General features: G+C 47.3%; 2 protein-coding genes and 1 pseudogene across 5 annotated transcripts; 2 read left to right on the top strand and 1 right to left on the bottom strand.

Moving 5' to 3' along the window:
• LOC129696898 (BEN domain-containing protein 3-like) overlaps positions 1-7,460 on the top strand; it is a 14,547-nt pseudogene extending 7,087 nt beyond the window's left edge.
• Positions 7,461-22,019: 14,559 nt separating this feature from the next.
• On the bottom strand, positions 22,020-37,610 carry mtres1 (mitochondrial transcription rescue factor 1). Of its 4 annotated transcripts, none has more exons than XM_055634994.1 (5): positions 37,559-37,610; positions 34,120-34,555; positions 28,324-28,396; positions 25,399-25,574; positions 22,020-22,304 (listed from the first exon to the last, which is right to left on the bottom strand). In XM_055634994.1, exons 2-5 carry the CDS (start codon positions 34,548-34,550, stop codon positions 22,286-22,288), a joined length of 699 nt encoding a protein of 232 aa, XP_055490969.1. In that variant the 5' UTR covers positions 34,551-34,555; positions 37,559-37,610; the 3' UTR covers positions 22,020-22,285. The 4 variants fall into 4 exon arrangements, with proteins under 4 accessions (XP_055490969.1, XP_055490970.1, XP_055490968.1 ...); XM_055634995.1 differs by lacking the exon at positions 37,559-37,610 and adding an exon at positions 37,390-37,484; XM_055634993.1 differs by lacking the exon at positions 37,559-37,610 and adding an exon at positions 37,176-37,370.
• Positions 37,611-39,349: 1,739 nt separating this feature from the next.
• Positions 39,350-44,607, top strand: LOC129696901 (uncharacterized). Its single transcript, XM_055634991.1, has 2 exons — positions 39,350-41,283; positions 41,718-44,607. The coding sequence occupies exon 1, from the start codon at positions 39,526-39,528 to the stop codon at positions 41,041-41,043; it is 1,518 nt and encodes a 505-aa protein (XP_055490966.1). The 5' UTR covers positions 39,350-39,525; the 3' UTR covers positions 41,044-41,283; positions 41,718-44,607.
• Positions 44,608-72,089: the final 27,482 nt, after the last annotated feature.

A 72,089-nucleotide genomic window follows, 5' to 3' on the forward strand; every position in this document is an offset into this window, starting at 1 on the left:
TGATAAAGGAAAGGAAGGAATGGGTGACGTTTCGGGTACGTATGAAAAGAACAATTCAAGGCCAGCAAGGATAATCAAGGAATGGTGGAGCCCACAATGGTCTATTGTTGGCTGTGGAGAAACATACATAGAAATTAGGTGCAGGAGTAGGCCATTCGGCCCTTCGAGCCTGCACTGCCATTCAATATGATCATGGCTGATCATCCAACTCAGTATCCCGTACCTGCCTTCTCTCCATACCCCCTGATCCCCTTAGCCACAAGGGCCACATCTAACTCCCTCTTAAATATAGCCAATGAACTGGCCTCAACTACCCTCTGTGGCAGAGAGTTCCAGAGATTCACCACTCTCTGTGTGAAAAAAATTATTCTCATCTCGGTTTTAAAAGGATTTCCCCCTTATCCTTAAGCTGTGACCCCTTGTCCTGGACTTCCCTAACATCGGGAACAATCTTCCTGCATCTAGCCTGTCCAACCCCTTAAGAATTTTGTAAGTTTCTATAAGATCCCCTCTCAATCTCCTAAATTCTAGAGAGTATAAACCAAGTCTATCCAGTCTTTCTTCATAAGACAGTCCTGACATCCCAGGAATCATTCTGGCGAACCGTCTCTGCACTCCCTCTATGGCAATAATGTCCTCCCTCAGATTTGGAGACCAAAACTGTACGCAATATTCCAGGTGTGGTCTCACCAAGACCCTGTACAACTGCAGTAGAACCCCCCTGCTCCTATACTGTGTGATGTGGACAATCAGCCATGATCATATTGAATGGCGGTGCAGGCTCAAAGGGCCGAATGGCCTACTACTGCACCGATTTTCTATGTTTCTATGTTTCTATGGTATGAATATTAATCTCTCCAACTTCATGTAATCCTTGCTTTCCGTCTCTCTCCATCCCTCCTCCATTCTAGTTCTCCGAATGTGATAACGAGGGGGTAGGAACAGTGAAACTAAGCAGGACAGCAGTGAAACTAGCAGGATGACTAGGGTGGGGCAGGGACGGAGTGAGAAGGAATGCAAGGGTCACTTGAAATTAAAGAAAGCAATATTCATACTCGGCGGGACAGGCAGCATCTCTGGAGAGAAGGAATGGGTGACGTTTCAGGTTGAGACCCTTCAGACTGAGAGTCATGGGAGAGTGAAACAAGAAATATGGAAAGGCAAGGTGTGAAAAAGAGAGATCAAAGGGGATGAGGCTCACAGAAAAAGTATAGATCATTGTTAGCTCGGGGAAGGTGACAACGGGGGAGGCTAAGATAAAATTTAATCGGGAGACAGTCAAACGTCGGAGAACTAGAATGGAGGAGGGATGGAGAGAGACGGAAAGCAAGGATTACATGAAGTTGGAGAGATTAATATTCATACCATAGAAACATAGAAACATAGAAAATAGGTGCAGTAGTAGGCCATTCGGCCCTTTTGAGCCTGCACCGCCATTCAATATGATCATGGCTGATCATCCAACTCAGTATCCTGTACCTGCCTTCTCTCCATACCCCCTGATCCCTTTAGCCACAAGGGCCACATCTAACTCCCTCTTAAATATAGCCAATGAACTGGCCTCAACTACCTTCTGTGGCAGAGAATTCCAGAGATTCACCACTCTCTGTGTGAAAAATGTTTTCCTCATCTCGGTCTTAAAAGATTTCCCCCTTATCCTTAAACTGTGACCCCTTGTTCTGGACTTCCCCAAGATCAGGAACAATCTTCCTGCATCTAGCCTGTCCAACCCCTTAAGAATTTTGTAAGTTTCTATAAGATCCCCCCTCAATCTTCTAAATTCTAGCGAGTACAAGCCGAGTCTATCCAGTCTTTCTTCATATGAAAGTCCTGACATCCCAGGAAGCAGCCTGGTGAACCTTCTCTGTACTCCCTCTATGGCAAGAATGTCTTTCCTCAGATTAGGAGACCAAAACTATACGCAATACTCAAGGTGTGGTCTCACCAAGACCCTCACCAACTGCAGTAGAACCTCCCTGCTCCTATACTCAAATCCTTTTGCGATGAATGCTAACATACCATTCGCTTTCTTCACTGCCTGCTGCACCTGCATGCCTAATTTCAATGACTGATGTACCATGATACCCAGGTCTCGTTGCATCTCCCCTTTTCCTAATAGGCTACCATTCAGATAATAGTCTATTTTCCTGTTTTTGCCACCAAAGTGGATAACCTCACATTTATCCACATTATACTGCATCTGCCATGTATTTGTCCACTCACCCAGCCTATCCAAGTCACCTTGCAGCCTCCTAGCATCCTCCTCACAGCTAACACTGCCCCCCAGCTTCGTGTCATCCGCAAACTTGGAGATGTTGCATTCAATTCCCTCGTCCAAATCATTAATAGATATTGTAAATAGCTGGGGTCCCAGCACTGAGCCTTGCGGTACCCCACTTGTCACTGCCTTCCATTGTGAAAAGGACCCGTTTACTCTTACTCTTTGCTTCCTGTCTGCCATCCAGTTCTCTATCCACATCAATACTGAACCCCAAATACCGTGTGCTTTAAGTTTGTATACTAATCTCTTATGTGGGACCTTGTCGAAAGCCTTCTGAAAGTCCAGATATAAAACATCCACTGGCTCTCCCTTACCCACTCTAGTAGTTACATCCTCAAAGAATTCTATAAGATTCGTCAGACATGATTTAACTTTCATAAATCCATGCTGACTTTGTCCAATGATTTCACCACTTTCCAAATGTGCTGCTATCCCATCTTTAATAATTGATTCTAGCAGTTTCCCCCATTACCGATGTTAGACTAACGTCTGTAATTCCCCGTTTTCTCTCTCCCTTTTTAAAAAGTGGGGTTACATTAGCTACCCTCCAATCCTCAGGATCTACTCCAGAATCTAAAGAGTTTTGAAAATTATCACTAATGCATCCACTATTTCTGGGGCTACTTCCTTAAGTATTCTGGGATGCAGCCCACTCAATTCCTCCAACTCATTTGACCCAGGGTCCCCTGCTATTTCCGGCAGATTATTTATGTCTTCCTTAGTGAAAACAGAACCAAAGTAGTTATTCAATTAGTCTGCCATGTCCTTGTTCACCATGATCAATTCACATGTTTCTGACTGCAAGGGACCTACATTTGTTTTAACTAATCTTTTTCTCTTCACATATCTATAAAGACTTTTGCAGTCAGTTTTTATGTTCCCTGCCAGTTTTCTTTCAAAATCTATTTTCCCTTTCTTAATTAAACCCTTTGTCCTCCTCTGCTGGACTGAATTTCTCCCAGTCCTCTGGTAGGCTGCTTTTTCTGGCTAATTTGTACACTTCATCTTTTGTTTTGATACTCTCCCTGATTTCCCTTGTTATCCACGGATGCACTACCTTCCCTGATTTATTATTTTGCCAAACTGGGATGAAAAATTGTTGTAGCTCATCCATGCAGTCTTTAAATGCCTTCCATTGCATATCCACCGTCAACCCTTTAAGAATCAATTGCCAGTCTATCTTGGCCAATTCACGTCTCATACCCTCAAAGTTACCTTTCTTTAAGTTCAGGACCCTTGTTTCTGAATTAACAATGTCACTCTCCATCCTAATGAAGAACTCAACCATATTATGGTCACTCTTGCCCAAGGGGCCATGCACAACAAGACCGTTAATTAACCCTTCCTCATTACTCAATACCCAGTCTAGAATAGGGTGGGGCGTAAGCTGCCCAAGTGAAATCCAAGATTTTGTTCCTCCACTTTGCGCTGGGCCTCACTCTGTCAGTGGAGGAGGCCCAGGACAGAAAGGTCAGTGTGTGAATGGGAGGGGAAGTTAAAATATTTAGCAACGTGAAGATCGTGTAGGTCGAGGTTCATTGAAGCTTTTTCACTTTGTTTCCCCAAGGACATGCTTGCCAGTTTGAGGGGCTCCAGCTCTTCCCAGAGGTTCCTGGAGGGTACAAGCAGGATGAGGGAAACCAGCGACGCTCCGTTGCTGGGGAACGACGAGACTGTGTGGGCTGGACTCTCCTTCAGGAAGCCCCTGTACGGCATCACGCACAAGATCTCGGACCGACGGAGCTTGCTAAAGGGAGAGCAGCAGTCAGCCACTGAAGGAGGTTTCTCCAACAGCCTCCTCCAGCAACACCACCTGACCGATGGCCACAAGAACTACTCTAGCAACCTGTCGGCCACTGGAGCCGAGCCCACCCTCTACTCCCTGATCCACAAGATGTTCTTCACCCTCAACACGCTGAACTCCACCATGACCCAGCTCCACAGCAAGATCGACCTGCTGTCACTGGAGGTGGGCCGCATCAAGAGGCACATCAGCGAAGGAGAGTCTGTGGTGGACTTCCCACCACCGGCCGAGTACCGGCTGAACAACAGCGAGCTGAAGCAGCTCCTGGAGCAGAGCTCATCCCCGGGGGACCTCTCCTGCCGCCTGCTCCTCCAGCTCTTCCCAGAGCTCTTGGCTGAAGACCAGGCTGACACGGGTTGCCGAGCGTGCAGCGCCACGCCCACGAGGAAGCTGGACACACTCCACCTACAACTCATCCGAAACTATGTGGAGGTTTGCTACCCGTCGGGCGGGAATGGAGACGTGTGGAGGGCAGAATGCCTCCCGCAGCTCAACGACTTCTTCAACAGCTACTGGGCACAGAGGGAGATGGAGAGCAGTCAGCAGATCTCCAAGGTGGTCAGCATCGACTGGGATGACCATGACATGGGGCAAGCCCAGTCTAACAGCTATGTGGAGTACAACCCCCATGAGGAAGCCCTGTCCTTGGACTCTTTCAGCAGCATCAACTCGGACTTGGTGCTGGAAGCCCAGGAGATCAGTGAGTACCTAGAGGGGGCCTCGTCGCCCGATGAATTTGCTGTCTTGCTCCTCCACCGCCTCTTCCCGGAGCTCTTTGACTCCAGGCGCTTGGCGTCGCGATACAGCTGCCGCGGCTCTGCGGGCAAGCAAGCCCTGGACCCCCAGAAGATGCAGGTGGTGAGGAGATACTGTGAGATCTACTACCCCGAGGTGCGGGACGAGGAGGCATGGACGGAGCTGGTGGAGCGACGGCTCGACCAGGAGCTGGAGTGCGTCCACTCTGACGACAGCGACTCGGACAGGCAGAGGGACGAGAGCATTGGGACCTCCAATGCCTCAATGGTGGGCAGCCAAGAGAACTTCGAAAGGTCCACGCCCTGGTTGAAGAAGTTCTGGCTGAAGCCCGTGGACTTCAACCGGTTGGAGATACCTGCTCCGGACTTTGAGGTGCCCTGCCCGCAACACATCCTCGATAGACACCAGTTGAAGAACATCTACGAGAAAAGCCAGTCTAATGGCAACTTTGCCTCCCGCCTGTTTGTGCAGTTCTTCCCCGAGCTCTTCACGCCGGAGAACCTGAGGAAGCAGTACAACTGCAGCGGGACCTTGGGCAAGAAGCAACTGGATCCCGTGAGGATCAAGCTCATCCGCCACTACGTGCAGCTGATTTGCCCCAGGGCCAAACGCGACAAGACCTGGAAACACGAGTTTATGTCCAAGTTGGACGAACGCTGCCGCCGCAGGGACATGGAACAACGGCACGTCTATCGGCAGGAGAGGAAGAAGTCCATCGCCTACAGCGAAGGAGTGAAGGAAGAGCAGATGCTTGCAGCAACCCAGCCTGAGCAGGTCAAGAGGGATTCAGTTCAACCACAGCCAGTGCCAGACCGTGCTGAACGCTACTACCGAAACTTCTGCAAAGTCCCCCTTCACCAACTCAAAGTCCCCCCTGTCGACTTCCCTGTGGCCACCAAGCATCTAGTGTCCACCGAGGATCTAAAGGACATAGTCCAGGATAGTCTGTCAGTCGCAAACATGTGTGCCCGGCTTCTGGTCAGGATCTTCCCTGAGCTGTTTACGTCCGAAAACCTGAGAGTGCAGTACAACCATTCGGGGGCGTGTAACAAGAAGCAACTGGACCCAGTGCGCCTGAGGCTGATCCGCCACTATGTGAAGGCAGTTTACCCTCGGGCCAAGAGTGATCAGGTGTGGAACTTGGAGTGTATTCCCAGCATCGACGAAAGGTGTAGAAGACCCAACTGGAGGAAGTCCAAGGTGACCGCAGACTCCAAGGATAAGTAACGCTAAGCGTGAGACAGACACAAAAAGCTGGAGTAACTCAGCGGGACAGGCAGCGTCTCTGGTGAGAAGGAATGGGACGTTTCGAGACACTTCTTCACACTTTCAAACGTTAAACGTTTCTCCCTCAGCCGTCTCCTTCGAAATATCAAACTGGCATTTTCACTTCTCTAAAAGGAAGTTCACCACAAAATAGTGACTCATTTGTAAAGTTGACCGCAAGGCAGATAAGCTGTGAATATTTGTTTTAAACTTCAAAAGATCAATGAGTGCCGGCTCTATAGAGAACCCACAGAGGGAGTTACCACCCACCTGATTGTTTCATCTTAGTTTAGTTTAGAGATACAGCACGGAAATAGGCCCTTCGGCCAACTGAGCCCATGCCGACCAGCGATCACCAGAGCACCTGGAGATCACCAGCCATCACCTGAACACATTAGTTCTATCCTACACACGAGGGACAATTTACAGAAGCCAATTCACCTACAAACACACCCATACTAATCAATTATCTGTCAATCTGCGCCTTAAAAATATCCATTGACTTGGCCTCCACAACCTTCTGTGGCAATAAATTCCACAGATTCACCACCCTCTGAAGTTCTATGAAGTTATGTCCTTATATTGCGAGGCTATGACTTCTAGACTTAGACTCTCCCACTAGTGGAAACATCCTCTCCACATTCACTCTATCCAGGCCTTTCACTATTTGGGAGTGGGGTCTATTGGAAGAGATGGAGTGGAGTTGGTTCTTCAATACAATGAAGTCGTATGGAAGAAATGGAGTGGCGTTAGTCTCTCAATGGAATGGGGTGATCTAGAAGAGATGGGGTGGAGTTGGTTCCTCACTGGGAGTAGGGACCACTGAGCAATGGGTGCGCTTGGTCCTCTTCTCTTCCCTTCCCACCAAGCAGGGCTGCCTATTTCCCTCGATGGGAGTGGGGACCAGGATCTGGTAAAGTTGGCATGTCAAGGTCCCCATATGCTGGCATTGGAAAATGGTTCCCTCTATACTGGGATGAAAGAGCATGAGAGGACAGACACAAAGTGCTGGGGTAACTCAGCGGGTCAGGCAGCATCTCAGGAGAGAAAGGGTAAGTGACAATTCGAGTCAAGACCTTTTGACTGAAGAAGTGTTGTGATCTGAAACGTCACCTATCTTTTCCAGAGCTGCTTCCTGTCCCGCTGAGTTACTCCAGCACTTTGTGCCCATCTTTGGTATAAAGTAGCATCTGCAGTACTTTGCTCCTATGAGAATGAGAGTGTAACTGCTAATTTCTGAGATGCTTGAATGATTCTCCGTTGACAAACTCATCGCGTTTGTCCTGATTGTTTACTCAGAGGAAACATTTTGAATAGATAAATATACAAAAAATATTAATTATTATTAACAAACCAACTCCCATGCGACTAGTTTGTCGATTTTTGTACTGAAAGAGTTCAATTTTAGTGATTTGAAAAAGACATCATCTGAATGTTCATAAATTCAGGGAGCAGAATTAGGCCATTCGGCCCATCAAGTGTACTCTGCCATTCAATCGTGGCTGATCTATCCCTCATACCCCTTTCTCCCTATAACCCCTGACACATGTACTTATCAAGAATCTGTCAACTGCACCTTAAAAATATCCATTGACTGCCTCCACAGCCTTCTGAGGCAATGAATTCCATAGATTCACCACCCTCTGACTAAAGAAATTCCTCCTCATCTATTTTCTAAGGGTATGTCCTTATTTTCTAAGGGTATGTCCTTATTTTCTGAGGCTATGTCCTCTGGTCCTAGACTCTCCCACTAGTGGAAACATCCTCTCCACATCCACTCTATCCAGGCCTTTTTCTTTTTAATTTTATACATTTTATGCATTTTGACTGCTAAAACCAACACAAATTTTAGGATTTGATTATCACCTGACACTTGGATATAGATAGTCACAAAATGCTGGAGTAAATCAGCGGGTCAGGCAGCTTCTTTGGAGAGAAGGAAGGGGTGACATTTTGGGTCGAACTGAAACGTCACCCATTCCTTCTCTCCAGTTATGCTTCCTGTCCCGCTGAATGACTGCAGCAATTTGTGTCTATCTTTGGTGTAAACCAGCATCTGCAGTTCCCTCCTACACATGACACTTGGATATGCTACATAGCTATATATCGTTTAGGTATGTTTGTGTATGTCAGTTATCTATAACCAACTCACACAGATAATGTTTTAAATAGATTTATTACCTATCTAGAAAATAAAATTGTACATCTTCTCTATGTGAACATAGTCGCCAAAATCCTTCACATTTGTCACAATATTAAAGTATGACTCAGTATTAAAGACTGTCATATGCAACTTGACAGGAGATTAGTGGGAAAACATAGAGCACATGGTATTGGGGGTAGGGTACTGACATGGATAGAAAACTGGTTGGCAGGCAGGAAACAGAGAGTAGGGATTATCGGGTCCCTTTCAGAATGTCAGGCAGTGACTTGTGGGGTACCGCAAGGCTCGGTGCTGGGACCGCAGCTATTTACAATGTACATCAATGATTTAGATGAAGGGATTCAATTAACATTAGCAAATTTGCAGATGACACAAAGCTGGTGGCAGTGTGAACTGGGAGGAGATGCTATGAGAATGCAGGGTGACTTGGACAGGTTGGGGGAGTGGGCAGATGCATGGCAGATACAGTTTAATGTGGATAAATATGAGGTTATCCACTTTGGTAGCAAAAACAGGATGGCAGATTATTATCTTAATGGTATCAAGTTGGGAAAAGGGGATCTGAAGCGATCTGAGGGTCCTTGTTCATCACTCATTGAAAGTAAGGATGCAGGTACAGCAGGCAGTGAAGAAAGCGAATGGCATGTTGGCATTCATAACAAGAGGAGTTGAGTATAGGAGCAGAGAGGTCCTGCATTTGTACAGGGCCCTAGTGAGACCACATCTGGAGTATTGTGTGCAGTTTTGGTCACCAAATTTGAAGAAGGACATTCTTACTATTGAGGGAGTGCAGCGTGGGTTGATGAGATTAATTCCTGCGATGGTGGGACTGTCATATGTTGATAGAATATGGTGACTTCAATCTACATATAGATTGGGTGAATCAAATTGACAGGGTGTGAGCAACATGTAGAGGAACCAACGAGAGAGCAGGCTATTCTAGACTGGGTATTGAGTAATGAGGAAGAGTTAGATAGCAGTCTTGTTGTGCGTGGCCCCTTGGGCAAGAGTGACCATAATATGGTTGAGTTCTTCATTAGGATGGAGAGTGACATAATTAATTCAGAAACAAGGGTTCTGAACTTAAAGAAAGGTAACTTTGAGGGTATGAGACGTGAATTGGCCAAGATAGACTGGCAATTGATTCTTAAAGGGTTGACGGTGGATATGCAATGGGAGGCATTTAAAGAATGCATGGATGTCCTACAACAATTGTTCATCCCAGTTTGGCAAAATAATAAATCAGGGAAGCTAGTGCATCCGTGGATAACAAGGGAAATCAGGGATAGTATCAAAACAAAAGATGAAGCATACAAATTAGCCAGAAAAAGCAGCCTACCAGAGGACTGGGAGAAATTCAGAGTCCAGCAGAGGAGGACAAAGGGCTTAATTAGGAAAGGGAAAATAGATTATGAAAGAAAACTGGCAGGGAGCATGAAAACTGACTGCAAAAGTTTTTATAGATAAGTGAAGAGAAAAAAATTAGTTAAAACAAATGTAGGTCCCTTGAAGTCAGAAACAGGTGAATTGATCATGGGGAACAAGGACATGGCAGACCAATTGAATAACTACTTTAGTTCTGTCTTCACTAAGGAAGACAAATAATCTGCCGGAAATAGCAGGGGACCGGGGGTCAAATGAGATGGAGGAACTGAGTGAAATCCATGTTAGCGGGGAAGTGGTGTTTCGTAAATTGAATGGATTAAAGGACGATAAATCCCCAGGTCCAGATAGGCTGCATCCCAGAGTACTTAAAGAAGTAGCCCCAGAAATAGTGGATGCATTAGTGATAATCTTTGAAAACTATTTAGATTCTGGAGTAGTTCCTGAGGATTGGAGGGTAGCTAATGTAACCCCACTTTTTAAAAAGGGAGAGAGAAACCGGGGAATTACAGACCAGTTAGTCTAACATCGGTAGTGGGGAAACTGCTAGAGTCAGTTATTAAAGATGGGATAGCAGCACATTTGGAAAGTCAGCATAGATTTATGAAAGGTAAATCATGTCTGACGAATCTTATAGAATTTTTTGAGGATGTAACTAGTCGAGTGAATAAGGGAGAACCAGTGGATGTGTTATATCTGGACTTTCAGAAGGCTTTCGACAAGGTCCCACATAAGAGAATAATAATAATAATAATATCTTTTATTGTCATTGCACATCTGTGCAACGAAATTTAGTATGCAGCTCCAACCGATGAAAAAGAAAAGTAAAATAAATAAATTAAATAAATAAATAAATAAATAAATTGTGTACAAACTTAAAGCACATGGTATTGAGGGTTCAGTATTGATGTGGATAGAGAATTGGCTGGCACACAGGAAGCCAAGAGTAGGAGGTAAATGGGTCCTTTTCAGAATGGCAGGCAGTGAATAGTGGGGTACCGCAAGGCTCAGTGCTGGGACCTCAGCTATTTACAATATATACTAGACTAAGTGGGACCCGTTGGGTCACAGCATCACATGGGAGGGCTGGTCACCAACACAATATTCCACCCCTCCACCAATTCCAATATTGCTCGCCAGGGGGGGCTGTCTGTTGTGCTAGTATGGGTGTTGCGGGCCGAAGGTACTGGTTTCCAGAGAGCTAGTATAGACACTGTGGGCCGAATGGATTCTGGCATCCAACTGTTGCAATGATTTTAAAAGCCAAGCCAAGGCAAACAATTGGGCTGCAGCCACCTGACAACCAAAATTCATTTTGTGAACACAAACTTGTTAAAAAGGCGAGGCAAACAATTGGGCTGCAACCACCTGACAACCAAAATTAATTTTGTGTACACAAACATTTAAAAAGGCGTGGCAAACAATTTGGCTGCAGCCACCTCACAACCAAAATTCATTTGTGAACACAAACTTTAAAAAAAAAGAAGAGGCAAACAATTGGGCTGCAGCCACCGGACAACCAAAATTTTGTGAACACAAACTTGTTAAAAAAGCGAGGCAAACATTTGGGCTGCAGCCACCTGACAACCAAAATACATTTTGTGAACATAGACTTGTTAAAAAGGCAAGGCAAACAATTCGGCTGCAGCCACCTGACAACCAAAATTCATTTTGTGAACACAAACTTGTTAAAAAGGCGAGGCAAATAATTCGACTGCACCCACTTTCCAGCTGCATCGAGGGGACTCACCGTGGAGTAGACGTGCGTTCAGTGTTATTCGCAGCTCAGAGAGCCGTGACCCTCTCGCTTCCTGGGTCTGGCTCTCTGAGACTGAGACTGAGTGAGGCACTACACTTCTGGGTTTTATAGTCCCTCCCCCTGCCGCCAGCAGGGGCAGCAGAGAGAATGGGGATTAAAAAAAAAACATTAATATCTCTCTGATTTTTCATCGATGGGAAAAATCCTCCAGACCCGGAAGGAGTAGGGGAGCTCTGAGCGAGGTGGCCAAAAATGACGGCCATAGGTGGCGGCGTTCTCTCGGAAATCGCAGCACAGCGAGCCAAAAGCAGTCAAGATCAGACTTGTAGTAATATAGATTAATGATTTGGACGAGGGAATTGAATGCAACATCTCCAAGTTTGCAGATGACACGAAGCTGGGGGGCAGTGTTAGCTGTGAGGAGGATACTAGGAGGCTGCAAGGTGACTTGGATAGGCTGGGTGAGTGGGCAAATGCACGGCAGGTGCAGTATAATGTGGATAAATGTGAGGTTATCCACTTTGGTGGCAAAAACAGGAAAGTAGACTATTATTTGAATGGTGGCCGATTAGGAAAAGGGGAGATGCAATGAGACCTGGGTGTCTTGGTACATCAGTCATTGAAAGTAGTAGGTGCAGCGGGCAGTGTAGAAAGTGAATGGTATGTTAGCATTCATAGCAAAAGGATTTGAGTATAGGAGCAGGGAGGTTCTACTGCAGTTGTACAGGGTCTTGGTGAGACCACACCTGGAGTATTGCGTGCAGTTTTGGTCTCCAAATCTGAGGAAGGACATTATTGCCATAGAGGGAGTGCAAAGAAGGTTCACCAGACTGATTCCTGGGATGTCAGGACTTTCATATGAAGAAAGACTGGGTAGACTTGGCTTGTACTCGCTAGGATTTAGAAGATTGAGAGGGGATCTTATAGAAACTTACAAAATTCTTAAGGGGTTGGACAGGCTAGATGCAGGAAGATTGTTCCCGATGTTGGGGAAGTCCAGAACAAGGGGTTACAGTTTAAGGATAAGGGGGAAATCTTTTAGGACCGAGATGAGAAGAACTACACAGGAGTGGTGAATCTCTGGAACTCTCTGCCACAGAAGGTAGGTGAGGCCAGTTCATTGGCTATATGCATGGGAGTGCATGTGGCCCTATTGACTATTATCATTGAGAGGGCAGGTACCTTTGGATATCAGAAACATTAGACCAGTGGGACCCAATGGGTCCCGTCCCCTCAATGCACGGTTGCTGGGGGTTTCGGCCCATTGGGTCCCACCCCTCAAGAGGTGGGGGGGGGGCCTGCGGCGGGGACACACAGAGGCAGGGGGGGGGGGTGGTGGGGGGGATGAGAGGGGGATAGGGTGGGGGATATGGCGGAGATGAGAGGGGAGAGAAAAAAGAGAGGGGGGGAGGGGGGGGGGGGGAAAGAGAGAGAGAGGGGAGGGGGGGGAAGAGGGGGGGGGGGGGGGGGGGGGGGGGTGAGGAGAGAGAGAGAGATCTCTGGTACAGGGCCCGACTTGCTCGTTCTTCACTCGCAGCGCGAGCTGCAGTCTTCAGCGATGATCTTTGGTTTTCAGTCGACGGCCAGACCTTTGAAATACTGGGGTAGGAGGAAGGTGTGGGAGGTGACGTCAGTCACAGCGCGAGCAGACGGCAGATCCATTGTCACGTCATCAGCGAAAAAACCCCCAGGTATTTTGAATTCAAAATTGGATCGGATTTGTGAACATTTTCATAAATAACTCAAGAAGCAAAGCTCGAAATTTTCAGGTAAGCGGTTTTTTACTTCACCGGATAAATCTCTACAGGAATACGTTAAACATTTATCGTCAGGGTGTCATATTTTTGAGCAATATGATTATACACACACATATACACACACACACACACACCCACACACATCCAAGATCAGAGTTTTATGTTTAGCGATGATTAAATATGCCTGACTGAAAAAGTAATTGAAAATATGCCGATTTTTGAAATTATAATTATAGATGATGATACGATACTATCACATGTACCTAGGTGCAGTGAAATGTTTTTACAATCCTCGATATATAGAAAAGTGCAGCAATAGTAGTGTAATAGTACACTTCACCGAGGCAGTACATAAAGAGTCATAAGTTCATATGTGATAGGAGCAGAATTAGGCCATCAGATCTACGCCATTCAATCATGGCTGATCTATCTTTTCCTCTCAACCCCATTCTCCTGTGTTCTCCATGTATCCCTGACACCCGCACTAATCAAGAACCTAGCAACCTCCGCTTTAAAACTACCCAATGACAAGGCCTCCACTGCCTTCCGTGGCAATGAATTCCACAGATTCACCACCCAATGACTAAAATTTAATCTTTTTGTTGTACTTGCCTCAACTCGTACCAGCTCCTCTGGCAGCTCGTTCCATAATCCCACCACCCTCTTTGTGAAAATGTTGCCTCTCAGGATCCCTCTAAACCTTTCCATTCCATGTGATAGGAGCAGAATAGGCCATTCGGCCCATCAAATCTACGCAGCTAATCAATCATTGCTGATCGATCTTTATCTCTCAACCCCATTCTCCTGCCTTCTCCCCATAACCCCTGACACCCGTCCATTCACCACCCTCTGGCAAAAGAAATTCCTCATCTCCTTTCGCAAGGTACATACTTTTCTCGCATAATAGCAGACTTCACAGAGACAGTACGCACAGAGTCGCCACGTTTCTGAACCCCCCACACAAAGTTTCCAAGCTCTGAAGAGTGTGGTCTTATCTTGGCCATAAAGGCCCGTTGTCATGGCAACGCTGATCCTCTCCTCTGTTCGCCACCATCTTGAAAATGGCTCTTTGTTAATCGAACTCCCTCCACCTCGGTTCCCAGTCTTCAGAGTCGAGCAGGAGATGAGCCTCTCATATCCCTAAGATGGTGGCCGATTAGGAAAAGGGGAGATGCAACGAGACCTGGGTGTCATGGCACACCAGTCATTGAAAGTAGGCATGCAGGTGCATCAGGCAGTAAAGAAAGCCAATGGTATGTTAGCATTCATAGCAAGCAAAAGGATTTGAGTACAGGAGCAGGGAGGTTCTACTGCAGTTGTACAGGGTCTTGGTGAGACCACACCTGGAGTATTGCGTACAGTTTTGGTCTCCTAATCTGAGGAAGGACATTCTTGCCTTGGAGGGAGTACAGAGAAGGTTCACCAGACTGATTCCTGGGATGTCAGGACTTTCATATGAAGAAAGACTGGATAGACTCTGTTGGCAGAGGTGAATTGTGCAGCGATTCTTGCAGCCTACCCAGTGCTAGGCCGAAGATAATTCAGAGGAGTAAAAAAACACAGTGGAACATCCATCTTGTTCAAACTCGAAGAAAAAACTTTATTGACACACATGCGCATATATCAAGCACCTCTCATTGGCTGTTATCATTGTCAGTAATTCACTACCTGCATCAAGTTTGTCTGAGTAACAATACAACATTAAGATTAACTTCTTTACAATTGAGAGCATATTTTTCATATATGTCAACACCCCCACTTGCTCTCGCATTGTTATCTTAACTCAAAATAAAACATCCTAAGGTTTTCTACCTTACATCATGTAGACTTTTACATACATGGTTACTCTCCAAACATAAACTTTGCAAACTCCATCAACTTAAATTTTGTTGCAGGTTTTGTCATCACATCTGCTACCATCTGGTCTGTTGGGCAATACTCCAAACTTATTTTGCCATGATACACAGTGGACCTCACAAAGTGATATTTTATGTCCACATGCTTACACCTCTGTCTACTTACAGGATTCTTTGCTAACGCAATTGTACCCTGGTTATCCTCATAAACCTTGGGTGTTGGGTACTGATGTCCATCAATACCTTCTAGTAGTTGTACTAGGTACATACACTCTTGTAGTGTTGCGGCTAACGCCATATACTCAGCCTCACAAGTTGACAGTGCAATGGTGGGCTGTTTTTTGCATCATCACTCTGATACTGGTCAGGTTAGCAGTAGGAGAAAATGTCTCCTCATAGTCTACACCCAATTTCTGACTGTATCCTTTGGCTACATACCGTGCCTTGTATTTATCAGATCCATCCTCATTGTTCTTGATTGCATATATCCATCTACCCCCCACTGCTTTCTTACCCTCAGGCAAGTTGGTTAGGGTAAATGTGTCATTTTCTCTCAGCGACTGCATTTCCTCATGCATTGCATTAACCCATTCCTTTGAGTTAGTTGAGGTTACAGCTTCCCTGAATGTTAGGGGGATGTTACACATCTATCTGTAGCAATAATCTATGTTAATCATTACATGATCATCAAGATTTAAGATTGAAGATTGAAGATTCAAGATAGATTTAATTGTCACATGTGCCAGATGGCACAGTGAAATGAATTCCCATACAGCCATACAATAAAAATAAACAGGACTCAACACACTATAGAATTTAACACAAAACATCCCCACACAGCAGAATCAAAGTTTCCCACAGTGTGGGAAGGCACCAAAGTCAGTCTCTTCCTCCACTGTTCCCCGTGGTCAGGGCCTCCCCAAGCCCTCCGCAGTTGCAGCTATGGGCGGCCCGATGTCCAGGACCGCTCGCCGGGGTGATACAAGTTCGACGTCGGGGCTGCGGGACGTCCTCAGCGGCGTGGACACCAGAGTCGGCCCCCTCCTACCGGAGTCGGCGGCTTCCAAAGTCCGCAGGCCGCGCCGGGTGGAGACTGCTGCTGTAGACCCTCTGCAAGGCACCCCAGGACTCCACGATGTTGTTCAGCGCCGCCCGCGTTGGAAGCTCTCCGCACCAGAGCTCCACGATGTTGGAGCAGCGGCCCAACGCTCCGGAGCTCCAAACGGTGACCCGGGTAGGCATCGCCCGCTCCACGGTGACTCCAGCGCTGCGCTGCCGCTGTAGCAGCCCTGGTCCGGTTCCCGGTCCCCGGCAGGAAAGGCCGCTCCGATCCAGCTGGTAGGCCGCGAGGTGGGGGGCGAGGACGCGACTCGGAGAAATAGTCGCGTCCCCGCCAGGAAGAGACTGGGAAACGGTTTCCCCCTTACCCTGCCCCCCTCCCCCACATAGAAAAGTTAAAGTTTCCCCCTAAAACAGACTTTGGACTAACTGAAAATAAAAAAAAGATAGAAATAACAGACAGGCTGTAGGTAGAGGCTGCTGCCAGTGCAGCGCCCCTAGTGGAGACCCTCATCACTCGCCTTGCCAGTTACATACTCACTTAAGTAACCTGGTTTCTTCCTCAATCTAGAAGGGTAACGTGCAGGCTCATGCTTGGTTTCACCTGTCTGTGCTTGGCTATTCACCTCAGGCCTAGTTACTGGATCTTGGCCCTGAGTATGTCCTGGACTCTCATCAGTATTTTATCTCATCCTACTGGCCCTATTCTGCACCTCAAAGTCATCGTCACTGGGGGTCATGTCAGTCTGTGTCTGCCGCTCTACAATTGTTTTGGTCACAAACTTCACCAGTCTGTGCTTCTTTACTTTCCCGTTGTCAGGATAGTAAACCATGTAAGCTGGGCTATTCTTGTCGTAGTATAGAGATTAGTATACAAACTTAAAGCACAAGGCATTGGGGGTTCAGTATTGATGTGGATAGAGAACTGGCTGGCAGACAGGAAGCAAAGAGTAGGAGTAAACGGGTCCTTTTCACAATGGCAGGCAGTGACTAGTGGGGTACCGCAAGGCTCAGTGCTGGGACCCCAGCTATTTACAATATATATTAATGATCTGGATGAGGGAATTGAAGGCAATATCTCCAAGTTTGCGGATGACACTAAGCTGGGGGGCAGTGTTAGCTGTGAGGAGGATGCTAGGAGACTGCAAGGTGACTTGGATAGGCTGGGTGAGTGGGCAAATGTTTGGCAGATGCAGTATAATGTGGATAAATGTGAGGTTATCCATTTTGGTGGCAAAAACGGGAAAGCAGACTATTATCTAAATGGTGGCCGATTGGGAAAGGGGGAGATGCAGCGAGACCTGGGTGTCATGGTACACCAGTCATTGAAGGTAGGCATGCAGGTGCAGCAGGCAGTAAAGAAAGCGAATGGTATGTTAGCTTTCATTGCAAAAGGATTTGAGTATAGGAGCATGGAGGTTCTACTGCAGTTGTACAGGGTCTTGGTGAGACCACACCTGGAGTATTGCGTACAGTTTTGGTCTCCAAATCTGAGGAAGGACATTATTGCCATAGAGGGAGTGCAGAGAAGGTTCACCAGACTGATTCCTGGGATGTCAGGACTGTCTTATGAGGAAAGACTGGATAGACTTGGTTTATACTCTCTAGAAATTAGGAGATTGAGAGGGGATCTTATAGAAACTTACAAAATTCTTAAGGGGTTGGACAGGCTAGATGCAGGAAGATTGTTCCCGATGTTAGGGAAATCCAGGACAAGGGGTCACAGCTTAAGGATAAGGGGGAAATCCTTTTAAACCGAGATGAGAAGAACTTTTTTCACACAGAGAGTGGTGAATCTCTGGAATTCTCTGCCACAGAGGGTAGTTGAGGCCAGTTCATTGACTATATTTAAGAGGGAGTTAGATGTGGCCCTTGTGGCTAAGGGGATCAGGGGGTATGGAGAGAAAGCAGGTACGGGATACTGAGTTGGATGATCAGCCATGATCATATTGAATGGCGGTGCAGGCTCGAAGGGCCGAATGGCCTACACCTGCACCTAATTTCTATGTTTCTATGTACCCGACAAAGATTCCCTTCCCGCACTTCGAGTCCAGTTTTCTCCTGTTCTGTTCAGAGGCATAACACTCTGACCAAACTTTTGCATCCTAGACAGGTTGGGCCGTTTTCTTGTCAGCATCAAGTAAGGCGTCTGCTTTGTGCGCTTGTTAAAGCATCTGTTCCTCACTACAGCTGCTGTCTGCACTGCATAGGTCCAAAACTGTTTAGGTAACTCACTCTCTATTAGCATACACCTGGCCATGTCAAACAGGGTGCGCCAATTTCGCTCAGCAGTACCATTCTGGTGTGGTGAGTATGGCGCTGAGGTCTCATGTCTAATGCAATTTCTGCTGAGTAGTGCCTGGTAATTCTTTCCCATGAATTCAGTACCATTGTCAGACCTCATACATTTAATCTTCCCGTATGGGGCTGTGTCAGCAAGAAACCTCTCGGTGGCTTGCACTGTGTCACTCTTATTCTTTAGAATGTACACAAACACTGCACTGGAATAATCATCAGTGAATGATAGCGCAAACCTGTACCCCTCTCTGGACTCTGGGTCTATCGGTCCCGCTAAATCTGTGTGTACCAACTTCAAAGCTGCTTTGGCTCTTACATCAGGGTCCCTCTTCCTAGTTTGGATAAACTTTCCCTGAGTACACACTTCACAGTGTAGAGCAGGTTTGTCTGTTTTGCCCTTGATTGCCATACCTTCAACAACATTCTGTAATTTTTGAATATCTTCATAATTACAGTGCCCTAGAATCTCATGCCATGTCTGCATATCATAACTGTTCTTACATTGGTCATCACATTCAACGTTTACCGTGTGCAAGTAGTACAGTCTGTTGTACTCATGAATGTGGAATTTTGTACCATCCTTGTGTTGTAGGACGTCTTCCCCGTCCCTGAAGATTACGGTTGCTCTGCTGGAAGTAGCTGCTTTTACAGAGGAGATGTCCTGCGGGAATGAGGGGATGTACAACGCCTGCCTCAGTGTTGTGTTGTGGCGACGCCCTTGGCTGTCGACCAAGCAAACCTCCGCGTCTTCTCTGCGCTCCGCGACTACATCAAACCTTGTGCCGTCAGCCAACTCCACGCAATGTGTCTCGGACTGGAACATATCGCCGAACTTCTTGAACCTTGCTATATCAGTGATGATATGCGAAGTTGCCCCCGTATCGACCATCAGCCCTTTCAACATGACTCCACGCTCTGACTGAATCACCGCGTCCCTTTCACTCACTAGGAATGCATATTCCTTGTTGTTAGTCTCCCCGGAAACTTGTCGTGCGTTGTCCCGCCGCTGTTTCCGTCTGCAGGTTGCGTCCCGATGTGTGGTGCTTTTACAGTGACTACACCACTGCTTGCGTTGACATGCCCTGGCTTTATGTCCTTTTAGGCCACACCATGTCCGCTCTCTCCGCACTTGTACTTGTCATGGCGGGTCTCACACTCGGTTGCACACGTGCCTTCATGACATTGTCGGCGGATGCTGCTGCACGCATCTTTTCCGTGCCTTCATAGCTCCGTAGTTTAGTTTTAAATTCGGCAAAAGGCATTGCCTGCTCACTTTGCGTGACATGGATAGCAAATGGTTTGAAAGATTCAGGCAGTCCCTTCAGAATCATTGCAATTAACAGTCCGTCACTCAATACCTCACCAGCGTTTCTCAATGCTGTGATGGCTGTCTCTGCCCTTATAACATAGAAACATAGAAATTAGGTGCAGGAGTAGGCCATTCGGCCCTTCGGGCCTGCACCGCCATTCAATATGATCATGGCTGATCATCCAACTCAGTATCCCGTACCTGCCTTCTCTCCATACCCTCTGATCCCCTTAGCCACAAGGGCCACATCTAACTCCCTCTTAAATATAGCCAATGAACTGGCCTCGACTACCCTCTGCGGCAGAGAGTTCCAGAGTTTCACCACTCTCTGTGTGAAAAAAGTTCTTCTCATCTCGGTTTTAAAGGATTTCCCCCTTATCCTTAAGCTGTGACCCCTTGTCCTGGACTTCCCAACATCGGGAGCAATCTTCCTGCATCTAGCCTGTCCAACCCCTTAAGAATTTTGTAAGTTTCTATAAGATCCCCTCTCAATCTCCTAAATTCTACAGAGTATAAACCAAGTCTATCCAGTCTTTCTTCATAAGACAGTCCTGACATCCCAGGAATCAGTCTGGTGAACCTTCTCTGCACTCCCTCTATGGCAATAATGTCCTTCCTCAGATTTGGAGACCAAAACTGTACGCAATACTCCAAGTGTGGTCTCACCAAGACCCTGTACAACTGCAGTAGAACCTCCCTGCTCCTATACTCAAATCCTTTTGCTATGAAAGCTAACATACCATTCGCTTTCTTCACTGCCTGCTGCACCTGCATGCCTACTTTCAATGACTGGTGTACCATGACACCCAGGTCTCACTGCATCTTCCCTTTTCCTAGTCGGCCACCATTTAGATAATAGTCTGCTTTCCTGTTTTTGCCACCAAAATGGATAACCTCACATTTATTGGTTAACCTCACATTTATTGGATAACCTCACGTTTGAAGTGAAGTCAGTTCTGTATACAGGCTTATTACACGTGGCTTTCCCTTACCCACATAATAATCTCTCAAAATAGTTAGCGCTTTCCGCCCATCGTCCGCTGCTTCTCGCATTACCAGCGACAAACTTGTCATCCAGAAACTGGATTAGCTCAGCGTATGCCTCTGCATTCTTGGCCTCGTCTTCTTCTTCATTGTCGGTAGGCTCTTCCAAGATGGTATCCTTTAGCCCTTGCAACCGAAGATGGCCCAAGAATTTTGTCTCCCACAGCTCATAGTTCTTTTCATCTCCGTCAAAAACTAGCCGAGACCAGCGGCTACTCGTCTGGGCGCTCCGTCTACTCATGGTGCTAGCTTAGCAAGTTAACTCTCACCGGACACGCGGTACGTCGCGACGTTTCTCTCGGTGGTAAATCCCTGGGTAACTGTCTCTGGGAACCTCTGGGTAACTCTAGGTAAAGCTGGGCCCATAACCTGTTGGCAGAGGTGAATTGTGTAGCTTGTACTCACTAGAATTTAGAAGATTGAGGGGGGATCTTATCGAAACTTACAAAATTCTTAAGGGGTTGGACAGGCTAGATGCAGGAAGATTGTTCCCGATGTTGGGGAAGTCCAGAACAAGGGGTCACACTTTAAGGATAAGGGGGAAATCTTTTAGGACTGAGATGAGAAAAAACATTTTTCACACAGAGAGTGGTGAATCTCTGGAATTCTCTGCCACAGAAGGTAGTTGAGGCCAGTTCATCGGCTATATTTAAGAGGGAGTTAGATGTGGCCCTTGTGGCTAAAGGGATCAGGGGGTATGGAGAGAAGGCAGGTACAGGATACTGAGTTGGATGATCAGCCATGATCATATTGCACCTATTTTCTATGTTTCTATGTGCGGATTTGAAGGTTGATTGTCCTCTGTAAAATTTCCTCTAATGTGCAGGAGCTGAATGTGAAAGTGGGATTACATAGAACTAGTGTGAACGGGTGATCGATGGTCAGCGTGGACTCGGTGGGCTGAAGGGCCTGTTTATATACCTCATCTCTCAATGAATCAATCCTGTAAACGGATCAATAAAAAGCAAGGGGAGATTTTAGTTTATTTAGTTTAGAGATTCAGCGCGGAAACAGGCCCTTCGGCCCACCGGGTCTGCGCCGACCAGCGATCACCGCGCACACCAAGACTATCCCGCACACCTGTATGTCTTTGGAATGTGGGATGAACACGCAGCACCTGGAGAAAACCCACGCAGGTGGGTTTTATACGGGGAGAACGTATAAATTCCGTATAGGCGGCACCCGTGGTCAGGATCGAACCTGGGTCTCTGGCGCTGTAAGGCAGCCGCTCTACTGCTGTGCCACCGTGCAGCATTAATGTAATAAACAATAAGTCAGGCAAATAAATGGTTTGTTAAACTTTATTACAAGTGGATTTGAGGAAGTGGAAGATATTGTATTGCAACATCAAGGAGACCGCAGAAGGGAATTGTGCACAGTTTTGGTCTCCTTACGGGAAAATAGGATGTACAGGTCCACTACCGATTTTCCGCCAACTGGTTGTCCGGCACCTCCTTTAATCCGGACAAAACCACACCCTGCAAGTCCCTCGAAAATGTGGCACCTAGGCCGGGTAAGGCGGCCGATCTCGACCTGATAGTGGAGTAACTCAGCGGGTCAGGCAGCATCTCTGGAGAACATGGATAGATGACGCTTTGGGACCCGACCCGAAAGGCATCTGATCTGAGAAAGATCCCAGCCCCAAAGTGTCACCTATCCAACGTTCTCCAGGGTCGCTGCCTGACCCGCTGAGTTACTCCAACATTTTGTGTCTTTCCTTGGTAAACCAGCATCTACAATTTCTCAAGATAAAAGAAGCTTGAGTAACTCAGCGGGGTCAGATAGCATCTCTGGAGAAAAGGAATCGGTGCAGGAGGAGGCCATTTGGCCCTCCGAGCCAGCACTGCCATTCAATGTGATCATCCCCAATCAGTACCCCATTCCTGCCTTCTTCCCATATCCCCTGACTCCGCTATTTTTATGAGCCCTATCTGTTTCCTGCCTCTAGCGTATCCAAGCCTTTAACAATCTTATATGTTTCAATGAGATCCCCACTCATCCTCCTAAACTCCAGAGTGTACAAGCCCAGCTGCTCCATTCTCTCAGCATATGACAGTCCCGCCATCCCGGGAATTAACCTTATAAACCTACGCTGCACTCCCTCAATAGCAAGAATGTCCTTCCTCAAATTAGGGGACCAAAACTGCACACAATACTCCAGGTGTGGTCTCACTAGGGCTCTGTACAACTGCAGAGGCCATAGAAACATAGAAAATAGGTGCAGGAGGAGGCCATTCGGCCCTTCGAGCCTGCACCGCCATCCATTGCAATCATGGCTGATCGTCCCCAATCAATAACCTGTGCCTGCCTTCTCCCCATATCCCTTGATTCCACTCGCCCCTAGAGCTCTTCTCCACAGACTTTCAGAGTCCAGCAGTGTCTACCTTTGGTTTAAACCAGCAGCTGCAGTTCCTTGTTTCTACACTTTCTCCCACCCCACCCCCTACCACTTTTCCAGCTTTCTCTATCACCCCTCCCTCCGCCCCCCGCACACCATTCTACAATCAGTCGAAAAATGATCCAGATCTGAAACATTGTCTGTCTATTTCCTCCACAGTTGCTGCCTGAGCCGCTGAGTTCCTCCAGCACTTTTGTTCTTCACAAAAGACTCTGGCATCTGCAGTTCCTTGTGTGATTTCTGTTGCATAAACCTCACTCACTGTCTTCACAAGCCCTTTCTAAACTGCACGTATCACAGCCACCATTTCAAATCGTCCTTCCACTGGAAATTCTTGGAGATGTTCTTCATGTAGAAAGTATTGGAAATGTAAATGGAAAAACAACTTGCGTTTTGTTTCCTCTATCACTATTTGGTCAGGACAGGCCTGGATAGAGTGGATGTGGAGAGGTTGTTTCCACCAGTGGGAGAGTCTAGGACCAGAGGGCAATAATTGGGTTAACATATGATGAGCGTCTGTCAGCACTGAGCCTGTACTCGCTGGAGTTAAGAAGGACAAGGGCGGGGGGGGGCTCATTGAAACTTACAAACTAGTGGAAGGCCTGGATAGAGTGGATGTGGAGAGGATGTTTCCACTAGTGGGAGAGTCTAGGACCAGAGAGCACAGCCTAAGAATAAAAGGGCTTACCTTTAGGAAGGATGAGGAGGAATATATTTTGTGTTTAAGAAGGAACTGCAGATGCTGGAGAATCGAAGGTACACAAAAAAGCTGGAGAAACTCAGCGGGTGCAGCAGCATCTATGGAGCGAAGGAAATAGGCAACGTTTCGGGCCGAAACCCTTCTTCAGACTTCTTGGAATATATTTCGCCAGTCAGTGGTGAATCTGTGGAATTCATTGCCACAGGAGGCTGTGGAAGTCAAGTTGTTGGGTATTTTTAAGGTAGAGATAGATAGATTCTTGATTAGTACGGGTGTCAGGGGTTATGGGGAGAAGGGTGGAGAATGGGGTTGAAAGGGAGAGATAGATCAGCCATGAATGAATGGTGGAACAGGCTCGATGGGCCGAATGGCCTAATTCTGCTCCTTTGACAGATGAACCTGATACAGAGTGGAGAATTCAATGCTCATAAGATAAGGACGTCAAAGGTTACGGGGGGAAGGCAGGAGAATGGGGTTGAGACAATGTATACAATGGCTCGATTGTAATCGTGTATTGTGGAATTCTCTGCCTCAGAGGGCGGTGGAGGCCGGTTCTCTGGATGCTTTCAAGAGAGAGCTAGATAGGGGTCTTAAAAATAGCGGAGTCAAGGGATAAGGGGAGAAGGCAGGAACGGGGTACTGATTGGGGATGATCAGCCATGATCACATTGAATGGCGGTGCTGGCTCGAAGGGCCAAATGGCCTACTCCTGCACCTATTGTCTATTGTCTTTCCACTGGCTGGTTATCACGCAACAAAAGATTTTCATTGTACCTTGCTACACGTGACAATGAACTAACCTGAGGCCAACACAGTGGAAACAAAGGCAGGAGAATGGGGTTGAGAGGGAGAGATAGATCAGCCATGATCGAATGGCGGGAGTAGACTTGATGGGCTCAATGGCCTAATTCTGCTCCTGTGTCTTATGGTCTTACAATCGTGAGCACCTTCACAGATATACAAGTTGTCAGGAACACCTCAAGTTGCTATGGGTAACAACAGTTGATTACGTCGATGTTTATTCTGGTCCCTGGTGCGTCACATGTGTGATTCTTGCTATTGAGGGAGTGCAGCGTAGGTTTACCAGGTTAATTCCCGGGATGGCGGGACTGTCATATGCTGAGAGAATGGAGCAGCTGGGCTTGTACACTCTGGAGTTTAGAAGGATGAGAGGAGATCTTATTGAAACATATAAGATTATTAAGGGTTTGGACATGGACACGCTAGAGGCAGGAAACATGTTCCCGATGTTGGTGGAGTCCAAAACCAGGGGCCACAGTTTAAGAGTCAGGGGTTGGCCATTTATAACGGAGATGAGGAAACACTTTTTTTCACAGAGAGTTGTGAGTCTGTGGAATTCTCCGAGGGCGGTGGAGGCCGGTTCTCTGGGTACTTTCATGATAGAGCGAGATAGGGCTCTTAGAGATAGTGGAGTCAGGGGATATGGGGAGAAGGCAGGAACGGGGTACTGATGGTGGATGACCAGCCATGATCACATTGAATGGCGGTGCTGGCTCGAAGGGCCCAATGGCCAAACTCCTGCACCTATTGTCTATATTTTTACTTGTACACGTCTGATCTCGGCAGCATCAGGTGTTTCCAGCGTCTCAAGGTCACTCTGTATTTGTCCGTGTCCGTCATTTCCCCGGCAACTTTCCGCAGCATCACCCTCATGACGGTGACCGTTTCAGCTTCTTTGTCCTCCCCGGTGATGTGGTCCAGGATATCGCCCTCCTTCACCTGCAAATACACGGAGGAACACACACCTTCATATCCAAATCGGCACCATCCATTGAAGTCACCAAAAAATATACGTTGGGTGGGGGAGGGACGGAGAGAGAGAGAGAGGGAGGGAATGCAGGGGTTGTTGAAGTTAGAGAAATCGATATTCATACCGCTGGGTTGTAAGTTGCCCAAGCGAAATATGAGATGCTGTTCCTCCAATTTGCGTTCAGCCTCACATGGTCTCCTGACTTCCCCTTTCCCATTAGTTCCTTGGTTTCACTGACGTTGAGCGGGAGGTTGTTGTTGTGGCTCTACCTGTCCAGGTGTTCCACCCCTCACCTGTACCTTGACGCATCACTGCCCGTGACTCCGTCAGCAATGGTGTCGTTGGTGAATTTATTGGAAGCGTTCTCAACCGCACAGTCAGGGCTGTCACGGGAGTGGTGAGTGGGAAGGAACTGCGGATGCTGGTTTACACCAAAGATAGATACAAAGTGCTGGAGTAACTCAGCGGGACAGGCATCATCTATGGAGAAAAGGTTTCGGGTCGAGACCCTTCTTCAGACTGAGAGTCGGGGGGGGGGGGGGGGGGGGGGGGGAACGAAAGATTATGGACGGTAATTAGGACAAATGAATGGAAGGATGCAAACAGTTTTGCAAGTGCAGTTGGAAAAAAATCGCCAAATTTGAAGTTTTGCTTTTTCCATAAAGTGCCACATTTAACACAGGTAACTGTTTAATAGAACATTGTTGCACAAGAATCACCAATAAAATAAAAGAGTTTCCAAACAAGAAAAAGTAGGAAATTCTTAAAAGTATTGCATGTATACTTTGTATTACATGTATTACATGTTGCGACCTGCGGCTGCGGGAACTTCGGTCGCCCCTGACTGCGGATGGTGCATCAAATCCCCCGGCCGTGGGAGAAGTAAGAGGAAGGAGATTGGACTTGATTGCATTCCATCACAGTGAGGAATGTAGAGAATCCACTGTGGTGGATGTTTATGTTAACTTTTATGTACTTGTGTATCGTTGCTGTTTTTGTTGGTACACCCGACAATGAACTGACTTTGAAACCTTGACCCAAAACATTCCCCTGTCTACGTTCTCCACAGCTGCTGAGTTACTCCAGCCCTGCGTCTATTTTCATCACAGAATTGACTGTCACTTCCAATAGCCTCTTGAGTTGAAACTAGCAGCTGTGTTCGTAACAACAATAGACTCGTAGCTATTAAAAAAAACCTTAACTTTTGAAAATCCCAAAGCAAAAATAACTTTGTTATAGCCTGTCTGAATCTCTCGGTCTCTAGTCCTCCTTGACCGCCCAGACAATCGCGCAGACCAACCACTCTTCCATTGACTCCATCTGCACCTCCCGCTGCCTCGGCAAGGCCAGCAGCATCATCAAGGACGGGTCACACCCTGACCACTCCCTCCTCTCCCCTCTCCCATCGGGCAACAGGTACAGAAGTGTGGAAACGCACACCTCCAGATTCTGACCATCTGGTATCAGGTAAGTAAACCATCCTATCACCAACTAGAGAGGGACCCTGAACTACTCTCTACATCATTGGTGACCCTCTGACTATCTTTAATCAGACTTTACTGGACTAAACGCTCTTCCCTTTACCCTGTCTGTACCTAAGTTCATACTTTATAGAAGCAGAATTGGCCATTTGGCCCATTAAGTCTGCTCCGCCATTCAATCATGGCTGATCTATCTCTCCCTCCTAACCCCATTCTCCTGACTTCTCCCCATAACCCTGATACCCGTACACATCAAGAAACGTTGAAAACTAGATGGCAAAGATGACAGGTTAGCATTTCATTGCACCTCGATACACAATACGATATTCTACAACGCAGGTTTGTATCTGACAACTACAAGTGGCAGAGCTCAGTCTCCAGCATGATGAAGGACCTTAAACTTCAACTTTACCTACTACTCGTGGCATGTCAACCAGAAGCTACCAACCTGGAAACTAGTTCATTCCGCACGGCACATCATCAGCACGTTCTAACTCGTTTTTCTTCAAGACAGCAAGGGATTGGAATACCCTACCAGCCAGCATCGGAGATCTCCAAAACATCAACGCATACAAAGATGCAACTCCAAAACGCATCTCCGTCTCGACTAGCACATCCACCACCACCATAGTAACATAGAAACATAGAAATTAGGTGCAGGAGTAGGCCATTCGGCCCTTCGAGCCTGCACCGCCATTCAATATGATCATGGCTGATCATCCAACTCAGTATCCCGTACCTGCCTTCTCTCCATACCCCCTGATCCCCTTAGCCACAAGGGCCACATCTAACTCCCTCTTAAATATAGCCAATGAACTGGCCTCAACTACCCTCTGTGACAGAGAGTTCCAGAGATTCACCACTCTTTGTGTGAAAAAAGTTCTTCTCATCTCGGTTTTAAAGGATTTCCCCCTTATCCTTAAGCTGTGACCCTTAGTCCTGGACTTCCCTAACATCGGGAACAATCTTCCTGCATCTAGCCTGTCCAAACGGCACCTTAAGAATTTTGTAAGTTTTTCTTCTATAAGATCCCCTCTCAATCTCCTAAATTCTAGAGAGTATAAACCAAGTCTATCCAGTCTTTCTTCATAAGACAGTCCTGACATCCCCAGGAGTCTAGTACTGAGTGATGATCTACCTGGAGCTTGCCAGTGCACTACATCCAGATCCAGTTAATAGGAACGCACTTCTTGCGGTTTTAGCGGAGCTACCTGTGGAGTGAAAGTATAAAACGTACCACTTTGCTCTTCTTCAGTAACCTTTCTCCGTTCAGCCTCAGTTTGTTGGAATAGAAGGCATCTTCCACTTTGCTGCAGGATAAAGCACGAGTTTATATCAGAATCAGAGTCAAAACAGATGAAGAACAGACCCTTCGGCCCACCATGTCCATACTGACCCGCCTACACCGGGCAAATGATACTCTCCCTTGCAAGTGTTCCCCTTGTCCTTTTTGGTGGTAGAGATTGCAGTGTTGAGAGATGCTGTCATAGAGTGATACAGCGTGGAAACAGGCCCTTCGGCCCAACTTGCCCACGCCGACCAACATGTCCCAGCTACACTAGTCTCCGTTTCATCCATATCCCTCCAAACCTGTCCTATCCATGTACCTGTCTAAATGTTTCTTAAACACTGGGGTGGTCCCTGCCTCAACTACCTCCTCTGGCAGCTTGTTCCATACACCCACCACCCTCTGTGTGAAAAAGCCGCCCCTCAGGTTCCTACAAAATAATTCACCCCTCACCTTAAACCTACAGAATGTCCTCTGGTTCTCGATTCCCCTTCCCTTGGTTAAAGACTTTGTGCATTTAGCCCATCTATTCCTCTCATGATTTTATACACCTCTATAAGATCAACCCTCAACCTCCTGCGCTTCAAGGAATAGAGACCCAGCCAACTCAACCACTCCCTATAGCTCAGAACCCCGAGTCCGGGCACCATCCTTGTACATTTTGTTCTGCACCCTTGCCAGCTGAACAACGCCTTACCCATAATATGGTGACCAGAACTGAACACAATACTCTAAATGTGGCCTCACCAATGACTTGTACAACTGCAACATGACCTCCCAACTTCCTACACGATCTACACTCAATACACTGCCTGATGAAGGCCAATGTGCCAATAGCCTTCTTGACCGTCTGAAGAAGGGTTTTGGCCCGAAACGTTGCCTATTTCCTTCGCTCCATAGATGCTGCTGCACCCGCTGAGTTTCTCCAGCTTTTTTGTCCACCTTCGATTTTCCAGCATCTGCAGTTCCTTCTTAAACACAGCCTTCTTGACCACCCTATCTACCTGCGGCACCACTTTCAACAGCCTGGGCAAGTTATATATAAATGACACGTATTACATCGAACAGTATACATGACCATAAGACATAGGAGCAGAATTAGGCCATTCGGCCCATCAAGTCTGCTCTACCATTCAATCATGGCTGATCTATCGTTCCCGCTCAACCCCATTCTCCTGCCTTCTCCCCATAATCCCTGACACCCGTACTAATCAAGAACCTATCAATCTCTGCTGTACAAACACCCAATGAATTGCACAGCCCTCTGGCTAAAGAAATTATTCCTCATTTTCCCAAAGGTACATCCTTTTATTCCGAGGCTGTGGCCTCTGGTCCTGGACTCTCCCACTAGTGGAAACATCCTCTCCATATCCACTATATCCAGGCTGTTCATTATACAATAGGTTTCATTGAGGTACCCCCCTCCCCCATCCTTCTAAACTCCAGCGAGTACAGGCCCAGTGCTGTCAAATGCTCATCATATGTTAACCCATGCATTCCTGGGATCATTCTCGTAAACCTCCCCTGGACCCTCTCCAGAGCCAGCGCATCCTTCCTCAGATATGGGGCCCAGAACTGCTCAGAATACTACAAATGTGCGACCTTGCATCACCCGGCGTGGCTTTAATGGCCGCGGGACAATCGCCATCGCCAGCCGGGGGCTTTGACTTTGACTCTGACATGGGGGGGGGGGGGGGAGAGTGCAGTGGAGAGATAAGTTTATTTGGCCTTCCATCACAGCGATGTGATGGATGTTTATGTAAATTATGTTGTGTCTTGGGTCTATGTGTTTGTAATGTATGGCTGCAGAAACGGCATTTCGTTTGGACCTCAAGGGGTCCAAATGACAATTAAATGTATCTTGTATCTTGTATAAATGCAGCCTGACCAGCACCTTATAATTGTGCGTGTGACCTCGCACTGCATCCTTGCATATATATATTCTAGTTCTCTCAAAGTAACATTAGCAAATTTGCAGATGACACAAAGCTGGGTGGCAGTGTGAACTGTGAGGAGGATGCTATGAGAATGCAGGGTGACTAGGACAGGTTGGGGGAGTCGGCAGATGCATGACAGATGAAGTTTAATGCTGATAAATTTGAGGTTATCCACTTTGGTAGCAAAAACACGAAGGCAGATTACTATCTAAATGGCATCAAGCTGGGAAAAGGGGAAGTACAACGGGATCTGGGGGTCCTTGTACATCAGTCTATGAAAGTAAGCATGCAGGTGCAGCAGGCAGTGAAGAAAGCGAATGGCATGTTGGCCTTTATAACAAGAAGGATCAAATATCGGAGCAAAGAGATCCTGCAGTTGTACAGGGCCCTAGTGAGACCACACCTGGTGTATTGTGTGCAGTTTTGGTCCCCTAATTTGAGGAAGGACATTCTTGCCATTGAGGGAGTGCAGCGTAGGTTTACAAGGTTAATTCCAGGATGGCGGGACTATCATATGCTGAGAGAATGGAGCAGCTGGGCTTGTACACTCTGGAGTTTAGGATGAGAGGGAATCTCATTGAAACATATAAGATTGTTAAGGGTTTGGACATGCTAGAGTTAGGAAACATGTTCCCAATGTTGGAGGTGTTCAGAACCAGGGGCCACAGTTTAAGAATAAGTAGTAAGCCATTTAGAACGGAGACGAGGAAACACTTTTTCTCACAGAGAGTGGTGAGTCTGTGGAATTCTCTGCCTATGAGGGCGGTGGAGTCCGGTTCTCTGGATGCTTTCAAGAGAGAGCTAGATAGGGCTCTTAAAAATAGCGGAGTCAGGGGATATGGGGAGAAGGCAGGAACGGGGTACTGATTGGGGATGATCAGCCATGATCACATTGAATGGTGGCGCTGGCTCGAAGGGCCGAATGGCCTCTACTCCTGCACCTATTGTGTTTGGCCTAACATTACATTTGCCTTCCTTACTACCGGCTCAACCTGCAAATGAATCCTGCACCAGGACTCCCAAGTCCCTTTCCACTATGAGGTGGAACGCTGGAGCCACCTTGAAGGGCCTGATGGCCTTTCCGTGGTTGCATTTCTTATGACTTGTCTTCTAATAGAACAGTACAGCACAGGAACAGGCCCATCGGCCTGCGATGTCTCTGCCGACAATGGTACCAATAGTCTATATCCCTTCATTCCCAGCCGGTTCGCCTGCCTGTTTAACTGCATCTACAATGTCCATTTATAATAAGCCTGACCCTTATGTGACAGCCACAAATAATATGGTACTTAGTCATAGTGGTACAGCGTGGAAACAGGCCCTTCAGCCCAACTTGCCCACACTGGCCAACATGTCCCATCTACACTAGTCCCACCTGCCTGCGTTTGTCCCATATCCCTCCAAACTTGTCCTATCCATGTATCTGCCTAAATGTTTCTTAAACATTGGGATAGTCCCCGTCTCAACTACCTCCTCCGGCAGCTCGTTCCATACACCGACCACCCCTCAGTTACCATTCAAGTTCATATCAAATCTTTCCCCCCCCTCACCTTAAATTTCTCCTTCACCTTAAACAGGTGAGATGAATAAACCCATGAAACTGTAAACAACTGGGCTGCGTCTGATGTTGATGAGGTCACTTTTAGAGTATTGTGTTCAGTTTTGGTCACCCTATTGAAGGAAAGATGTTGGCAAGCTGGAAGCGGTGCACAGAAAATGTACGAGGATATTGCCAGGACCTGAGGATCTGAGCTATCGGGAGAGGTTGAACGGGCCATGACTCTATTCCTTAGAGTGCAGGAGGATCAGGGGTGATCTTATAGAGGTGCATTAGATCATGAGAGGAATAGATAGGGTAAATGCACTGTCTCTTACCCAGGATAGGGGAACCAAGAACCCGATAACATAGGTTTAAGGTGAGGGGGGAAAGATTTAACAGGAGCTTCAATAGATGAGGGGGGACGTTTATTTTTGGTAAAGGGTGGTAGATATATGGAATGAGCTTGCTGGAGGAGGTAGTTGTACTATCTGTTCAATTATGTTTAACATATATGTTTAAGAAACATTTGAACTGGTACATGGATAGGACAGGTTTAGAGTGATGTGGGCCAAATGCAGGTAGTTAGGACTAATGTGGATGGGACATGTTGGTCGTGGTGGACAAGTTGGGCAGTAGGGCGTGTTTCCATGCTGTATCACTCGATGGCACTAACAATAGACAATAGATGCAGGTGTAGGCCATTCGGCCCTTCGAGCCAGCACCACCATTCACTGTGATCATGGCTGATCATCCACAATCAGTACCCCGATCCTGCCTTCTCCCCATATCCCCTGACTCCGCTATCTTTAAGAGTTAGATAAACTCCCTCTTGAAAGCATCCAGAGAAATGGTGGCCGACTAGGAAAAGGGGAGATGCAGCGAGACCTGGGTGTCATGGTACACCAGTCATTGAAAGTAGGCATGCAGGTGCAGCAGGCAGTGAAGAAAGCGAATGGTATGTTAGCTTTCATAGCAAAAGGATTTGAGTATAGGAGCAGGGAGGTTGTACTGCAGTTGTACAGGGTCTTGGTGAGACCACACCTGGAGTATTGAGTACAGTTTTGGTCTCCCAATCTGAGGAAAGACATTCTTGCCATAGAGGGAGTACAGAGAAGGTTCACCAGACTGATTCCTGTGATGTCAGGACTGTCTTATGAAGAAAGACTGGATAGACTTGGTTTATACTCTGTAGAATTTAGGAGATTGAGAGGGGATCTTATAGAAACTTACAAAATTCTTAAGGGGTTGGACAGGCTAGATGCAGGAAGATTGCTCCTGATGTTGGGGAAGTCCAGGACAAGGGGTCACAGCTTAAGGATAAGGGGAAATCCTTTAAAACCGAGATGAGAAGAACTTTTTTCACACAGAGAGTGGTGAATCTCTGGAACTCTCTGCCACAGAGGGTAGTCGAGGCCAGTTCATTGGCTATATTTAAGAGGGAGTTAGATGTGGCCCTTGTGGCTAAGGGAATCAGAGGGTATGGAGAGAAGGCAGGTACGGGATACTGAGTTGGATGATCAGCCATGATCATATTGAATGGCGGTGCAGGCTCGAAGGGCCGAATGGCCTACTCCTGCACCTAATTTCTATGTTTCTATGTTTCTAATTGGCCTCCACTGTCCTATGAGGCAGAGAATTCCACAGACTCACAGCTCTCTGCGTGAAAATGTGTTTCCTCGTCTCCGTGTCTAAATGGCGTACCCCTTATTCTTAAACGTGTGGCCCCTGGTTCTGGACTCCCCAACCTCGGGAACATGTTTCCTGCCTCTAGCGTGTCCAAACTCTTAATAATCTTATATGTTTCAACAAGATCAGTGCAGTAACTGCACTGCACTGTGGCAGGAAACATAGAAACATAGAAAATAGGTGCAGGAGTAGGCCATTCGGCCCTTCGAGCCTGCACCGCCACTCAATATGATCATGGCTGATCATCCAACTCAGTATCCCGTACCTGCCTTCTCTCCATACCCCCTGATCCCTTTAGCCACAAGGGCCACATCTAACGCCCTCTTAAATATAGCCAATGAACTGGCCTCAACTACCTTCTGTGGCAGAGAATTGCAGAGATTCACCACTCTCTGTGTGAAAAATGCTTTTCTCATCTCGGTCCTAAAAGATTTCCCCCTTATCCTTAAACTGTGACCCCTTGTTCTGGACTTCCCCAACATCGAGAACAATCTTCCTGCATCTAGCCTGTCCAACCCCTTAAGAATTTTGTAAGTTTCAATAAGACAGTGATGTTTTTATGTTAACCAGTGATACACGTACTTCCTTGCCACATCCAGACCAGCTTTCATGACGAGATCAAACCGAAAAGATGCCACTACTTTCTCGAGGTCTTTGTAAGTCTTTGGCTGGGCAACATCATCTTCCTCTCTGGCAGATTCGCCCTCGGACTCACTTCCCTCAGTGTCCTCTCCCTCCTCATCCTCCTCCTCCTGTGAGGGCATTTTCTTATTCTTCTTCTTTGAGCTTTTGTGTCGGATGAATACATCAGGAAGGGGGTCTGCCCTGCGTCCAGGCAGCACACAATGTCTTTTGGACTTCTGCTCCGCGAAGCTGGAGTTCAGACTGGCGTTGGTGCAGATGCATCGTTCACCCCGAGCTCCGTACAAACCCAGTGACGCACGCCTGCTCCACACGGCCACACTGGTGCGTGCACCCCTCAGGAAACGGGCTGGAGAGATCAAGCCATTCATAGTGCCTGAGAAACATTAGAGAGAGCAGCATTGAAGACTACAGCACAGAAACAGGCCCTTCGGCCCACGATGTCGGTGCCAAACACGAGATCAATATCCCTCCACCCCCACATACTCATCTAAAAGCCTCTTAAACCCGAGCCCGTGCCTCTGGCGCTATAAGGCAACTACCGTGCTGCGCCACTGTGACCCACCTTTGACGTTTCCCCCCACGTTCCAATTGTCTAGATCAGTTTTGTTTATTGTCACGTGTACCGAGGTACCGTGACAGGAACCAAATGGGAATAGCATGGCCGTCCGAAGAGGGGGTGCGTTGGGTGCAACCTTTTTTTCCCCCAGAGTAAAAAAAAAATGTGAGGGGAAAAAAAAAAATCGGAAAGAAAAAAAAAAAAAATTGGAAATAAAATCTGGCCAGCGGGATAAGGGAGTGTCCATTTCTCCGGCCCAGGGGTGGCGGGGGGGGGTGCGGTGTCTGCCCGCCCGGTCCAGCGTCTCCATCCGCGGCGTCGGAGCCTCACCAACGGCTTGCCTGGCGACCGTCCTCCCGTCGCCGGGCGGGAGTGGCTGAATCTGAACCCAGCGGCTGTAACCCCAACACCAGACGCCGCTGCGGCGGGGCCCACTCCCCTCGCCTTCCCCCGCCGCCGGGGCCCAAGCCATCTTCCCCCCACGCCACCCCCGCTGGGCCCACGCCACCCCCGCTGGGCCCACGCCACCCCCCCACGCCACCCCCGCTGGGCCCACGCCACCCCCGCTGGGCCCACGCCACCCCCGCTGGGCCCACGCCACCCCCGCTGGACCCACGCCACCCCCGCTGGGCCCACGCCACCCCCGCTGGGCCCACGCCACCCCCGCTGGGCCCACGCCACCCCCGCTGGGCCCACGCCACCCCCGCTGGGCCCACGCCACCCCCGCTGGGCCCACGCCACCCCCGCTGGGCCCACGCCACCCCCGCTGGGCCCACGCCACCCCTGCTGCGCCCACGCCACCCCCGCTGGGCCCACGCCACCCCCGCTGGGCCCACGCCACCCCCCAAACACTGGGCCCACGCCACCCAGTCTGGGCCCACGCCAAAGCTGGGCCCACGCCACCCCCCGCTGGGGGCCCACACCACCCCCCCTCTGGGCCCACGCCACCCCCACTGGGCCCACGCCACCCCCGCTGGACCCCCGCTGGGCTCACGCCACCCCCGCTGGGCTCACGCCACCCCCCCGCTGGACCCACGCCACCCCCCACTGGGCCCACGCCACCCCCGCTGGACCCCCGCTGGGCTCACGCCACCCCCGCTGGACCCACGCCACCCCCGCTGGCCCCACGCCACCCCCGCTGGGCCCACGCCACCCACGCTGGACGCCACCCCCGCTAGGCCCACGCCACCCCCGCTGGGCCCCCGCTGGGCCCACGCCACCCCCGCTGACACCCGCTAGGCTCATGCCATCCCCGCTGGGCCCAAGCCACCCCCGCGTCATATGCGTCAAGCTGATAGCCTAATCGATAAAGAGCTGAGAAGAGGAATCGGAGCTGCCAAGGAAAGGTACTCTGAGAAGTTCAGGAGCAAGTTCTCAGCTAGTGACTCTTCTTCAGTTTGGAAGGGCATGCAAGATCTCACCAGCTATAAGAGGAAAGAGCTATAAGAACGACCTGAATGAGTTTTACTGCAGGTTTGAAAATCAGAAACGTAACCCTGGTACCCCCTCCCCAACAAACACAGTCAGACCCCAGTCTGCAAAGAAAGGACCCTGCACCCTCTCCTTCCCATTCACCACCTCACCTACTTAAGGCAAGACTCCAGTAATGAAAAGAGTGGTCCCTTTCCCACCCCAACCAACACTTCACACCCAATTACTCATTTTTAACCAGTACCATACAACAATTACAGCACGGAAACAGGCCATCTCGACCCTTCTAGTCCGTGCCGAACACGTATTCTCCCCTGCAAAGATGCACTGTCCCTGCCTGCTTCAAAGTCTCCACTATTGTTCCTGTACCCAAAAAGGAAAGGATTACTGGTCTTAATGACTACAGGCTTGTCGCACTGACCTCTGTAGTCATGGAGACCGTTGAAAGGCTTGTGCTGGCCAAGCTGTAAAATATCACAAGCTGGACCCTCTGCATTTTGTATATTGGGCCAATATATCAGTGGATGATGCAGTCAATCTGGGCCTACACTTCATCCTCCAGCACCTAGACCGCCAGGGGTCCTATGCGAGGATTTTGTTTGTTTATTTTAGCTCTGCATTCAACACCATTGTGCCAGAGCTACTATGCTCCAAACATTGAGTGTGTGCAGACTAGTTCTAATGTATGAGGTGATCACTGGACTCATTTGGGTCAAAGGGCCTGTTTCTGGGCTTTACCTCTAAACTATTGTACGTCCATCTGGTCTCCCCACAACAAACTACATTCAACATTAAGCAAGAGTGTCTTATTGTCATGTGTCCCAGACAGAACAATGAAATTCTTACTTGCAGCAGCACAACAGAATATGTAAACATAGTACTGTCATTAGTCAATAAGCCAAGCTGGTATATTTATATTCGTGTAGAAATGTTGATATATGATATGGGGGGGGGGGAGGGGGACTAAGTACACATACATTAATTTATGTTTCAATTTAAACTTTACCCTGCTGTTGAACAAGTTGCTTTCCTCTCTTTCCCAGCTCGGTCCATGTGTTTTCTTAGACCCTCTGGGTCATCAGCCCTCCCCCCTCTCGCTCCTGCCGCCCGAGCTGCTGACTATATCCAGCTTCATGTGTGTTTCTGCATTGGATCTCCACTGCAGACATTCACTGCCCCAGCAGAAATGGCTTTGTTATAAAAAAAAAACAGCTGCTGACCTCCACACGATGAACACAACCCCGGCAACAATGCAGTGCCTCGCTGACTGCCCTCCCTCTTGGACAACTCTACAATTTGTTAGTTGTTTCCTGCAGGCAAAATAAAATAACTCCGTTTACAAAGGGGACACCGAATGCCTCGGAGATTGCAACGTTAAAGATTGCATACATATCCTTTTGCATGCGCTGCTTACTTTCTCCCTCTCTCTCTCTCTGTCTTTCTCCTTTAATCTTGTCCTTGTTCACTCGGAGAGTCCAATGCAACATAAGCTTCCGGGTGCAAACTCACCAGTCTTTGCTCTCCTCTCAGCTCCGCCTCAGGAAGCAGCGTGGTGTATCCGCTGATAGACAGGGGCAAACCTGTGGACAGCAGGCAGCTAGGGAGACACTGCGGATAGATGCTGGTTTACACCGAAGACAGACACGCACTGAATGCTGGAGTTACTCAGCGGGCCAGGCAGCATCTCTGGAGAGAAGGGAATGGCTGACGTTTCGGGGGCGAGACCCTTCTCAAGACTGAGAGTCAGGGGAAAGGGAGACATAGATATATGGAAGAGTAAGGTGTGAAAACGACGGATCAAAGGGGACCAAGTTCAAGGAAAATGTAGAGGAGATCATTGTTAGCTAGGGGAAGTTGACAATGAGACATGTAAAGACACAATAGACAATAGACAATAGACAATAGGTGCAGGAGGAGGCCATTTGACCCTTCGAACCAGCATCGCCATTCAATGTGATCATGGCTGATCATCCACAATCAGTACCCCGTTCCTGCCTTCTCCCCATATCCCCTGACTCCACTATCTTTAAGAGCTCTATCTAACCATTCCATATCTCTGTGTTTCCCTCTCCCCTGACTATCGGTCTGAAAAAAGGTCCCGATCCGAAATGTCACCTATCCATGTTGTCCAGAGATGCTGCCTGACCCGCTGAGCTACTCCAGCACTCTGTGAAACGTCACCTATCCACGTTCTCCAGAGATGCTGCCTAGCCCGCTGAGTTACTCCAGCACTCTGTGATACGTCACCTATCCATGTTCTCCACAGATGCTGCCTGACCCGCTGAGTTAATCCTACACATTGTATTATTTGCATTAGGTTTTTTATTAGATTCAGGTCTACTATTGTCACGTGTACCAAGGTACAGTGAAAGCTTTGTTTTGCATGCTGTCTGATCTGATCAGAAAATACCACACATAAATACAATCAAATCAAATCAAACTGAAGTTCCATAGGTAGAGCAAAGGAGAAGATACAGAGTGCAGAATATAGTTCTCAGCATTGTAGCACATCAGTTCCACGGACAAAGTCCAATGTCCGCAACGGGGTGGAAGTTAGCGTTCTGTCCAATCAATCCAGATGATATTCTATATTCATTATTTGGGGCTGTGCAGTGGTACAGCGGTAGAGTTGCTGCCTTACACCGAGAGAGACCCGGTTTCCATCCTGACTACGGGGGCTGTCTAAACGGAGTTTGCACGCTCAACGTGACTGCATGGGTTTTGTCCTGGTGCACCAGTTTCCTCCCACTCTCTAAAGACGTGCAGGTTTGTAGGTTAATTGGGCTGTGTAAATCGTCCCTAGTATGTGTAGGATGGAACTTGTTTACAGTAAACGTGACACTGCATGGTGGTGCAGCGGTAGAGTTGTTGCCTTACAGCGCTTGCAGCGCCAGAGACCCGGGTTCCATCCCGACTACGCGTACTGTCTGTATGGAGTTTGCCTGATCTCCCCGTGAGCGCGTGGGTTTTCTCCGAGTGCTTCGGTTTCCTCCCACACTCCAAAGCCGTTCAGGTTTGTAGGTTAATTGGCCTGGTAAACGTGAACATTATCCCTAGCGTGTGTAGGGTAGTTAATATGCGGGGATCGCTGGTCGGCGCAGACCCGGTGGGCTGAAGGGCCCGTTTCCGTGCTGTATCTCTAAACTAAACTAAATATTGGTGAGTCAATCAGTAATTTTACTTCGGAGTCACGTGAGTGACTACGTGAAGAAGCCAGCTTACGGCGCATGCGTGTCATATCGCTACACGCATTGCAACGAGTCACACCTGGGGAGGACGTCCCCTTGAATGGGAGAACAGAAAAAGCCGACGAACGGCAGGTAAGTGACTCTGCATTTCTAACTTTGTTGTAGGAAATGGACAGAGCAACTCGCAGAAAGTCGGTGAGGAAGGTGCAGCACGTAAGTCGGGAAGGAGCCGGGGACCTGCAGCAGCAGCAGCCGACGCCACAGGAGATTCCTATGGAGGAACCAGCTGTGCCCGACTTGAACCCCGCGCCGGCAAAATCTACTTCTCGGCCGGGCAGGAAGGTAAAGCAAAAGTTGCATCACCTTCAAAGTGATATGGTTATGGAGCAGCCGCGAGATAGTACTTACCAGTACCGGAGAACCGACGAGCAGCTGCGGGAGATGGAGCAGCCAGGAGCGGCCAGCTTTACGGAGCTGGAAAGCCGCTACGAGTGGCTGGAGGATATTCAGCCGCCGGCGACAGGTGCCCGTGAGTACCGGGGCCGTGAGGGGCGGCAGGAGAATATCGGGCGGCCGGGAGCGACCAGTGCTGGGAGGCATGGGGACCGGCTGCGGGAACCGCGAGCGACTAGTGCCCGAGAGCACCAAGGTCGGCAGGAGCGGTCCGATAGAGTTAAGCACCCGCGATCGACTAGTGCCCGAGAGCATGGAAGTCGGCTGGAGCGGTTGCTGGATGAAATTATCCAGAGTGGCAGGCTCCGTGATAGGGAGGATAGCCACAGTGGGCATAATATAAGTCCCACAGCAGTTTCCCATAAAGGGCTGCAGGATATATCAGACTCCTCTGAGGAGGGTATGGAAGGTCTGACTGGGTCAGAATCTGAGCAAGAGGTGGAGCCACCTTCCCCTATTGAAGGGAAGAAAAACAACCTGCTGGACATGGTGGGACAGTACTTCCAGCAGGAACAAACCGGGAAGAATCTCGAGGACAGGATGGCTGCAAGTATTGAGTACATGTCCACCCATCAACTGCAAGCTAATACGTTTGCTGAAGTGTTGGCAAGGCACTTACCACCGGGAAATTGTGCTGCGCTGAATGTAGCCAGTGTTAACCGGTGCATTTGGAAACATGTTGGGGCGGGCATTAGGAGTCAGGATCTTAAAGTCCAAAATGCCCTGAAAGGTCTCACGGCGGGCATAACAGCTTTGGCCCGCACGTTAGAGAAGGTGGACATGACAAGTGATCATAAGGATGCCTTAGCACTATTTTGCAACGTGCAATTTGAATTAAATAATATAAGAAAGGGGGCTATTCAGCCAGCACTAGACCCGAAGTTTGCCATATTATGTAAGCAAAGGGCTATAAAACCTCAAACCCTGTTATTTGGGGGAGACCTGTCCAAACAGGTTAAAGATTTGGATGAGGAGGCCAAGACTTTGGGGCTGATTAGGGCAGCCAAAGGATACCTAGGGAAGAGATATCAACCTTATGGGATTCCTAAGAAGGGTGGTTTCTATAATAGCACAAAGAATTGGAGAGAGGCCAGAGGTCCCCAGCAGCAGCGTCCTTTTTTAGGGTTTGGCCCGGGACGACCACTGTGGAAGATGCGGAAGCCTGTACTTCAGCAGCTATCCCAACCGCAACCTCAAGGCCCTCCACAACCACGAATGAAAATGAGGAAATAACTCAGTTACCACCGATAACCATGGAGGTAGGTGAATCTGGGGCTCCAGAATTAATAGGGAGCACGGAAGTTGGAGGGACATTGCAACTTCATTTGGAAGCATGGTGCAATATAACTATGGACAGATATATCCTTAGCAGTATTAAGGGATATCTGATAGAGTTTCTACACAAACAAAACCCTCCAGTACAACATACACCGGACAGAATATACATGCTTACTAAATTGGAACAAGCTAAAGGTTTATACTCTCTAGAATTTAGAAGATTGAGAGGGGATCTTATAGAAACTTACAAAATTCTTAAGGGGTTGGACAGGCTAGATGCAGGAAGATTGTTCCCGATGTTAGGGAAGTCCAGGACAAGGGGTCGCAGCTTAAGGATAAGGGGGAAATCCTTTAAAAAACCGAGATGAGAAGAACTTTTTTCACACAGAGAGTGGTGAATCTCTGGAACTCTCTGCCACAGAGGGTAGTTGAGGCCAGTTCATTGGCTATATTTAAGAGGGAGTTAGATGTGGCCCTTGTGGCTAAGGGGATCAGGGGGTATGGAGAGAAGGCAGGTACGGGATACTGAGTTGGATGATCAGCCATGATCATATTGAATGGCGGTGCAGGCTCGAAGGGCCGAATGGCCTATTCCTGCACCTAATTTCTATGTTTCTATGTTTCTAAAGCTCACATAGAACTACAAAGATTATTCACCAAAGGGGTAATTGAACAAACCAAACCTGAACAACAGGAGTTTGTCTCAAACATATTTATTAGAAATAAGAAAGATGGGGGTTGCCGTATTATTATTGATTTATCAACGCTTAACAAATTTGTGCAATATGTTCATGTTAAAATGGATACGTTTAGCACTGCTAAAGAGTTAGTTTCAGCAGGCTATTTTATGGCAAGTATTGATCTTACAGATGCTTACTATACAATACCCATCAGAGATAGACATAGGCGGTTTTTGAAATTTAACTGGATGGGACAGCTTTGGCAATACAAGGTGCTACCAAACGGGCTAACGTCAGCGCCCAGGTTATTTACATAAATTCTTAAACCAGCTTTGGCATTGCTGCGACAACAAAAACATAGAGTAATGGCATATTTGGATGATATACTTATAGTGGGAAAAACTTATGAATTGGCATGTCAGGCAGTGGTTGCCACAAAGCAATTGTTTGAACAGCTGGGATTCATTATCCATCCAATTAAGTCTAAATTAACACCATCAACTAATATTGATTACTTGGGGTTCACCATTAACACAATTGATATGTTAGTGACTTTACCAATAGGGAAAGCCACAGAATTACAAAAGGATTGCACAGAGCTTATTAATACCTTTAAACCATCCATTAGACGGGTAGCCAGGATGATTGGCAAAATTGTGGCCACATTTCCTGCCATACAATTTGGGCCATTACACTACCAAAATTTACAGAGAGAGAAAATTAGAGCACTCAAAATTAATAGAGGCCATTTTGATAGGCCAATGGAGCTAACAATTGAAGCTATAAAAGAATTACAATGGTGGGAACACAATGTTAAGTATGGCTCCAACCCAATAGTTATTGACAACCCGTCTGTGGTATTACAAACAGATGCCAGTGCAATTGGTTGGGGTGCAACGGATACCATCTCGAGCTGTGGAGGGAGATGGAATATTCAAGAAGCTAACCTACTGAATACTAAGGGTATAAATTACTTAGAAATGTTAAGTGCGTTTTATGGGCTAAAGTCTTATTGCTCAGGAATGAAACAGCAGCATGTTAGATTGCAGATAGATAATACCACGGTGGTGGCATATATAAGTCATATGGGTGGAAATATATCAACATCTTGTGATAAATTGGCAAACTCAATTTGGCATTGGTGTATCCAAAGGAATATTTGGTTATCGGCTACGTATCTACCAGGGATACTAAATTCAGTGGCAGACGCCAGGTCACGAAAATTTAATGAAAATACTGAATGGATGTTGGATAGAACGGTCTTTGCTGAAATCACAGTAAAGTATGGAAGACCGGATATTGATCTTTTTGCATCCAGGTTAAATCACCAGTTACCAAGGTATGTATCATGGGAACCAGATCCTGGGGCAGAAGCTACAGATGCATTCTCACTGCACTGGGGGAAATGGTTCATTTATGCATTTCCTCCTTTCTGCCTCATCAATCGGGTACTAAGGAAAATTCAACAGGATTCGGCATCTGGGATTCTCATAGTACCTGATTGGCCTACACAACCATGGTTCTCGGTGATACAGGATATGGTGTTAGAACCATGTATGAATTTAAGACATAGTCCTAAGTTGCTGGTGCATCCGGTAACTCAGGATAGCCATCCATGTCATAAAAATATTGATTTATTGGCTTGTAGACTCTGAAAGAACCACTACGGGACATAGGGCTATCAAATAGAACGGTGGACATGATCACAGCAGCACAAAGAAGGTCTACACAAAAGCAGTATTTAAGTCATATTAGGAAATGGACTAATTACTGCCATAATAACCATCTGGACCACAGAAATAAGAATGTTCCGGCAGTGCTAGAGTTTCTCACCAGTCTGCACTATGAAGGACTTAGTTACAGCACTGTGAATAGTGCCAGAAGTGCATTATCAACTTATTTGTGGCAAGGAACAGAAAGACAGTCAGTGGGATCACATCCGCTGGTAGTTAAACTTTTAAGAGGCATTTTTAACACCAGGCCACCCAAACCAAGATATAACCAGATCTGGGATGTAAGTGTGGTCCTCAACATGCTAAGGAATTGGTCGCCGGCTACAGCATTAACTCTGGACACATTAACTAGAAAAATGGTCATGCTGATGGCACTGGTCACAGCACAAAGGGTCCAGTCATTGCAAAAATTAAGACTGGATGGCTTGACTATGGCGGCAGGACGTTTGGTTTTTGTGATCCAGGACCTTATTAAACAAAATAGACCAGGATCAGCGGGGCAGGTCATAGAATTTGTGGCCTACCCGGAGGACGAACGCCTCTGTATAGTGAAACACATTTTGTTATATATTGAACGGACAAAGGCTATCAGAGGCAAGGAAATGGCGCTGTTAATCAGCTATAAGAAACCATACCATAGGGTGTCTACTCAGACCATTTCACGGTGGCTGAAATATGGGTTAAGAAAGGCGGGAGTGGACACTAATATATTTAAATCTCACTCCACCAGGGCGGCAGCTACATCCGCAGCAAAACGCCTTGATGTATCCATGGACCAAATCCTCAGGATTGCAGGATGGTCGTCGGAGAAAACGTTTCAAAAATTTTATAATAAACCAGTTAGCAGTATAGCAACGTTTTCGGGGAAACTTTTAAGTTCTGTATGATAATTTATCCCTGAAGAACAAGGGTTTATGATTTGAATTAATAAAATATTATTTATCGTTACGTTAAATAATTGGTATGAATGTTTTGTTGAATATCATTAACAATTTCTCCCAAACTACCAAGGCAGTTGTGAAGCATGGACTCGTTCCACGGCGTGAGGTCACACAGCTTTGAAATCTTCACGTAGTCACTCACGTGACTCCGAAGTAAAATAGTAAGATTAAACGAGAACTTACCAGTTTGAAGTTTAATCTTTATTTTATGAGGAGGAACGTTGAGGGAATACGTGCCCTCCGCTCCCACCCTCTTATGGTCATATCTTAAACTGGTATCTCTTTAATAATCTTGCTATTTTAGGCCATTATAGTGTATCTGTGACCTCACACCGCTGCTTTGAAGGATGACACGCATGCGCCGTAAGCGGGGTTCTTCACGTATTCCCTCAACGTTCCTCCTCATAAAATAAAGATCAAACTTCAAACTGGTAAGTTCTCGTTTAATCTTACTATTATCACGTGTTCCAAATGGCGTCAAGTTGGGAAAAGGGGAAGTACAACGGGCTCTGGGGTTCCTTGTACATCAGTCTATGAAAGTAAGCATGCAGGTACAGCACGCAGTGAAGAAAGCGAATGGCATGTTGGCCTTTATTACAAGGGGAATCGAATATAGGAACAAAGAGGTCCTTCTGCAGGTGTACAGAGCCCTAGTGAGACCACACCTGGAGTATTGTGTGCAGTTTTGGTCCCCTAATTTGAGGAAGGACATTCTTTCTATTGAGGGAGTGCAGAGTAGGTTTACAAGGTTAATTACCAGGATGGCAGGACTGTCATACGCTGAGCGAATGGAGCAGCTGGGCTTGTGCATTCTGCAGTTTAGAAGTATGGGAGGGGATCTCATTGAAACATGTAAGATTGTTAAGGGCTTGGACACACTAGAGGCAGGAAACATGTTCCCGATGTTGGGGAGTCCAGAACCAGGGGCCACAGTTTCAGAATAAGGGGTAAGCCATTTAGAACGGAGACGAGGAAACATTTTTTCTCACAGAGAGTGGTGAGTCTGTGGAATTCTCTGCCTCAGAGGGCGGTGGAGGCAGGTTCTCTGGATGCTTTCAAGAGAGAGCTAGATAGGGCTCTTAAAAATAGCGGAATCAGGGGATATGGGGGGAAGGCAAGAACGGGGTACTGATTGGGAATGATCAGCCATGATCACATTGAATGGCGTTGCTGGCTCGAAGGGCCAAATGGCCTACTCCTGCACCTATTGTCTATTGTCTATTGGTGCAGTAAAAATCTTTCGTTTTGCATGCTATCGAATCAATTCAGATAATACTATACATAAATGCAATTAAGCCAAATTCAAGTACAAATGTAGAATGAAAAGAAAAACCTCTGAATGATCCTGAACGGTTCTTCCGTAAGGTAGGTACTGTCTATCTTGACCCCGTTGCGGACATTGGACTTTGTCTCTGGAACTGATGTGCTACAATGCTGAGAACTATATTCTGCACTCTGTATCTTCCCCTTTGCTCTACTAATTGTACTTGAGTTTTGCATGATTATATATTAGGGTGGTATATCTGATCTGCTTGGATAATATGCAAAGCAATGATTTTTACTGTACACGTGAAGCTCTGATCCTAAAACTAACCTCCTGCACCAAGGATCAGTGGATTACTTCGGGATGTGCTTGGGTATGGGAATACTTTAGTTCAGTTTAGATGACATCTCCGTGGATTGTCACCTTGTCGTGGTGGAGAAGCTTATGTGGTCCTGAGATCCTGAGAGTGATGCCGTCTGGAGCGATGCTCCTGGTAGGGCCACCCATGGCGGTAAGGTCGAGGGGGAGGTCTCTGACAAAGAGCAATCCAACCAAGACCTCAACGGTGGAACAGGCGGAGGACGATGGCTGACCTTAGTGGAGCATCACAACGGCTGGGAAGGCGGATGAAGGCTGCAGCAGAAAAGGGTCTCTGGTCGTCTTGGACTCCATACCACTGGATCATGGACCATGGGATGGCTGTCTGTGCACCAGTCTCCCCACGTTAAACAAAGTCACACACAGGCGTCCTCCATATAGGGAATAGCACCCTGGAGACACCCATGGTCAGCCATGACCGAAGGAAATTTAGAGATGCAGCGTGGAAACAGGCTCTTCGGCCCACCGAATCCGCGCTGACCAGAGATCTCCCGTACATGTACATTATCCTACACACACTTGTGACAATTCACATTTATACCAAGCCAATTAACCTACAAACCTGTATGTCTTTGGAGTACGGGAGGAAACCGAAGATCCCGGAGAAAACCCACGCAGGTCACGGGGAGAACGTACAAACTCCGTACGTACGGCACCCATAGTCAGGATTAAACCCGGGTCTCTGGCGCTGTTAGGCAGCGATGCCCGAGCCTACAGTTCATCCAGGGCTAACCTGAAGAGGGGCATCAGGAAGGCCAAGCACTGCCATAAGCTCAGGATTGAGGAGCACTTCAACAACAACTCCGACCCCCGACGCATGTGGCAAGGCATCCAGTCCATCACGGACTATAGACCCACCCACAACACACCCCCACATCCAGCGACGCCTCCTTCCTTGAGGAGCTTAACCACTTCTATGGCCGCTTCGACAGGGACAATCTAGAGACAGCCATCAAGGCTGTGCTACCTGCCGATCACCAACCCCTCACACTCACCCCCTACGACATGTACGTGGCACTGAGTAGGACTAATGCACGTAAGGCTGCTGGCCCTGACGGCATCCCCGGGCGCGTGCTCAGGGCCTGTGCTGCGCAGCTGACAGACGTCTGGACTGACATCTTCAACCTGTCACTTGCCCAAGCAGTTGTCCCCACTTGCCTTAAAACCACCTCCATCGTGCCGGTGCCAAAACACTCCACTGCGGCAAGCCTCAACGACTTCCGCCCAGTTGCACTTACCCCCATCATCACCAAGTGCTTCGAGAGGCTGGTCCTGGCACACCTCAAAGGCTGCCTACCCCCCATATTGGATCCCTATCAGTTTGCCTACCGCAAGAACAGGAGTACGGAGGATGCCATCTCAACGGCACTTCACTCCGCCCTCTCCCACCTCGACAACAGAGACACTTACGTAAGAATGCTGTTCATCGATTACAGCTCAGCATTCAACACCATTATTCCATCAAAACTGATCACCAAACTCGGTAACCTGGGCATCGACCCCTCCCTCTGCAACTGGATACTGGACTTTCTAACCAACAGACCCCAGTCTGTGAGGTTAGACAAGCACACCTCTTCAACCCTCACCCTGAACACCGGTGTTCCGCAGGGCTGTGTGCTGAGCCCCCTCCTCTACTCCCTCTTCACCTATGACTGCACACCTGTACATGGTACTAACACCATCATCAAGTATGCAGATGATACAACGGTGATTGGCCTCATCAGCAACAATGATGAGCTGGCCTACAGGGAGGAGGTCCAGCACTTAGCAGCATGGTGCGCTGACAACAACCTGGCCCTTAACTCCAAGTAGACCAAGGAGCTCATTGTAGACTTCAGGAAGTCCAGAGGCGGCACGCACACCCTCATCCACATTAACGGGACGGAGGTGGAACGTGTTTCCAGCTTCAGGTTCCTGGGAGTCAACATCTCCGACGACCTCTCTTGGACCCACAATACCTCAACTCTGATCAAGAAGGCTCATCAGCGTCTCTTCTTCCTGAGGAGACTGAAGAAGGTCCATCTGTCTCCTCAGATCCTGGTGAACTTCTACCGCTGCACCATCGAGAGCATCCTTACCAACTGCATCACAGTATGGTATGGCAACTGCTCTGTCTCCGACCGGAAAGCACTGCAGAGGGTGGTGAAAATTGCCCAACGCATCACCGGTTCCTCGCTCCCCTCCATTGAGTCTGTCCAAAGCAAGCGCTGTCTGCGGAGGGCGCTCAGCATCGCCAAGGACTGCTCTCACCCCAACCATGGACTGTTTACCCTCCTACCATCCGGGAGGCGCTACAGGTCTCTCCGTTGCCGGACCAGCAGGTCCAGGAACAGCTTCTTCCCTGCGGTTGTTACATTACTCAACACTGTACCTCGGTGACTGCCAATCACCACCCCCCCCCGGACACTCCTCCCACCAGGAAAAAAAAAAAATAATTGCACTACTATGACTGTGTGCACGTAAATAGATTTATTTATTGCTCATATGCTATGTCGCTCTTCTAGGGAGATGCTAACTGCATTTCGTTGTCTCTGTACTGTACACTGCACAATGACAATAAAGTTTGAATCTGAATCTGAATCTCTAACTCTGAGTGATAAGAAAATAATTTGACTGTGTGTCTGTACTCGCACGTGGAAATGAAAGCACCATTGAACCTAAACCTAAAATACCAGAGTGCAGAGTAAAGCTTTCCAGCGTTGTTGCATAAGGGTTCCAGAGAAAAAGTCCAATGTCCGCAATAAGGTTGGTTGGAGGATCGGAATTGTGCCCTAACTTAGGTAAGGACCGTTCAGAATCCTAATAACAGAGGGGAAGAAGCTGTTCCCGAGTCTGGTGGTGTGCACTTCTGCATCTTCTGCCAGATTTTAGTTTTTAGTTTTAGTTTAAACCAGTGGTTCCCAACGTGGGGCGTACGCCCCACAGGGGGGCAATTTGATTTTTAAGGGGGGCAATTGAGGAAGTCTGGATCCAAATTTTCAATTTTTATTTTTTTGGATTTTCCATCAGGTAAACATATGTAGTTTATGTTTCAGATGTTATTTTGAGTAAATCATTTTTTGGGGGTAAAAAAGGTCTTTATTGTGTAGTTATCACATAATCACCACAATGTTCTTTTGAAGCTTGTTTAAACCAAGGTATTGGCGTTTTAAGCTTCTTCAGCTGAAACAGAGTTCACTTTTTAAATGATAAGAATTATATATCACCACATGGGGGGGGGGCATCAGGATTTTAGAGGTGATTAGGTGGGGCATGGCCAAAAAAAGGTTGGGAACCACTGGTTTAGAGGTAGGCAACATGGAAACGCCCACCGAGTCCGCACCAACCAGTGATCCCCGCACATTAACACTATCCTACACACACTGGGGACAAGTTTACATTCATACCCTGCCAACTAACCTACAAAGCTGCACGTCTTTGGAGTATGGGAGGAAACCAAAGATCTCTGCGAAAACCCACGCGGGTTCACGGGGAGAACGTACAAACTCCGTACAGACAGCGCCCGTAGTCAGGATCAGACCCGGGTCTCAGGACGCCCAAAGGCAGTGACTCTACCGCTGCGCCACCGGGCCACCATGGGGGAACAGGGAGAAGGGTGAGACTAGTCTTTGAATACGCTGAACTGCTTTTTCGAGGCGTTGTGAATAGACAATAGACCATAGACAATAGGTGCAGCAGTAGGCCATTCGGCCCTTCGAGCCAGCACCGCCATTCAATGTGATCATGGCTGATCATCCCCAATCAGTAACCCCGTTCCTGCCTTCTCCCCATATCCCCTGACTCTGCTATTTTTAAGAGCCCTATCTAGCTTTCTCTTGAAAGCATCCAGAGAACCTGCCTCCACCGCCCTCTGAGGCAGAGAATTCCACAGGCTCACCACTCTCTGTGAGAAAACGTGTCTCCTCGTCGCTGTTCTAAATGGCTTACTCCTTATTCTTAAACTGTGGCCCCTGGTTCTGGACTCCCCCAACATGTTTCCTGCCTCTAGCGTGTCCAACCCCTTCACAATCTTATATGTTTCAATGAGATCCCCTCATCCTTCTAAACTCCAGAGTGTACAAGCCCAGCTGCTCCATTCTCTCAGCACAGGGAGTTAGGTAGAGAGTTAAGGAGAAGGACTGGAAAGGTAACAACCTCAGGATTACTGCCTGTGCCACGCGACAGTGAGAGTAGGAATGGAGCGAGGTGGAGGATAAATGAGTGGATGAGGGACTGGTGCAGTGGGTATGGATTCAAGTTTCTGGATCATTGGGACCTCTTTTGGGGAAGGTGCGACCTGTACAGAAAGGACGGGTTGCACTTGAACTCAAGGGGGACCAATATCCTGGCGGGGAGATTTGCAAAGGCTACTGGGGAGACATTAAACTAGTATGGTTGGGGGGAGGGACTCAAATTGGGAAAGCTAGCAGTCAGTGTGTGAGGCAGGGGGCAGAGAATGGTAGCACTCTGACCCAAAATGTAGGGGAGAGAGAAGAAAAAGACAATAAACAGAGAATAAGAGAGGGTGGGTTTCTTAAATGTGTATATTTTAATGCTAGGAGCATTGTAAGAAAGGTGGATGAGCTTAGAGTCTGGATTGACACCTGGAAGTATGATGTTGTGGCGATCAGTGAAACATGGTTGCAGGAGGGCTGTGATTGGAAACTAAATATTCCAGGATTTCGCTGCTTCAGGTGTGATAGAATTGGGGGGGCAAGAGGTGGAGGTGTTGCATTGCTTATCAGGGAAGATATTACAGCAGTGCTTTGGCAGGATAGATTAGAGGGCTCATCTAGGGAGGCTATTTGGGTGGAACTGAGAAATGGGAAAGGGGTAGCAACACTTATAGGGGTGTATTATAGACTGCCAAACGGGGAACGAGAATTGGAAGAGCAAATATGTAAGGAGATTGCAGATATTAGTAGTAAGCACAAGGTAGTGATTGTGGGAGATTTCAATTTTCCACACATAGACTGGGAAACACATTATGTAAATGGGCTGGATGGGTTGGAGTTTGTAAAATGTGTGCAGGATAGTTTTTTGCAGCAATACATAGAAGTACCTACTAGAGAAGGGACCTCCTGTTAGGAAATGAGATGGGTCAGGTGGCAGAGGTATGCGTTGGGGAACAGTTCGGGTTTAAAAGGAGTAATTGGGACAGTTTGTTTTATGGGAAAGATGTGGAAGAGAAATGGAGGACATTTAAAGGTGAAATTTTAAGAGTACAGAATCTTTATGTCCCTGTTTGGTTGAAAGGAAATCGTAAAAATTGTAAAGAGCCATGGTTTTCAAGGGAAATTGGACACTTGGTTCGGAAAAAGAGGGAGATCTACAATAATTATAGGCAGAATGGAGAAAATGAGGTGCTTGAGGAGTATAAAGAATGTAAAAAGAATCTTAAGAAAGAAATTAGAAAAGCTAAAAGAAGATATGAGGTTGCTTTGGCAAGTAAGGTAAAAGTAAATCCAAAGGGTTTCTACAGCTATATTAATAGCAAAAGGATAACGAGGGATAAAATTGGTCCATTAGAGAGTTAGAGTGGACAACTATCTGCAGAGCCAAAAGAGATGGGGGAGATATTGAACAGTTTCTTTTCTTCGGTATTCACCAAGAAGAAGGATATTGAATTATGTGAGGTAACGGAAACAAGTAGAGTAGCTATGGAAACTATGAGATTCAAAGAAGAGGAAGTACTGACACTTTTGAGAAATATAAAAGTGGATAAGTCTCCAGGTCCGGACGGGATATTCCCTAGGACATTGAGGGAAGTTAGTGTAGAAATAGCAGGGGCTATGGCAGAAATATTTCAAGTGTCATTAGAAACGGGAATAGTGCCGGGGGATTGGCGTACTGTGCATGTTGTTCCATTGTTTAAAAAGGGGTCTAAGAGTAAACCTAGCAATTATAGACCTGTTAGTTTGACGTCAGTGGTGGGCAAATTAATGGAAAGAATACTTAGAGATAATATATATAAGCATCTGGATAAACAGGGTCTGATTAGGAACAGTCAACATGGATTTGTGCCTGGAAGGTCATGTTTGACTAATCTTCTTGAATTTTTTGAAGATGTTACTCGGGAAATTGATGAGGGTAAAGCAGTGGATGTTGTGTATATGGACTTAGTTGCCAGTAAGGCCTTTGACAAGGTTCCTCATGGAAGGTTGGTTAAGAAGGTTCAATGGTTGGGTATTAATGGTGGAGTAGCAAGATGGATTCAACAGTGGCTGAATCGGAGATGCCAGAGAGTAATGGTGGATGGTTGTTTGTCAGGTTGGAGGCCAGTGACGAGTGGGGTGCCACAGGGATCTGTGTTGGGTCCACTGTTGTTTGTCATGTACATCAATGATCTGGATGATGGTGTGGTAAATTGGATTAGTAAGTATGCAGATGATACTAAGATAGGTGGGGTTGTGGGTAATGAAGTAGAGTTTCAAAGTCTACAGAGAGATTTATGCCAGTTGGAAGAGTGGGCTGAAAGATGGCAGATGGAGTTTAATACTGATAAGTGTGAGGTGCTACATCTTGGCAGGACAAATCAAAATAGGACGTACATGGTAAATGGTAGGGAATTGAAGAATGTAGGTGAACAGAGGGATCTGGGAATAACTGTGCACAGTTCCCTGAAAGTGGAATCTCATGTAGATAGGATGGTAAAGAAAGCTTTTGGTGTGCTGGCCTTTATAAATCAGAGCATTGAGTATAGAAGTTGGGATGTAATGTTAAAATTGTACAAGGCATTGGCTGAGGCCAATTCTGGAGTATGGTGTACAATTTTGGTCGCCTAATTATAGGAAGGATGTCAACAAAATAGAGAGAGTACAGAGGAGATTTACTAGAATGTTGCCTGGGTTTCAGCAACTAAGTTACAGAGAAAGGTTGGACAAGTTAGGGCTTTATTCTTTGGAGCGCAGAAGGTTAAGGGGGGACTTGATAGAGGTTTTTAAAATGATGAGAGGGATAGACAGAGTTGACGTGGAAAAGCTTTTCCCACTGAGAGTAGGGAAGATTCAAACAAGGGGACATTACTTGAGAATTAAGGGACTGAAGTTTAGGGGTAACATGAGGGGGAACTTCTTTACTTAGAGAGTGGTGGCTGTGTGGAATGAGTTTCTAGTGAAGGTGGTGGAGGCAGGTTCGTTTTTATCATTTAAAAATAAATTGGATAGTTATATGGACGGGAAGGGAATGGAAGGTTATGGTCTGAGCGCAGGTATATGGGACTAGGGGAGAATATGTGTTCGGCACGGACTAGAAGGGTCGAGATGGCCTGTTTCCGTGCTGTAATTGTTATATGGTTATATGGTTATATGACAGTCCCGCCATCCCGGGAATTAACCTTGTAAACCTATTATTGTTATTGTTGTTCCTCAATAGCAAGAATGTCCTTCCTCAAATTAGGGGACTAAAACTGCACACAATACTCCAGGTGTGGTCTCACTAGGGCTCTGTACACCTGCAGAAGGACTTCTTTGCTCCTATATTCGATTCCTCTTGTTATAAAGGCCAACATTCCATTCACTTTCTTCACTGCGTGCTGTACCTGCATGCTTACTTTCATAGACTGATGGACAAGGACCCCCAGATCCCGTTGTGCTTCCCCTTTTCCCAACTTGACGCTATTTAGATAGTAACCTGCCTTCCTGTTTTTGCTACCAAAGTGGATAACCTCACAGTGTAGTGTAGATGTAGTCAATGGTGAGAAGGTGGTTTGCGTGATGGACCTGGCTGCATCGACAACTCTCTGCAATGTTGCTTGCTTGCGGACAGAGCTGTTCCCAAACCAAACTGTGATGCAACACGACAGGATGCTTTCTCTGGTGCATCTGTACAAGCTTGAAGGAAGTTTGGAAGAAGCATGTCATGCTGAATTCCCTCAGTCTCCTCGGGAAGTAGAGGTGTCAGTGAGCCTTCTTGGCTGTCCCGTCAATGTAATTCATCCCAGATCACTGGTAATATTAACACTGAAGAATTTGAAGCTCTCAACCATTTCAGCTTCATCACCATTGATGGTGATAGGGGCATATACTCCACCAAGCGTCCTGAAGTGGATAACTAACTAGTCTTGCCGACATCGATGGAGAGGTCATTGTCCTGACACCACGTTACTAAGCCCTCTGACTCCTTCCTGTCCCCCGTCTTGTCATCGTTCGAGATCCGGGCCACCACAGTGGTGTCATCAACACACATGTAGATGGAGTTCGAGCTACATGAGTGTACAGGGAGAATAGCATGGGGTCTGAGAACGCACCCTTGTGGGGGCACTAGTGTTGACAACTTGGGGGCGGCACGGTGGCGCAGCGGTAGAGTTGCTGCCTTAAAGCGCCAGAGACCCAGGTTCGATCCTGACCACGGCTGCTATTTGTATGGAGTTTGTACATTCTCCCCGTGACCTCGTGGGTTTTCTCCAGGTTCTCCGGCTTCCTCCCACATGCCAAAGACGTGCAAGTTTGTAGGTTAATTGATTTCGGTGAAGATTTTCAATCGTCCCAAGTGTGTCGGATAATATTAACGGTCGCTGGTCACTTGCAGCAGCACAACAGAATATGTAAACATGGTACACTGTAATCAATATAATATGATTAAAAAAGTATAGTTTAGTTTAGTGATACAGCGCAGAAACAGACCCCTTCGGCCCACCAAGTCCGCGCCGACCAGCGATCTCCGCACCTACACACACAAGGGACAATTTACACTTATACTGAGCCAACGTACCTACAAACTTCCACGTCTTTTGAGTGTGGGAGGAAACGGAAGATCTCGGAGAAAATCCACGCAGGTCACGGGGAGAACATCCGTACAGACAGCAGCCGTAGTCGGGATCGAACCCGGGTCTCTGGCGCTGCATTCGCTGTAAGGCAGCAACTCTACCGCTGTGCCACCGTGAGCGAGGATATACACATACTCACACATGTACACTGTATATATATGTACACAAACACACATACGTTCACATAAAAACCAACAGGGGGAGGGAGAAGGGAGGTTGTGGGGAGGGGGGTGGGGGGGCTTGCACTCTGCTCGCCCCTGCATCGTCAGCTTTCGGCCTTACACAGGAGATCCCGGTTCAACTCCGGCTTCACTCAGAGGCTTCCGGTTCAACTCATCAGCATGCGGCTGATCGCCGCAGAAGCAGCCCGCGAGCTGCTCAACACACTGCGCCCCTTTAGCTTTTTATTATCCTCGCCCCGTTATTGACAGCGGGTTCCGGAAGCGGCCGTTTTTACGATTTTTAAACCTTTATAACTCATAACAAGAACAAAACTTATTTGACTTGCAGCACAGGAGAATGACGGGTAAGGTGGCGAAAAATCATAGCGTTATGCGGGGGGGGGTCATAGAAACATAGAAACATAGAAAATAGGTGCAGGAGTAGGCCATTCGGAGCTTTGAGCCTGCACCGCCATTCAATATGATCAGGGCTGATCATCCAACTCAGTGTCCTGTACCTGCCTTCTCTCCATACCCTCTGATCCCTTTAGCCACAAAGGCCCGAATGTCTTTTCTCAGATTTGGAGACCAAAACTGTACACAATACTCCAGCTGTGGTCTCACCAAGACCCTGTATAACTGCAGTAGAACCTCCCTGCTCCTATACTCAAATCCTTTTGCTATGAATGCTAACATACCATTCGCTTTCTTCACTGCCTGCTGCACCTGCATGCCTCCTTTCAATGACTGGTGTACCATGACACCCAGGTCTCGTTGCATCTCCCCTTTTCCTAATCGGCCATCGGTTGTTTTTGCAAATTTAATTACAACGCAGACCGGAAGTGGTCAAGATGAGAGTTTTAGTAATAGTATAGATAGATGTATAGATAAGGGAGAGCCAGTGGATGTGGTGTATCTGGACTTTCAAAAAGTCTTTGACCAGGTCCCACACAAGAGATTAGTGTGCAAAGTTAGAGCACATGGTATTGGGGATAGGGTATTGACATGGATAGACAACTGGTTGGCAGACTGGTAGCAAAAAGTAGGAATTAACAGGTCCTTTTCAGAATGGCAGGCAGTGACTAGTAAGGTGTCGCAAGGCTCGATGCTGGGACCCCAGCTATTTACAATATATATTAACGATTTAGACGAAGGAATTAAATGTAACATCTTCAAGTTTGCGGATGACACAAAGCTGGGTGGCAGTGTGACCCGCGAGGAGAATGCTATGAGGTTGCAGGGTGAGTGAGCAGATGAATGGCAGATATAATGTGGATAAATGTGAGGTTATCCACTTTGGTGGCAAGAATAAGAGGCAGATTATTAATTGAATTGTGTCAGATCAGGAAAAGGGGAGGTGCAACGAGACCTGGGTGTCCTTGTACATCAGTCACTGAAAGTAAGAAGAAGATCAGACACAAAATATGAGATACAGTTCCTCCAATTTGCGTTTAGCCTCACATGGTCTCCTGACTTCCCCTTTCCCATTAGTTCCTTGGTTTCACTGACGTTGAGCGGGAGGTTGTTGTTGTGGCTCTACCTGTCCAGGTGTTCCACCCCTCACCTGTACGTTGACGCAGCACTGCCCGTGTCTCCGTCAGCAATGGTGTCATCCGTGAATGTATTGGAAGTGTCCTCAACCGCACAGTCAGGGCTGTCACGGGAGTGGTGTGTGGGAAGGAACTGCGGATGCTGGGTTACACTAAAGATAGACACAAAGTGCTGGAGCAACTCAGCGGGGCAGGCATCATCTCTGGGGAGAAGGAATGGGTGACGTTTCAGGGTACTCCAGCTTTTTGCAGGCAATGAAGAAAGCGAATGGTATGTTAGCTTTCATTGCAAAAGGATTTGAGTATAGGAGCAGGGAGGTTCTATTGCAGTTGTACAGGGTCTTGGTGAGACCACACCTGGAGTATTGCGTACAGTTTTGGTCTCCAAATCTGAGGAAGGACATTATTGCCATAGAGGGAGTACAGAGAAGGTTCACCAGACTGATTCCTGGGATGTCAGGACTGTCTTATGAAGAAAGACTGGATAGACTTGGTTTATACTCTCTAGAATTTAGGAGATTGAGAGGGGATCTTATAGAAACTTACAAAATTCTTAAGGGGTTGGACAGGCTAGATGCAGGAAGATTGCTCCCGATGTTGGGGAAGTCCAGGACAAGGGGTCACAGCTTAAGGATAAGGGGTAAATCCTTTAAAACCGAGATGAGGAACTTTTATCACACAGAGAGTGGTGAATCTCTGGAACTCTCTGCCACAGAGGGTAGTCGAGGCCAGTTCATTGGCTATATTTAAGAGGGAGTTAGATGTGGCCCTTGTGGCTAAGGGGATCAGAGGGTATGGAGAGAAGGCAGGTACGGGATACTGAGTTGGATGATCAGCCATGATCATATTGAATGGCGGTGCAGGCTCGAAGGGCCGAATGGCCTACTCCTGCACCTAATTTCTATGTTTTCTATGTTTTTTTGTGTCTATCTTGGGTTTAAACCCAGCATCAGCAATTTCTTCCCATCCATGTCGACTGAAGTTAAGCTCGCAGGTACAGCAGGTAGTGAAGAAAGCAAATGGCTTGTTGGCCTTCATAGCGAGAGGATTTGAGTATAGGAGCAAGGAGATCCTACTGCAGTTGTCCAGGGCCCTGGTGAGACCGCACCTGGAGCATTGTGTATAGTTTTGGTCTCCTAATTTGAGGAAGGACATTTTTGCTATTGAGGGGGTGCAGCGTAGGTTCACCAGGTTAATTCCTGGGATGGTGGGACTGACATATGATGAAATAATGGGTCGACACGGCTTGTATTGACTGGAATTTAGAAGGATGAAAGGGGATCTTATAAAAACATATAAAATTCTAAAGGAATTGTACAGGCTAGATGCAGAAAACATAATCCCGATGTTGAGGGAGTCCAAAACCAGGGGTCACACAGTTTAAGAATAAGGGGTAGGCCATTTAGGACTGGGATGAGGAAAAACGTTTTCAGCCAGAGAGTTGTGAATCTGTGAAATTCTCTGTCACAGAAGGCAGTTCCAACTCTACCGCTGCACCACCGTGACTGCCCAGTTCATATAGAATGGCGGTGCTGCCTCGAAGGGCCGAATGGGCTACTCCTGCACCTATTTTCTATGTGTCTATGACCCACTGAGTTAATCCAGCATTTGGTGTCCATTTGGTTGACCCGGTAGGTTGCACTCCCTGATGTGATCACTAGAGGTCGCCATTGCCCCTCGCTCCCCACTCAACCTTAAGGGAAACCTTCAGCCTTGAGAGAGCCCTGAGCACAAACACCAAGTGCAGAAACATAGAAACATAGACAATAGGTGCAGGAGTAGGCCATTCGGCCCTTCGAGCCTGCACCGCCATTCAATATGATCATGGCTGATCATCCAACTCAGTATCCTGTACCTGCCTTCTCTCCATACCCCCTGATCCCTTTAGACACAAGGGCCACATCTAACTCCCTCTTAAATATAGCCAATGAACTGTGTGGCCTCAACTACCTTCTGTGGCAGAGAATTCCAGAGATTCACCACTCTCTGTGTGAAAAATGTTTTTCTCATCTCGGTCCTAAAGGATTTCCCTCTTATCCTTAAACTGTGACCCCCTGTTCTGGACTTCCCCAACATCGGGAACAATCTTCCTGCATCTAGCCTGTCCAACCCCTTAAGAATTCTGTAAGTAAGTTTCTATAAGATCCCCCCCTCAATCTTCTAAATTCTAGCGAGTACAAGCCGAGTCTATCCAGTCTTTCTTCATATGAAAGTCCTGCCATCCCAGGAATCAGTCTGGTGAACCTTCTCTGTACTCCCTCTATGCCAAGAATGTCTTTCCTCAGATTAGGAGACAAGAACTGTAGCGAAGGGCCTGTTTCCATCCTGTATGACTCTGACTATGAATTACTCAGCAAACAGATAAAATATAATCAGGGAGACAGTCAGACTGGTCGGAGAACTGGGAAGGGGGAGGGATGGAAGGAGAGGGAAAGCAATGGCCAGTTGATGTAAGAAAATTCCCTGCCATAGAGGGCAGGATGGATTTAAGAGAGAGTTAGATAGAGCTCTAGGGGCTAGTGGAATCAAGGGATATGGGGAGAAGGCAGGCACGGGTTATTGATTGGGGACGATCAGCCATGATTGCTATGAATGGCGGTGCTGGCTCAAAGGGCCGAATGGCCTCCTGCTGCACCTATTTTCTATGTTTCTAAATCAATGTTCATGCTGCTGGGATGTAAGCTGCCCAAGCAAAATATGTGGGAAAGAGAATTTGAGTTTCTTTGGGGAGGTCAGTTTTGACTGCCCCCTCCCCTTCCATCCCCCTCTCCTTCCCTCCCTCACTCTCTCTCTCCCTCTCTCTCCCTCCATCCTCTTTCTCTCCCTCCTTCTCTCTCTCTCCCTCTCTCCCTCACCTCCATCTCCTCTCTCTCCCTCTCACCATCTCTCCCTCACTCTCTCTCTCCCTCCATCCTCTATCTCCCTCTCACCATCTCTCCCCCGCTCTCTCCCTCTCTCTCTCTCTCCCTCTCTCCCTCCCTTCTCTCTCCCTCTCTCCCTCTCTCTCTCTCCCCCCTCTCTCCCTCTCTCTCCTCCCTCTCTCTCTCTCTCCCTCTCTCTCCCTCTCTCTCCCTCTCTCTCTCCCCCCTCACCTCCATCCTATCTTCTCCTCTCACCCTCCATCCTATCTCTCTCCTTCTCTTCTCCCTTCCATCCACCCCCCTCCCCTCCCTCTGTCCCTCCATCCAATTCCTTTTTCACTCTCCCTTCCTCCCTCCCTCCCTCCCTCTCTCCCACCCCTACCACCGCCCTTCCCCTTCACGCTGGGTGGTGGAGGGGGCAGGGTTAACGCTACCACACGTCAGCGACAGCCTCCCTCCTCGATATAAAATCTCCAAGCTCTCTCCCCCTCCCCCAGCTTCTCTCCAGTCTCAGCCCCAGCTATTTCTCTCTCCCTCTCTGGAAGCGGGCAGCAGCTCGCTGACGGAGACCTGAAACTCCACTGCCTATTCTGGGAAGCAGGGAAGAAAGAAAAAGCATTTGCATTTTATTTTTTAAATAAGGAGAAACCCTCCCTCGCCGCCGCCCCCTCAATAGTACAAACTCATCTCACAGTCAAAGACAATGATGAGTTTGTGGATGTCGTGTCTGGTGGCTGTTGGATTAGCCGTGTTAATTCAGATCCAGGTATGTTACGCTTGTTGGCGATCCCTCTCTGTTCTCTCTGATCGGTGGAAAGTCACCATTGTGTTTGATCTCCGAGGATAGGACACAAAAGCGCTGGAGTAACATTCAGCGGGTCAGGCGGCAGCAAAAGCATCTCTGGAGAGAAGGAATGGGCGAGATTCGAGACGCCCTTCTTCAGACTGAGAGTCGGGGAGAGATATGGTGATGTAGAGAGATATAGAACAAATGGATGATAGATATGCAAAGAAAAGTAACGATGGCGAAGAGAACAGGCCATTGTTAGCAGTTAGTTTAAGAAGGAACTGCAGATGCTGGAAAAATCGAAGGTAGACAAAAATGCTGGAGAAACTCAGCGGGCGAGGCAGCATCTAGATGCTGCCTCGCCCGCTGAGTTTCTCCAGCATTTTTGTCTACATGCCATTGTTAGCTGTTTGAAGGTAGACACAAATGCTGGAGAAACTCAGCGGGTGCAGCAGCATCTATGGAGCGAAGGAAATAGGCGACGTTTCGGGCCGAAACCCTTCTTCATTGTTAGCTGTTTGTTGGGTGAAAACGAGTTACAGATTTGATCTAGGGGGGGTGAAGAAAGGAGTGTTCGTTCCCAACTCAGAGAAATACAGACAATAGGTGCAGGAGCAGGCCGTTCGGCCCTTCGAGCCAGCACCGCCAATCAATGTGATCATGGCTGATCATCCCCAAATCAGTAAACCGTTCCTGCTTTTTTTCCCCCCACATCCCTTGATTCCCTTTGCCCTAAGAGCTACAGAAAGGACCCTCCCTCTCCAAACGCCGGGCGGTGTACAAGGAAGTGTATTCCCTCTCCAAACGCTTACTGACTCGCTGAGTTTCTCCAGCACTAGTTTGTGCCTTTTTTTGTTCTGTGTAAACGAGTTTCAAGCAGTTGTCTCGACCCCAAACGTTACCCGTTCCTTCTCTCCAGAGATGCTGCCCGTCCCGCTGAGTTACTCCAGCATTTTGTGTGTCTTACTCTTCCTGGAAGGGTGGGGGGTGGTTCGAAGTTTTAAGGCTGATCTTTCGAAATACAGCAGCATTGAACCTCCGCGGTCTACCGACTGTCTTGAGAAGGAACTGCAGGTGCTAGTTTACACCGAAGATAGACGCAAAAATACTGGAGTAACTCAGCGGGACAAGGCACCATCTCTGGAGAGAAGGAATGGGTGACGGTTTCGAGTCGAGATACTTCTTCTGATCCGGTCTACAATGGGATAGCCCTTCGCTACGTTTTTTTTTAAAGCTAGATGCAGGAAAAATGTCCACAGAACCAGGGGCCATCATCTTAGAATAAAGGGGAGGTCATTTAAGACTGAGATGAGAAAAAAACGTTTCCACCCAGAGAGTTGTGAATTTTTGGAATTCCCTGCCACAGAGGGCAGTGGAGGCCAAGTCACTGGATGGATTTAGGAGAGAGTTAGATAGAGCTCTAGGGGCTAGTGGAGTCAAGGGATATGGGGAGAAGGCAGGCACGGGTATTGATAGGGGACGATCAGCCATGATCACAATGAATGGCGGTGCTGGCTCGAAGGGCCGAATGGCCTCCTCCTGCACCTATATTCTATGTAAGTTTCACAGCACGATGGCGCAGCGGTAGAGTTGCTGCCTCGCAGCGCCGGAGACCCGGGTTCGATCCTGACCTCGGGTGCTGTCTGTACGTGGGTTTGCTCTGAGTCGTCCAGTCTCCTCCCACACTTCAAAGCCGTGCGGGTTTTTTTTTTTTTTACGCTAATTGGCCCTCTGTAAATTGCCCCCCTAGTGTGTAAGGGAGTGGATCTCTGCTGTATCTCTAAAATCAAAAACTAAGAAACTGCAGATGCTGGAATTCAGAGAAAAACACACAGAAAATGCAGAGAAAATTGGCTTCGAGCCAGCACCGCCATTCAATGTGACCATGGCTGATCATCTAAAATCATGACCCCGTTCCTGCTTTCTCCCTATATCCCTTGATTCCACTAGCCCCCAGAGCTAAATCTTGGATAGACTGGTTAGTGCGAATTTCATTATTCACCAAGATAGACACAAAGTGCTGGACAGCCCCCGTAGTCAGGATTGAACCCGGGTGTCTAGCGCTGTAAGGCAGCAACTCGACCACTGCCGCCCCGGTTGCTCCGGCACTTCTGCTCCGACCCGAAACATCGCCTGTCCATTCAATAGACAACAGGTGTAGGCCATTCGGCCCTTCGAGCCAGCACCGCCATTCAATGTGATCATGGCTGATTATCCACAATCAGTACCCCGTTCCTGCCTTCTCCCCATATCCCCTGACTCCGCTATTTTTTAAGAGCCCTATCTAGCTCTCTCTTGAAAGTATCCAGAGAACCTCTGAGGCAGAATTCCACAGACTCACAACTCTGTGTGAAAAAGTGTTTCCTCGTCTCCGCTCTAAATGGCTTACCCCTTATTCTTAAACTGTGGCCCCTGGTTCTGGACTCCCCCAACATCGGGAACATTCCCCTCCACAGTTGCTGTCTGACCCGCTGAGTTCCTCCAGCACTTTGTGTCAGTCTTTGCTTTACCTGCACCTCGCCCGACCCTTCAAACGTCACTTCAGGAGAGCTGCGAGTTCACGTTATGTAGCAAACGGGGTTACAGGGTCTGGAGAAGGGTCTTGACCCCAAATGTCGCCCATTCCTTCTCTCGAGAGATGTTGCCTGTCCCGCTGAGTCACTCCAGCATTTTGTGTATATCTTCAGTTTAAACCAGCATCTGCAGTTCCTTCTTACACAGGATTGGGGGGGGGGGGGGGGGGGGGGGGGGGGGGGGGGTAAAACGGTCGCTAACAAGTCCCTCTCGCCGTTGCCCCCTTTAAATTACAATCAGAATCCGTGAAAAATGGACCTCAAAAATTAGCTGTGAGGTCTAGAAGGCTAAATTAGAAGCAGCCGCTCTCAGAGTCTCGGCTGGAACTGCAGATGCTGGTTTAGACCGAAGATAAACACAAAGTGCTGGAGTAACTCAGCGGGTCGGGCAGGAACTGTGGAGGGGGTCGACAGACGATGTTTCAGGTCGGGATCCTTCAGACTGAAGCACCTCCAGCAGTTTTGTTTACTAGTATCTCCTGCTGTACTTAGTGCATCCACCTACAGCGGTAGAGTTGCTGCCTCACAGCGCCAGAGACCCGGGTTCGAGCCTGACTGCGGGTGCTGTCCGTACGGTGTCTGTACGTTCTCCCCGTGACCTGCGTGGGTTTTCTCCGGGTGCTCCGGTTTGCTCCCACACAACGAAGACGTCCGGGTTTTGTAGAAACATAGAAAAATTGGTGCAGGAGTAGGCCATTCGGCCCTTCGAGCCTGCACCGCCATTCAATATGATCATGGCTGATCATTCAACTCAGTATCCCGTACCTGCCTTCTCTCCATACCCACTGATCCCCTTTAGCCACAAGGGCCACATCTCACTCCCTCTTAAATATAGCCAATGAACTGTGGCCTCAACTACCTTCTGTGGCAGAGAGTTTCAGAGATTCACCAGAGATTGTAGGTTAATTGGCTTTGGTAAAAATTGGACATTGCCCCTGGTACAGTATGTGTAGGATGGTGTTAGTGTACGAGGTCGTTGCAGATTCGGTGGGCTGAAGGGCCTGTTCCTGTGATGTGTCTCAAAATCTATCTGTAGGTATAAATTCGCCAAAAAGCATTCAGATTTCCATACCCGTGCAGCAAATGCTCTGTGTATTGGTTACACTACTCGATCAGCTACAACGGGAATGACGTCGTGGTAGAGTTGCTGCCTCGCAGCGCCAGAGACCCGGATTCAATCCTGACCTTGGGCGCTGTCTTTGACGGCTGTTTGACCATTCTCCCTGTGACCGCGGGTGCTCCAGGTCCCTCCCACGTCTCAAAGATGTGCAAGCTTGCAGGTTATTCGGCCCTCTGAAAATTTATGTCATTCTTCTTTGCAGCGCAGAAGGTCAAGGGGGGACGATAGAGGTCTTTAAAATCATAGAAACATAGAAAATAGGTGCAGGAGTAGGCCATTCGGCCCTTCGAGCCTGCACCACCATTCAATATGATCATGGCTGATCATCCAACTCAGTATCCTGTACCTGCCTTCTCTCCATACCCTCTGATCCCTTTAGCCACAAGGGTCACATCTAACTCCCTCTTAAATATAGCCAATGAACTCTCCTCAACTACCTTCTGTGGCAGAGAGTTCCAGAGATTTACCACTCTGTGTGAAAAATGTTTTTCTCATCTCGGCCCTAAAGGATTTCCCCTTTATCCTTAAACTGTGACCCTTTGTCCTGGACTTCCCCAACATCGGGAACAATCTTCCTGCATCTAGCCTGTCCAACCCCTAAAGAATTTTGTAAGTTTCTATAAGATCCCCCCTCAATCTTCTAAATTCTAGCGAGTACAAGCCAAGTCTATCCAGTCTTTCTTCATATGAAAGTCCTGATATCCCAGGAATCAGTCTATTTCTATAAGATCCTATTTTTTTTTCTGTTCCTAATCTGAGGAAAAACTATGAGAGGGATAGGCAGAGTTGATGTGGACAAGCTTTTCCCATTGAGAGTAGGGAAGATTCAAACAAGAGGACATGATTTGAGAATTAAGGGACAGAAGTTTAGGGGTAACATGAGGGGGAACGTCTTTACTCAGAGAGTGGTAGCTGTGTGGAATGAGCTTCCAGTGGAAGTGGTGGAGGCAGGTTCGATTTTATCATTTAAAAATAAATTGGATAGGTATATGGACGGGAAAGGAATGGAGGGTTATGGTCTGAGCGCAGGTATATGGGACTAGGTGAGAGTAAGTGTTCGGCACGGACTAGAAGGGCCGAGATGGCGTGTTTCCGTGCTGTAATGGTTATATGGTTATATGGTACCCCTGGTGTGTAGGGAGTGGATGAGAAAGTGGGATAACACAGAACTAGTGTGAACTGGCGATCAACGTGGACTGGATGGGTCGAAGGGTTTGATTCCACTCTGTATCTCTAATCCTAAGCTAGTTATCATCCTTAGAATACAAAATGGGACCCCTGGACGGGTCAGGGCATCTTTGGATGACATGGATGCCGACTGAAAGAAGGGACCCAAAACACCACCTAACTATGTGTCTAGAACTGCTGCCTGATCACTGAGTTACTCCAGCACTCTGTGAAACGTGGATGGTTCTCCACAAGGGCTGCCTGACCCGCTGAGTTACTCTAGCATTCCAAACGTCACCTATCCATGTTCTCCACAGATGCCTAAGCTGTGTTACTCCAGCACTCTGTGAAAACCTATCCAAATGCTGCCTGACCCGCTGAGTTACTCGACTCCGTGAAACGTCACAGCCATGTTCTTTGGAGTTACTCCAGCACTCTGCTACGCAAAGAACATCTGCAGTTCCCTCTGTCTTCTAGGTACCATCCCTGCTTGCACTGAAGTGGCCTCTGTAAATTGCCCTGAGTGTGTAGTGTGTCGTCGAGAGAAAGTGGGGTAACATACAGCGAGTATGGACAGGTGATCGATGGCCGGCGTAGACTCGGTGGGCCATAGGGCCTGATTCCATGCTTTGTCTCTGAAACCAAACTAATTATAATTTCATAAGAGATAGCAGCAGAATTAGGCCATTCGGCCCATCAAGTCTACTCCGCCATTCAATCATGGCTGATCTATTTCTCCCTCCTAACCCCATTCTCCATGTATATATATATATATATATGTATATGTATACACACTATACACACATATGTATGCATAACTACATTAATACAGTCAGATAAACAAATAATAATGGTGCAATTTCAAAATAATGCCCCCAGGTCTCTATAGTTCAGCCTATTTGGAGGTTGTGGTGTTTAATAGCCTGACCTGAAACTTCACCTATTCATTCTCTCCAGAGACGCTGCCTGTCCCGCTGAGTTACTCCATCATTCTCTGGAATTCTCTACCTCAATCTACTGGCAGTGCAGGCCAGTTCTCTGGATGCTTTCAAGAGAGAGTTATATAGAGCTCTTAAAGATAGCAGAGTCAAGGGATATGGGGAGAAGGCAGGAACGGGGTACTGATTAGGGATGATCAGCCATGATCACATTGAATGGCGGTGCTGACTCGAAGGGCCGAATGGCCTCCTCCTGCACCTATTGTCTATTGTCTAAACTAAACCAAATGTGTAGGAAAGAACTGCAGATGCTGGTTAAAATCGAAGGTAGACACAAAATGCTGGCGTAACTCAGCGGGACAGGCAGCATCTCTGGAGAGAAGGAATGGAAAAACCTCTCGAGCCATTCCTTCTCTCTGGAGGTGCTGCCTGTCCGGCTGAGTTACTCCAGCGTTGTGTGTCCACCTTAAACTAAAACAAGCACTTGTCTTGTGTTTCGTCCACAGGTGGCTGAAGGTACTAGCACCGTCGCCATGACTACCAACGAGACGACCGTGTCTTCGTCCAGCGTGAACACCAGCGACTCTACCGCCGCCGCCGCCACCACCACCGGCTCCGGGGCCTTCACTCTGCACCCGACCCACTGGTTATTCCTCCCACTGACGGTGGCCATCTCCACCCTCCGCCTCTCCTGCTAGGACCGCGCTCCTCCCTTGCCAAGGACACAACTCTTCACCTGAACCTCAGCTTCACCGCCGGCGAAACTCATGATGGGCCTGCCAGCCCAGCCAATGGTCTCCACTTACGTTTCCCTTCTGCTCCTCGCAGTTCCTCAAAGCCACGTCATCCTTGGTGAAGATCACCTCTGATGTCTCTTCACCTCCATGAAGCCATCAAGTTGAACTGAAATGGGTTTGGTGGCATATCTCTCTCTCTCTCTCTCTCTCTCTCTCTCTCTCTCTCTCTCTCTCTCTCTCTCTCTCTCTCTCTCTATCCCTTTCAATTTCATTTTCAATTTAGAAACTTTATTGGCATGATAAAAATACATTGTTATATTGCCAAAGTATAAAACATGACATACATATTTAAAATGCATCATGTATAAATACAAGTATACAGTGCATGGATAGATATGTCCCTGTACATAAACTCTCTCTCTGTCTCTCTCACAAGCATTCTCTTTCTCTCTCTATCTCTCTCCCTCTCTTTGTCTCACTTTCTCTCCCTCCTCTTTCTTTCTCTCTCTCGCCCTCTGTGTCTCTTTCTCTTTCTTCCTCTCTCTCTCTCTCCTTCCTTCTATCTCTCTCTTTCTCTCTGCTGCTCTAGCTTGGCTGTGCCTGCCCTGATAGTGGCCCTGCGTGTAACGAGGGATGATTTACGAGATTCCTGTTCTGGTGGCTCTGTATTTTTTTTCTTTTTTGTGTAAATCATTAGATCAGCAAACGTGCGATTTTCTGTTGAAAACGAGGCAAGGTGAAGCCTTTCTTCCTTGGTTCTGCAGGAACGCCACCTGTTCGATAAATAAGATTAAATAATAAACAGATGAACATTTAGATTAACAACTTCAAGATCAACAAGGCTGTTGAGTGAAGCAAATGTCAGATTTCAGTTGCAGGGGGCTGCTTCTAGTTTGGTGCCAAGATTTAAATTTACTCACATGCACACACACTCAAACACACATGTGCACACACACTCACCCATGCATGCGTGTGCACATATACTCATACACTCAGACGCACACACACACATGCCAACACACTGAATCACGCACGCACTGAAACACGAATGCCCGCACCCACTCAAACACACTGGGGCGCGCACACACTCAAGCTTGCATGCACACTCGCACGCACACAAACGTTCAAACACGCACACGTGCACATATTCAAACAAACATGCATGCACACTGCAACATGCATGCACGCACACACTCAAACATTCAAAGAAACATGCATGCACACTGAAACACGCATGCACGCGCACACGCAAACATTCAAAGAAACATGCATGCACACTGAAACACGCATGCACGTTTGTTTGAACACTCAAACACGCATGCACGCACATATTCAAACAAACTTGTGCACACACTCGAAACACGCATGCACACAGTCAAACACACGTGCACGCACCCGCGCACATACAGATACTCAAACATACACACACACACACACACTGCTGTAACACGCTCCAGTCACTTACAGTTGTCATTCTTAATATTGTTAGGACTTTTGACGAGGTAGTGCTTTACTTATTTATTGGGAATTACATATTTAGAGCTACCTCTGTTTCATCCAGCATTTAAAATTGGACAAATAAAACCAAAACGTCAGTCTGAGGTTTAAACAATAATCAACTTTCCTTGTCGACACTGAAGCGCATTTTAACGCAGACTTCACTAAGAAATGAGAAGAATTCACTTCTAAATGGCAGCATCCCCCTTAAACTAATATCATCAGGATGTTTGGCTGCTTAGATTGAGTTAACTTGTCGTTCTCTGGCACGTTGAACTATTCCCTTAAAAACAAACAATTTCTGGTACTTTTAAAAATTAAATAATTTGTTTTGTTAGTTTAGTTTAGAGATACAGCGCATAAACAGGCTGCTCAGCCCACCGACTCCGCTCCGACCAGCGATCCCCGCACATTAACACTATCCTACACCCACTAGGGACAATTTACATTTATACATTCATAACAAACCAATTAACTTACAAACCTGGACGTCTTTGGAGTGTGGGAGGAAACCGGAGCTCTCGGAGAAAACCCACACAGGTCACGGGGAGAACGTGCAAACTCCGTAGAGACAGCACCCGCGGTGGGGGATTGAACCCGTGCCACCCTTAGTTTCTGATCAGGTTAATTTTTTTGCATTACTAATCACAATTGGGCAGTTGTCATCTCTTCTGATTGCATTTCCAATGACTTCTACCTATCCTGTAACCTAGTGAAGCAGCTTGTAGGTTTTTTTATTAAACAAAATCTACCATTTTATGGGACTCATTGTTTGTAAAATGAATTGTTGTGATTGTCGATTCAAAGATAAATATTGTTTTAAAAGAGGGGGGGGGACTTTAATGATGTTTCTGCTGTAAATAAGTTTAAAGAATCAGATATTTAAAAAGCCTTGCCTCAAGCTAGTTTGGAAAAATTAAGGATATTCTTGAATTGTTTCAATAAAACTAATTGTAAAAAACAAAATGTGTGTTGTGGGATGATGTTGGGACCATTTCTATGGAGACACAAGGAACTGCAGATGCTGGAATCTCGAGGGAAAAACACAAAGTGCTGGAGGAACGATGGGTATATGTGATAGAAAATTTCCAACAATGCCTATTGCAAAAACTGAGGTAGAAACTAAACTAACTTTATTGAGAGAGAGAGAGAGAGTCACACAGACAGAGAGAGAGTCACACAGACAGAGAGAGAGTCACACAGTCTGTGAGGAGTCCTCTCTGTGCTAATGCTGAAAAAACATCTCTTTTATACATTGATTGAAACCAGACAAATGGTAACTGATAAGGAGACTCAGAATTAAAAGGAAATAACATTTAGCTGTGGAATGTTTCACCGGAGCAAGATTAGCAGTTCTGCAAGCTATGCGATTGTTCCCAATCACTTGGCTGAGCTGTTAATTACTTGGCAGTTTCGATAAGCGATCTTGTACACACGCAGGTAGAATACACAAGGTAATAGATACATACATTTTTCCATCAATATGGAATGAGCTTTCGTTTAGTTTAGTTTAGGGATACAACTCATAAACAGGCCCTTCGGCCCACCGGGTCCGTGCCGACCAGCGATCACCGCACATTAACACTATCCTACACACACCAGGGACAATGTTTACATTTATACTGAGGCCATTAACCGACAAACCGGTACGTTCTTGCAGTGTGGGAGGAAGCCCAGGCAGGTCGCAGGGAGAACGTACAAACTCCGTACAGACAGCGCCAGTGGTCAGGATTGAACCTGGGTCACTGGTGCTGTGCGAGCTGTAAGGCAGCAAAACTACCATTGTGCCACCATGCCGAGCTGCCGGAGGAGGTGGTTGAAGCAGGTACTATAGCAACGTTTCAGAAGCATTTGGACAGATGCATGGATAGGGCAGGTTTGACGGATGTGGACCATAGGTGGGACTAGTGTAGATGGGACAAGGGCCTGTTTCCACACTATGACTTATAAAAACAAGCCTGAAGGCTTTGTGTCTCAATGCAAGGAGCATTCGTAATAAAGTGGATGAGTTGAATGTGCAGAAAGCTGTTAATGACTATGATATAGTTAGGATCACGGAGACATGGCTCCAGGGTGACCAAGGCTGGGAGCTGAACATCCAGGGATATTCAATATTTAGGAGGGATAGAGAGAAAGGAAAAGGAGGTGGGGTAGCGTTACAGATTAGAGAGGAGATTAATGCAATGGAAAGGAAGGACATTAGTTTGGAGGATGTGGAATCGGTATGGGTAGAGCTGCGAAACATTAAGGGGCAGAAACGCTGGTGGGTGTTGTGTACATGCCACCTAACAGTAGTAGTGAAGTTGGAGATGGTATCAAACAGGAAATTAGAAATGCGTGTGAGAAAGGCAAAAACAGTTATAATGGGTGACTTCAATCTACATATAGATTGGGTGAATCAAATTGGCAGGGGTGCTGAGGAAGAGGATTTCTTGGAATGTATGCGGGATAGTTATCTAAATCAACATGTAGAGGAACCAACGAGAGAGCAGGCTATTTTAGACTGGGTATTGAGTAATGAGGAAGGGTTAGTTAGCAATCTTGTTGTACGTGCCCCCTTGGGCAAGAGTGACCATAATATGGTTGAGTTCTTCATTAGGATGGAGAGTGACATTGTTAATTCAGAAACAATGGTTCTGAACTTAAAGAAAGGTAACTTTAAGGGTATGAGACGTGAATTGGCCAAGATTGACAGGCAATTAATTCTAAAAGGGTTGACGGTGGATATGCAATGGAAGACATTTAAAGACTGCATGGATGAACTACAAAAATTGTTCAATCCAGTTTGGCAAAAGAATAAATCAGGGAAGGTAGTACATCCGTGGATAACAAGGGAAATCAGGGATAGTATCAAAGCGAAGGATGATGCGTACAAATTAGCCAGAAAAAGCAGCATACCGGAGGACTGGGAGAAATTCAGAGACAAGCAGAGGAGGACGAAGGGCTTAATTAGGAAAGGAAAAATAGATTATGAAAGAAAACTGGCAGGGAACATAAAAACTGACTGCAAATGTTTTTATAGATATGTGAAAAGAAAGAGATTAGTTAAAACAAATGTAGGTCCCTTGCAGTCAGAAACAGGTGAGTTGATCATGGGGAACAAGGATATGGTGGACCAATTGAATAACTACTTTGGTTCCGTCTTCACTAAGGAAGACATAAATAATTTGCCGGAAATAGCAGGGGACCGCGGGTCAAAGGAGTTGGAGGAATTGAGTGAAATCCAGGTTAGCCGGGAAGCAGTGTTGGGTAAATTGAAAGGATTAAAGGCCGATAAATCCCCAGGGCCAGATAGGCTGCATCCCAGAGTACTTAAGGAAGTAGCTCCAGAAATAGTGGATGCATTAGTAATAATCTTTCAAAACTCTTTAGATTCTGGAGTAGTTCCTGAGGATTGGAGGGTAGCTAATGTAACCCCACTTTTTAAGAAGGGATGGAGAGAGAAAACGGGGAATTACAGACCAGTTAGTCTAACATCGGTAGTGGGAAAACTGCTAGAGTCAGTTATTAAAGATGGGATAGCAGCACATTTGGAAAGTGGTGAAATCATTGGACAAAGTCAGCATGGATTTACGAAAGGTAAATCATGTCTGACAAATCTTATAGAATTTTTCGAGGATGTAACTAGTAGCGTGGATAGGGGAGAACCAGTGGATGTGGTGTATCTGGACTTCCAGAAGGCTTTTGACAAGGTCCCACATAAGAGATTAGTATACAAACTTAAAGCACACGGCATTGGGGGTTCAGTATTGATGTGGATAGAGAACTGGCTGGCAAACAGGAAGCAAAGGGTAGGAGTAAACGGGTCCTTTTTACAATGGCAGGCAGTGACTAGTGGGGTACCGCAAGGCTCAGTGCTGGGACCCCA

This window comes from Leucoraja erinacea, chromosome 5, assembly GCF_028641065.1.
Source record: "Leucoraja erinacea ecotype New England chromosome 5, Leri_hhj_1, whole genome shotgun sequence".
Lineage (NCBI taxonomy): Eukaryota > Metazoa > Chordata > Chondrichthyes > Rajiformes > Rajidae > Leucoraja > Leucoraja erinaceus.

Excerpts from the sequence above, each read along its gene's own strand:
- mtres1 (XM_055634994.1), bottom strand. The coding sequence starts at position 34,550 with ATGAATGGCTTGATCTCTCCAGCCCGTTTCCTGAGGGGTGCACGCACC. Across the intron at positions 28,397-34,119 it reads GGTCTGGATGTGGCAAGGAA|CAAAGTGGAAGATGCCTTCT; the intron begins GTACGTGTATCA and ends TTTATCCTGCAG. Across the intron at positions 25,575-28,323 it reads TACTGAAGAAGAGCAAAGTG|GTGAAGGAGGGCGATATCCT; the intron begins GTACGTTTTATA and ends GTGTATTTGCAG.
- LOC129696901 (XM_055634991.1), top strand. The coding sequence starts at position 39,526 with ATGGACAGAGCAACTCGCAGAAAGTCGGTGAGGAAGGTGCAGCACGTA.